The sequence below is a fragment of the Psammomys obesus genome, unplaced genomic scaffold, assembly GCF_907164565.1.
Source record: "Psammomys obesus unplaced genomic scaffold, mPsaObe1.curated_primary_1811, whole genome shotgun sequence".
In the NCBI taxonomy this organism is placed as follows: domain Eukaryota; kingdom Metazoa; phylum Chordata; class Mammalia; order Rodentia; family Muridae; genus Psammomys; species Psammomys obesus.
This window is the reverse complement of record NW_026585742.1, coordinates 12,745,710-12,812,236: the sequence shown is the minus strand read 5'-3', so window position 1 is coordinate 12,812,236 and position 66,527 is coordinate 12,745,710. Positions and strand designations below refer to the sequence as shown.

Sequence of the window (66,527 nt, the reverse complement as noted above, 5' to 3'; positions counted from 1 at the left end):
TCTATCTATCTATCTATCTATCTATCTATCTATCTATCTATCTATCTGTCTGTCTATTGGTCTGTCTATTTATTTATCTATTTATTTATCTATCTATCTATTTATTTATTTATTTATTTATTATTACCATTTATTCACTTGGTATCTTGACTATATCCTACTCCCTTGTCTCCTCCAAGTCCCACCTTCCATCCTTCTTCTCCCCCTACGCCCCTCCCCTAATGCACTGATGGAAGATATCCTGTTAGCTTCTATCTGACCCTAGCCTATTAGGTCTAGTCAAGATTGGCTGCATCATCTTCTGTGGCCTGGCAAAGTTGCATCCCCAAGGGGTAGGTGATGGCCTACTGAGTTCATGTCATAGACAGCCCCTACTTTCCTTATTAGAGAACACAGTTGGAGACTGAACTACCTATGGGCTACATTTGAGTAGGGGCCCTAGGCCTTTCCATGCATGATACTTGGTTGGAGTATCAGTCTCTACAGGCCCTGCTGGGCCTAGATTACTGGCTCTTATGGTCTCCTTGTAGAGTTCTTTCTATCTCCCCCTTCTTCCATAAGATTCCCTTCACTCTACCCAAAGTTTGACTATGAGTCTCAGTATCTGCTTCGATACCCTTGCTGGGTAGAGTTCTTCAGAGGCCCTTTGTGGTAGGCTCCTGTCCTGATACCTGTCTTCTTCCACTTAAGCAACTTCCCTAGGGTTCTCCTTGTTGTTTAGCTTCTTTATGACTATAGTTTTCAATATGTTTATCCTATATTATAATGTCTAATGTTCACTTATAAGTGAGTATATGCGATGTGTGTCTTTCTGCTTCTGGGATAGCTCACTTAGGATGATCCTTTCTAGTTTCATCTATTTGCCTGCAAGTTTAATGATTTTCTTGTTTTTAATTGCTGTCTAGAATTCCATTGTGTAAATGTACCACAATTTCTGTATCCATACATAGTTTGAGGGACATTTAGGTTGTTTCCAGATTCTGGCTTTTAAGAATAAAGCTATAACATAGGTGAGCAAATGTCCTTGTACACTCAAGCATATTTTGGATATATGCTCATGAATGGTATAGATGGATCTTGACGTAGCACTACTACTACTAATTTTCTGAGAAAGAGCCAGATTGATTTCCAAAGAAGTTGTACAAGTTTACATTCCCACCAGCAATGGAGGAGGGTTCCCCTTTCTTCACAACCTCTCCTGCATGTGTTGTCACTTCAGTTTTTGATTCTCACCATTCTGATGGGTGTAAGGTAAAATCTCAGAGTAGTTTTGATTTGCATTTCCCTGATGAGTAATGATGTTGAACATATCTTTAAGTGTTTTTCTGCCATTCGATGTTCCTCTATTGAGAATTCTGTTTAGCTCTGTGCCCATTCTTTTTTTAATTGAATGCCGGGAGCCAAGGCTCTTTACTGAAGACAAAGTCAAATAGTGAGCCAAAGCTATTTAGTTGAGACAAAACTATTTATTGAAGCCAAAGCCAAGTAGTGAGCAAAGGTCATTTAGTGGAGACCTAAAGCTATTTAGTGAAAGAGTTACCTAAGACCCTAAACCATGGGTGATAGATTTGTGAGGACATCCGTCTGTCAGTTTTAGAGCATCCGTGAGATATCTTAAGAAAACATCCTTAAGGTATCTTGCAGGTGCAATATTTAACCCATGAAAGCACTCTTCTTATATCCTGCAGCAGTAATTAACCTTTCCCCTTTCCTGCCTTCTCCTTATATAAGTTGGGTAAAAATTTCTAATAATGAGGCTTTGATCAGACAAACAGAGTTAGCCTTCATTTCTCGTGTTTCTCGCCCCCCCCCATTCCTTCCAGCCTCCTACTTTAGGAACCATTGAAGTCCCAAGGGTCGGGGCAATTGGATTCCTCAGTTTGTTGGTGTTTACCTTCTTGAGTTTTTAATGTATTTAGGGTATTAGGCCTTTGTTAGCTATAGGGTTGGTGAAGATCTTCTCCCATCTTGTTTTGTTTACACTGTCCTTTGCTTTATAGAAGGCTTTCAGTTTCATGAAGTACCATTTATTGATTATTGATCTTAGAGCCTATGCTGTTGATGTTCTGTTCAGGAAGTTGTCTCCTATGCCAATGAGTTCAAGGCTCTTCTCCACTTTTTTTTTTCTAACAGGTTTAGTGTGTCAGGTTTTATGTCAAGATCTTTGATCCACTTGGACTTTAGTTTTGTGTAGGGTGATAAATATAGGTGTATTTGGATTTTTCTACATGTAGACATCTAGTTAGACCAGCACCATTTGTTGACAATGATCTTTTTTCCACTGTATGGTTTTGGTTTTTCTTGTCAAAAATCAAGTATACATAGGTGTGTGGGTTTATTTCTGGGTTTTCAATTCCATTCTATTGATGCATTATTCTGCTGTTTCTATGCCAGTAGCATGAAGTTTTTATTACTGTTCCTCAATAGTGCAGCTTGAGATCAGCGATGGAGATACCTCCAGAAGATCTTTTATTTTACAGTTTTTTTTTTTAAGCAATTCTGGACTTTTTGTTTTCCATATGAAGCTCATAGTTTTGCTTTCAAGTACTGTAAAGAATTGTGTTGGTATTTTGTACTGAATCTGTAGATTGCTCTTGGTAGGGTGGCCATTTTCACTATATTAATCCATGAGCATGGGAGATCTTTCCATTTTCTGATATCTTCTTCAATTTATTTCTTTAGAGACTTGAAGTTTTTTTCACAAGCAAGTATTTCACTTGCTAGGTTAGAGTTACACCAAGGTACTTTATGTTACTAGTGGCTATTGTGAAGGGTGTTGTTTGCTAATTTATTTCTCAGCCCATTTGTCTTTTGTATAAAGGAGGGTTTCAGATTTTGTTGTTGTTGTTGTTAATTTTGTATCCAGCCAATTTGCTGAAGATCTTTGTAAGATAAAGGAGTTCTCTGGTAGAATTTTTTGGGTCACTCAGGTATACTATCATATCATCTGAGAATATTGATATTTTAATTCTTCCTTTCTGATTTGTATCCCTTTGGTAAACCCCTAAAGGGGTTTAGTTGTCTTATTGCTCTACCTATGACTTCAAGTACTATGTTGAAGAGATATGGAGAGAGTGGGTAGCCTTGCCTTGTTCCTGATTTCAGTGGAATTGATTTAAGTTTCTCGCCATTTAGTTTGATGTTGGCTATAGGTTTGCTATATATTGCCTTTCTATGTTTATGTATGTGTTTTGTATCCCTCATCTCTCCAAGACTTTAAACATGAATGGTTGTTGGATTTTTGCAATCGCTTTTTCAGCATCTAAGAGATGAACAAGTTGATTTTTTTCCCTTCAGTTTGTTTATATGTCAGATTACATTAATGGATTTCTATATATTGAACCACCACTGCATGACTGAGAAGAAGCCTACTTGGTCATGGTGTATGATAGCTTTGATGTGATCTTGAATTTGTTTTGCAATTTTTTTTTTTTTTTTTTTTTTTTTTTAGTATTTTCATGTCAATGTTCATTTGAGAGATACGTCTGAAGTTGTCTTTTTTTTGGTTGTGTCTTTGTGTGGTTTAGGTATCAAGATGAATGTGAACTTGTAGAATGAAGTTGGTAATGTTACTTTTGTTTCTATTTTGTGGAATACTTTGAATATTGAAGTTAGCTCTTCTTTGATACCTAACATTTCTTTAAGGTATTTTCAGTCATCTATGAACATGTAAGTATTGGAGACTTGTAGATACAATAATTTGTGGAAGCACATGGAATAATGTGGTACTGTTACTTCTGGTTGTGCTTGTGTTTTTTGTTTTGTTTTCTTTTGCTTTGTTTCGTTTTGTTTTGTTTTATGGTGTATAACTACATCGGTGAACTTGTGAAATGTCATGCATGGGGCCAATCACTCCTGTGTGAAAGTACAGTGAATAAAGCCCATTTCATTTGGGTATCGTTAAAGTTAGAATTAGGGTTAAGGTTAGGATAGGGTTAGGCTTAGGGTTAAGGTTCACGTTCAAATTTGATTGTGTAAGCATTTGCAAGAAATTCAACATAACATAGCTTTGCACAAACTATAATTCCATTATAACAAAATCAAACACACTTGCTAAACACTTGCTTTATACATCTACAAACTTGACTTATTAGAGGAATTGTTGAACCATTACTATTTGGAAGCATAGGCTAGAATATCTCTCCCTAAACTTCCTGAAGCCACTCTAACCACATGGCGTCTTTATAAAAAACAGTGTACTCTTTTATAACTAAACCTGAATGCACTTTCCAAACATTTGTTTAATAAATTTCATACACTTTTAGAAACAATCTATGTGCAAGCACACGGAATAATGTGGTACTCTTACTTCTGCCTGTGCTTTTACTAGCAGTGAATCACGTGGAATCTTTGCAGAAAGCAAAGAATGATTTTGTAACAAAAATTCAATATGCACACAAAACATTTGTTTATGATGTATAAATACATCACTGAAGCTGTTAGAGGTTGTGCATATGGCCAATCCCTCCTGTGTGAAGGTACAGTGAATACAGCTCGTTTCACTTAGGATAGAGTTAGAACTAGGATTAGGGTTAGGGTTAAGGTTCATATTCAAATTTGGTTGCCTACGAATTTGCAAGCAATTCAACATAGCACAAACAAAAAGTTCCATTATAATTAAATCAAATACACTTAATAAGTACTTGCTTCAGGGGTTTTTGTACATCTTTGAAGTTGCGTTATTAGAAAAATTGCTAAAACATTCTTATTTGGGAACAATTCCCCCATGCTTAGCATAGGAAACAGGTCTTCAGAGTGAACTGAAACATTATTTGGAAACATAGTCTAGAATACAGTACTTTTACCTCTCCCTAAATTTATTCAAGCCACTAAACACATGGTCTTTGCAGAGAAACTGAATTCTTTTATAACTAAACCTGATTGCACTTTCCAAACATTTGTTTAATAAATATTCTTCCCTCACTACCCTTGTTAGAATTAGAAGAGTTGGGGCCCTGTTACATATATTTATTGGAAGAACTTACAGGCTGTGATCCAGTTTATCCGATAGTGGCTGGCTATGAATGAAAAGTCCAAGAATCCAGAAGTTGTTCAGTCCATGATTTTGGATGTTTCAGCTGGTCTTTAGTAGACCATGGAATCATTAAGAAGTAGGCTCTAAAGTCAGTGGAGGAAGGCAAGGGTAAGCAGGAAAAGAGCAAAAGCTTCCTTCTTTCGTGTCCTTATATAGGCTTCCAGCAGAAGGTGTGACCCAGATTAAAGGTATATCTTCCTGCTTCACGATATAGATCAAATGTGTGTGTTTTCCCACTTCAGTGGTGTGAATGATAAGTGGATTTAAACAAAGCAAAATCTCACAGGTATGCTCTCCATTTCTGGATTGTAGTTCATTCCAGATATAGTCAACAGCCAAGAAAAGCCATCACAGTGGGTAACTGATACTTTCACAGCCCAGTTGTGCTGGCACAAGGATCTAAGATGTCAGGCACTCACAGACATAAAAAAAATAGATGACCCAAGACCAGTGGCTCTGATTTTGTTTTTACGTACATAAAAATTAAAGACGTGGGCTCTCACAGAGATATGTAAAGCAGAAGTACACTCCATTAAGAATTGTTACAGAAAAACAAGAAGTTGACATGTTTTTTTTTGTTTGTTTGTTTGTTTGTTTGTTTTTTTTTACAAAAAAAGAAATCAAAGAATAATAGAGAAATGAGAGTGTGGGAGGGAGAGGGGGGTGGAGAGAGAAAGAAAGAAAGAGATGCTTCCAAAAAAGGAAAAAGTGACTCAAATTCATTGTCTAGAGCTGTTATAGGGCATGGCAAGATCAGAACCAAAGCTTACATAACCTCTGCAGAGACTGACAAAATTTTTAGGTGATTATGTGTTGAGTCAATGAAGGGATCATGTGTTTTGTTAAACATTTTCCTAGCGCAACCAGAGAGATGAGTGTGTGATGCTCCCTGATCCTACAGTTACGGGTATTTGAAGCCCTCTTTGCCCATCTCCAACTTGTATTTTATTGGCTGCTGATGTTTACTTGATGGTAGTCACTGCATGGTGCTGCTACCTCCAACTTTGTAGCCATCTCAAGTGCTGTAGTTGTATTAAGTTCTCTTTGTTCTCACATTTGCATGACTGGCTTGAGGCTCTATCATGGTGGAGAGTGGAGAGTGAACTCTAATCCAGTGACCAAAAAGTAGCTGCAGTCTTTCTCAGTTACTTCCTATTAAGCTCCTTGATCTCATAGGTAAGTGGAAGCCTCTTTTTAGAAGCTATATTGCTTTACAATTTAGTCTGTTCAAATTAGCTGCACCAAAATGAAGGATGTATACAGAGTCAATAGTTTCTTATAAGTGCTCTTCAAGGATGTTGCAAGGCCAGCTTGCTGTTTTTGCTGGCTCAGAGCCTTGTCCTAAGTACCTGCTTATGACTTACACCTAGAGCAAGACATTTTATGCATTTCCTCAATGCTGCAGGCTATTTTTGTTTTAACCCCTGCATGTGTTCTCATGGCAATACCTAAGAGCAAACTGCAATTTTTCGCCATGGTCCCTTTCCCATTAATACCTTGAGAGAGCAGCTTCTGCATCAGTTCTGCTTGTACTTAGGATGGCTTCCCCACCTCAGTGAGCCCAATCCAATAAGTCCTCACCGACATACCCAAAAATTTGTTTCTATAATGATTTCAAATCCCATCAAGCTGACAAGAAGGGTTGATCATCACAACAACATGCTTTAGGTGTCTGCAAGTCACTTCTGTAGCTTCTGCAGTGAGCAGAGTGGAGCTATATCTCTGTTCTTGGTCCAATGCCAATGATGTGAGGACCTTTTCCTTCCTTTTCTGCCACCTCCCAGATCTCATGAATTGAACAAATCTGAGTATGATTGTAAGATAAAAATACAGGGCACCCAATTAAAATTTAATTTCAGATAAAAACAAATTCCAACTGCAAAACAAATTGCTTGGGACACACACTAAAATATTATCTGAAATCCAAATGAATGTGGGCATCTGTGTTTTGGATTTATGAAATGAAGTAAACCTAGATGAACTTTGTTGTTGTTATTGTTCTCTCCATACTCTTTCAAGCTTTTAGAACACATCACTAAAGCACATTCCTTAGGATTGACCACGAACTATCTGTCCTTACTGAATTTGTCTGTTGTACTTCTGTCACTACTGCTAAATCACAGCTTATTTATTGTAATACCTACCTCATTTTCTTCATCTCCCAAAGTCTTTTCATGGTCACAATCCCAGTGTACATAAACATGACCCTTTAATATCTTTGCTTCTGATTTCCTCCCCTTTCTCACTTCAGAACTTGTTTCTTCATTCCAGTTGAACAATAGAGAAAGTGGAGGGTTTTCTTACGGTAGCTAGAAAGTTATCCCCAAGTAAAGGATAGGGCAATGGGCCTGGTTTTGTGGACAGTCAATAAATGATGCTTAGAAGGTGTGTTTTCTCCTCACCATTGTAAGTGCAGATGTCCCAAGGCAGAATTTCCAGATTTAAAAAATCAGAAATTTCTTAAAATCCAGAACACACACACTTATACATACACACACTACAAATCTTACAGTTGGGGTGTCATTGATTTTACTCAGTAATATCTTACCTACCCCGTAGTAGCTCACTTAACATGATCAGTCACAGGCAAGCACAATCAATTCTTGTTTAGCACATTAATAGAAGGCTACAAAATGCATCTGTAAATCAATTCCAGTCCTGAAAGAATTTCTAATCACAAGACAGGATTCTGAGTAAGGACACAAAACAAAACCACACATTAAATAAATAATTTGAGGAGTTGGAGAAATAGATCAATGGTTATGAGCCCTTGCTGCTATTGTAGACAGCCTGTGGTCTGTTCCCAGCACCCATGTCAGGCAACTTCTAACCATGGACACACACACACACACACACACACACACACACATGCACACACACACACACACACACACATATCTCTTTTAAAAAGTAAATATGCAATTATCATTACAACTTGAAAAGCACATTTTTGAGATGTGCAGCTGAGGGGCATCATGATGATGTGGCCTTAATATGCAGAATATTTTCTCAAGTATTTCACAGTTTTCCTTTTAAGAACGTTTTGAAACGTTCTCTGTACAATATAGCATGTTAATCCCGAGTATTCTCCCCTATGGTCCTGCCTTTTTTGATTTCTTTTGTTTTCAATTCATTAAGCATTCCGTGTAATGGAGATAAAAAATAAAACGAAATTTAAAATTATTCTTCCCTCCAATATTTTTTATATAAACTCTCCTGGGTGCCCCCCTTTGTGAGAGGAACCCAGCAATCAATTTACAGTGAGAAGAACAACGTTCTAGAGGTAGAAAGATGGCTCAGTGGTTAATAGTATTGGCTGCTCTTGTAGAGGACCTGGCTTCACTTCCCAGCACTCAAGTGGCAGCTCACACCCCTCTGTGACCCTCTTTTCAGGGAATCTGATATCCTGTTTTGACCTGTGAGGACACCAAGAACACAGAAATGTCCATTGAAATTTAATTTTCTTTTCTAAAGAAAAACAGCTCTACATTTAAATAAAGTTAAAAGTTAACTTTTAAAATTTTTTCTGTGGTAAAAATTTGAATGAAGTTAAGAAGGAAGGAAAAGAAGGAAACTTCGTTCTCCTAAACACCCAGATTGGACGCCCTGACTATCAGAGACGCTTGTTTAATTTTGCCGAATGTTTTCTAAATTGCCACAGAGGGTGAGCACAAATTGACAAGGACTGCAGCATGAACCCAGTGACTTGCGGTGTAGGGGACTGCGCGCTAAACCGGCTACTACATTAGTCCCCATTCAGACTCCGTATACTCCCGGTCCGGAAGTCAAACACTGCCGGAAGTGACGTTATACACTTTGGCGCTCGCGGGAAAAACTCTTATCCCGGGCTAGGTGGCGGCAAACCGCGTAGACATTCGCGAGGTGCAATGAGCCTCTGGGTGGACAAATACCGGCCGAGCTCCCTTGTCCGACTGGACTATCACAAGGAACAGGCGGCACAGCTGCGCAACCTGGTGAGCAGACCAGAGGGAGATCGCCATGTTCAGTAGCTTCCTACAAACCCCGCGGGAGGGGAGTCATGGGGAGGAAGAGAGTGAGAAGGCGGGCACCCCAGTGCGAGGGTGGGAGTCAAAGTGACAAGTCCTCCAAAATGCACAGTGTCTGCTGCGGGGGTTCCCTTGAGCCTTGTGTGGGGATCTGGAGAAGGGCAGTTAAGTGGAAAATAAGGAGCAAGCCCTGGATGGTGGGGTGGCGGCGTGTGTGTTACTGCAAGGGGCAGATAGGGTTGCCTGCCACAGACAGCTAGCTAGATGGGAAGCTTATGGAGGTGAGTGTGCTCTGTCCCAGTTACTAACCTCATCAGAATCACAAAGAAGTCCTTTCCCAAAAGGAGCAATTGTTTTAACAAATACCGATATCCTCCACGTATATGAGAAGAATCTAGAGTGAAGTGGAAGATATGTTTTTGTTGGTAATGCATGCAGTAATTTAAAATAGAATATTATACTCTTTATGGATACCGGTTTTCCTTACACTAGCTTTAGCGTTAAGTTTCCCAGAGGCAGGATGAATACATTTTATTGGATTTCTGTGGCTGCTTGTACAGAATTGGGATTATATTTTTAGAGCAGGGGTTTAAAATATTATTCCTTCCTGTTAATAAATTTGCCTTTAAGTCGGGTGTGGAGGCACACTCCTGTAATTTTCAGCACTCAAGGAGGCAGAAGTAGGTGAGTTCCAGGCCGAGTTGGTCTGCAAAGTGAGTCCAGGACAGCCAAGGCTACACAGAGAAACCCTGGTCTCTCTCAAAACAAAACAAAAACAAAATTTGCTTTTAAACAGTCTGCATCTTATTAGACTAAGCCCCCATACCTTTAGCGCTCCTTAGTTTGATAAAACTTATTACTACTGCTTTTTTTATAGCTTTGCATCCCTGATCTTAAGTGAAGTGCTCCTGTATGTCCCAAGTGAACTTTCAAAGAAATCAGTGCACCTACTTCTTACTAAGAAGACCATTTTGGGGAGCCTGGGCATCTATCAAAGTTACAGAGACCTGTTCCGAATTCCATCAGCCTTTATTTCCAAAAGTGCTCTTTACGTAGCTTACTTAGGGAGTTCCAATAGTATAATGCCTTGCATACTCTGTGTTGTGCCTCTAAGTTAGGGTAAATTAGTGCTCAGAGTTTGATACATTTTCTATTGGAGTTGGATTGTAAACAAAATAACTTGGTACTTTAAAAGTAGTTTGTTTAACCTGGATCATCCCACTTTGACTAGGGTAAAATGTGGTGTTCTTGTTTTCTTAGGTGCAGTGTGGAGACTTTCCTCACCTCTTAGTCTATGGACCATCAGGTGCTGGAAAGAAGACAAGAATTATGTGTATCCTACGTGAACTGTATGGTGTTGGAGTGGAAAAATTGAGAATTGAACATCAAAGTATCACAGTAAGCATCTCTCTGTTTTTCCTGAGACAGGGTCATTTTGTAGACCAGGCTAACCTCAAACTAGCAGAGAACCACCTGACTCTGCCTCCTAGAGTGTTAGGGTTAAAGGTGTGAGCCACTGAGCCTGGTCACAGTAAGCATCTGATGTCATGGCTTGACAGACATTTCTGGTGGGGATTTTCTATCCTGGTCATGTATATATCTCTCCCCACCATGGATGCCTAGTGTGTGACTTAATAAATTGTGTGTGCGTACCTGTGTGCATGTATGCATGTGTGTGATGAGTACAATAACCACTGTCAGTTCTCCCTTTCCATTTCTTTGCCATCTCCTAAGCCAGGCTGGCTGACCTGGGAGCTTCTGGAGATTTTCCTGTCTCTGCCTCCTGCCTCCTTCCTAGGGTGCCCTGGAGGTTGCATTAGTGCTTCTAGTGTGGAGCCTGGGGATCTGAACTGTAGTCATCATGCTTACACATGCACGTGCAGCAGCTACATTCTATTCAGTGGTGTTCCCTGTTCCTGACATGCCCTTCTCTTAGGTGCTCCTTAGCCCAGTGAATTAGGAGTTCTTTACAAATGGTAGTTTATAGCGTGCCTTGATGATGCATGTTCATCTCTTACTGTGGCAAGACTGTATTTGTTTTGAAGTTATGAAGAGACTTTTCAAGTCCTTCCTGGCCTATTTTCAAGTCTTTCATGGCCTCTAATAGAATGTCTTATGATATTGCGTATTGAGAAAGGAAAAATACTGGTAATGCTCTTAATAGAATCTTCAGGAGGGTAATGCTGAGTTAACTCAAAAGAAACATAAGACAAAAGAGCTAAACAAATAGAAGTGTCTTCTCATTTGGAAGACTTAATATGAGTTTTTTTTCCTCCAAGCTACAGTATAAATTTCAGTCAAAATCCAAATGTTTAAAAACTATGATGCCATCCTAAATTCCCTATAGAGAATACATTTCTGAAATGAGACAGTTATAAAGAGGATAAGTGAAGTGAGTGTATTTCTTCCTTTGTCTTATCTGTGGAACCAGATTGTTTAACATAAACTAGCTTAAGGGAAGGTTGATCTATTTGAAGGGAGGAGAGACAGACAAACAATGAGTGACTGACTGAGACTATTTTGACTATTAATGTTGAAAAGTAAAAAGTTTTGTGGTGAAATCCACTTTACCAACTTGAGTCCTGGGTTTGAACTAATTTTAGAACATAAAGTCTGTGGCTCTACTGTTAGGCTATGGTGAGGCAGAATAGTTAATGGGATACAAGTGTATAAAGGAAGTGTATAAAGGAAGAGCTTCCTCTGACAGTGAAGGTGGGGCCAGAGTCAGAGGCAGGAAGGAACTAGGCACAGATATCCCTAAGGCCCCACTCTAGTCCCACAGTTTACCTCTTCTAGGTAGGCGCTCCCTCCAGAACATCCCAAAATAACAGCACCCACTGAGGACTGAGGTTCCACACTTGAGTCTGTAGGGACATAACATATTCAGTTGATATTGGCTTCTTTTACAAGATGGCAAATCAGGGTTTAACTCTAAAACAATTATATAATGATTCTACCTGTGAAACAAAAAGCCTACAAACATGCAGAGTGCTTTTCAAATTAGTGAAAAGGATTGGTTACCTTTTGGAGGAAAGTAAAGATGAATCTTGTGCCATACAGTTATGAAGTTTGGTTCTGTGTGATTTAAAAGCTTACACTTTATGATGAAATACTTAGAGTGGCACGTCTTAGACTTTGTGAGCTACCTGATGGACAGGGAGGCCCACGAAGAACATGGAAACTACAGAAATGATGTGGATATTTGGTGCATGTGACTTTAGGTCTGTAAGACGAAGGATAAGCTGAACTTGCAGAGAATGATTGTCATAGAGTATTTGAGGGGCACGCCAGACCAACAGCAGGAGGGCAGCTTGGTCAGAAACAAGATGTAATCACAGTAAACTGTGAGTGGCCAGTGACATGTAATTGGAGTTCTGGGGTGGCCCGGCAGTATGAGTCTGTTTTGCAAGATCAGAATCCAGTCAGCGAAACTGAATAGCCAGACATGTTAGTTCCTCTTTCAGCTGATTGGTCTATAGACCAGTGACACAGACACACACAGTGTCAATAATATGAAAATCCATATGGGTAATTAGCTGTAGAACATGCATGTTATAAATTGATATACAGTCATGACCTCACCAGTTGTCTGAGAGGGACTGCAAAAACACATTATTAAGTGAAAAAAAGCAAAGCAGATGTATATAAAAAAAATTCCCTCTTTATATTTTTATTTTCCATGAAACACCCTCTGAACATATATATATATATTTATATAAATATATATTTTTTATATAATATAAAAATATATGTATTTTATATATATAAAAATATATATTTCTCTTAATATATATATTAAGAAAAAATATATATTATATAATATAAAAATATATGTATTATATATATAAATATATATATTTCTCTTAACTTGGAAGACTGCAGATAGTTGACTGTGGTGATTTGGTGATACATGAGAAAACGGAAGACAGCCAATTAATAAATGTTGAGCAGATTCTTGTTTCATTCACAGACTCCATCTAAAAAGAAAATTGAAATCAGCACGATTGCCAGTAATTACCACCTTGAAGTTAATCCCAGGTAAGCTGCTACTAAATATTTTTATGAAAGTAATTAGAAATTAGCAATGTTAACAAAAACAAACAAACAAACAAAAAAACCAAAAACAAAAAACCTTACAGTCATTGTCCTCCAGCTTAGAGATTTTTTTTAATAGTGTTGTACATGTGTAAGCACAGGATACATAGCAGATTAAAGTAAAGATTTATGCTTGACACACAGGCTGGTGCTGACTTGCTGTGTTCTTAGTTCATTGAAGTATGATGTATCTACAGAGCTCGCTTTTTCCATAGTTACGTGCATGAGTTCTTCTGAGCTATTGTGATTTATTCAGTGCTGATGAGCATCAGCAAAGCTGTCTAAGAGTTGATCCTGTTTGGAATGAGTATTTCAGACACTGACTGTAGGTTGCCAGATTTCTCTTTGACATATCTTCTGTTTCATTGTTTCAGTTAGGGTATTATGATAGCCACCAGGCATTGTCTGGATGCCTGCTGAGATATAAAATCCAGGTCCTGCTTGGGGTGGTGGGTGGGGGAAGTGTGGAGTGGTGGGTATGGGCACCATACTGGGACTCATGTTGCAGACCAGAGTCTGGAAAAGTGTTAGGGTTTTGTGTGGCCTGAGGCATTCTTAGAGGAGTACAGATCAGAGTACACTACAGATCATGTCACTGAGGTGAGTGTCTGTGTAAGTGGAGGGAGTGGAAGGAAGAGTTTGAAGATCTTGTGATTGTGGGTTTGGTGGCAGTCTCTGTGTTTTCTACATAAACCTCAGAGTAACTCTGAGAAGGTTCATAAAGGGAAAGATCAGGAATCAGCTCAAATTATAAAACTAAATATATTTGCTCCATAGGCTGTTTGGGAAACATTATAGCTTCTTGGTTGGGAAAATGATCACCAGAGTTCAGATACTGTGATACAGCCGTAGCAAGTAGAGTAAAACTTAAGGGCTATGTGATAACTGAATAATTGACAAATAAATGTAATTAGTATCAAGATATTTGTTAAACGTGGATTTGCTGCTTAAGAAATAATGAATTACTATAAGAACACTTAATGTTTTTAGTGCTAATAAATTTTAAATTTTTTAATGAGTCTAAAACATCTCCATTTTAAAGATTTTTAATTATAATTAGATATTACTAGATTCAACGAAACATTTCACCACAAGCTCTTTAATTGTAGCCCCGTATGGGTATACTCTGGAGACTGATGGAAGAGGATAGCAAATTCATAACCATCATGCCTTCAAAACCAAAACAAAAGAAAGCAAATCTCACAGTTTTCACTTAGTAACAGAATAAGAATGAGGGAATAATACTTGAGTATTTACTTCCATGTAACCATCATTCTGCTGTTGTGTAGTGATGCAGGGAACAGTGACCGGGTCGTAATTCAGGAGATGCTGAAGACAGTGGCACAGTCACAACAGCTTGAAACCAGCTCGCAAAGAGACTTCAAAGGTATGTGTTGAGGAGGCTTTTTGTGAGGCTGCTGAGCTTCAGTGCTCTTTTTTTAGGAGTCAGATTCATCAGTCTGGGTATCCTTGCATAATCCCAGCACCAGGGAGGCAGAGGCAGGAAGATCTCTGAGTTCAAAGCCAGCCTGGTTTACAATGTGAGCCAGCTTTAGGATGGCCAGGGCTGCATAGAGAGACCTGTCTCAAAAATAGGACAAAAAGATAAATGAATGTGAGTCTTTTTCTTTGCTCCTGGTGTTCAGTCTTGTGCCTGCGGTGCCTGTTTAACATTTCAAAGCAAGATAATGGGAGCACATCTCATTTAAAATAAGAAACAACATGATTTCAAAATAAGTGGTTTATGACCAAAGTTTCTGGTGTCAACTATGAAGAAAGAAAATAAAAAAAAAAAAAAAACCTAGCTGTAATCACATATCCTAGATAGCCACTATTGATGGTTATGTGCCTGCCAGTATTTTTTATATGGATGTAATTCTTACACATAAGATTTTCTGATGACAAAAATGCCATCATTTGATGCCTTTCATAAAATCTGTCAAATTCATCATCTGAGGGACAGTATAAATTTGTATTTCTCTAAAACATTTATCTAATATGCATCCTTGTCATTTTAGTGAAAATAGCATTTTTGTATTTTCTTCTGTATGTATATTTATTATTTGAGTTATTTGTAGTTATTTTTATCCCATTTCTTTTTTTTATTTTTTTATCCTTTTTTAATTTTTTATTAATTACACTTTATTCATTTTGTATCACCCCATAAGCCCCTCCCTCCTCCCCTCCCGATCCCACCCTCCCTCCCCTTTCTGCATGCATGCCACTCCCCAAGTCCACTGATAGGGGAGGTTCTCCTCTCCATTCTGATCTTAGTCTATCAGTTCTTGTCAAAAGTGGCTGCATTGTCCTCTTCTGTGGCCTGGTAGGGCTGCTCGCCTCTCAGGGGGAGGTGATCAACGAGCAGGCCAATCAGATTATGTCAGAGGCAGTCCGTCTTCCCATTACTATGTAACCCACTTGGACACTGAACTGCCATGGGCTACATCTGTGCAGGGGTTCCAGGTCATCTCCACAAATAGTCCTTGGTTGGAGTATGAGTCTCTGGGAAGTTCCCTGTGTTCAAATTATCTTGTTCTGTTGCTCTGCTTGTGGAGTTCCTGTCCCCTCCAGCGCTTACTATTTCCCACTTCTTACATAAAATTCCATTCACTCTGCCCATCAGTTGGCCATCAGGCTCAGCATCTGCTTTGACAGTCTATACTGCAGAAGCTTTCAGAGGCCCTCTGTGGCCTCTGAAACAGGTTGTTTCCTGTTTTCTTCTGGCTTTCAGAGGCCCTCTGTAGCAGGTTCCGAGGTTGTTTCCTATTTTCTTTTTCTTCTGATGTCCATCCTCTTTGCCTTTCAGGATGGGGATTGAAATTTTAGTTAGGGTCCTCTCTTTTGCTCAGTTTGTTTAGATGTACAGATTTTAGTGGGTTTATTCTATGTTGTATGTTTATATGAGTGAGTATATACCATGCATGTCTCTTTGCTTCTGGGACAACTCACTCAGGATGATCCTTTCCAGGTCCCACCATTTACCTACAAATTTCATTATTTCCTTATTTTTCATTGCAGAGTAATACTCCATTGTATAGATGTACCACAGTTTCTGCATCCATTCTTCAGTTGAGGGGCATCTGGGTTGTTTCCAGCTTCTGGCTATTACAAATAAAGCTGCTACAAACATGGTTGAGCAAATGACCTTTTTGTGTACTTGCGCCTCTTTTGGGTATATGCCTAGAAGTGGTATGGCTGGATCTTGAGGAAGCGCTATTCCTAGTTGTCTGAGAAAGTGCCAGATTTATTTCCAGAGTGGTTGTACCAGTTTACATTCCCACCAGCAGTGGAGAAGGGTTCCCCTTTCTCCACAACCTCTCCAGCATGTGTTGTCCCTTGAGTTTTTCATCTTGGCCATTCTGATGGGTGTAAGGTGAAATCTCAGGGTTGTTTTGATTTGCATTTCCCTAATGGCTAATGAGGTTGAGCATTTCTTTTAAGTGCTTCTCTGCCATTCGATATTCCTCTACAGAGAATTCTCTCTAGCTCTGTTCCCCATTTTTTACGTGGATTACTTGGTTTATTGCTTTTCAGCTTGTTTAGTTCTTTATATATATTGGATATAAGTCCTCTGTCAGATAAAGGGTTGGTGATGATTCTTTCCCAATCTGTAGGCAGTCGCTTTGTTTTGATGATGGTGTCCTTTGCTTTACAGAAGCTTTTCAATTTCATGAGGTCCCATTTATTGATTGTTGCTCTTAGAGCCTGTGCTGTTGGTGTTCTGTTCAGGAAGTTTTCTCCTTTACCAATGAGTTCTAGGGTATTCCCCACTTTTTTTTCTAGCCGCTTTAATGTGTCTGGTTTTATGTTGAGGTCTTTGATCCACTTGGACTTCAGTTTTGTGCAGGGTGATAAGTATGGATCTATTTTCATTTTTCTACATGTAGACATCCAGTTGGACCAGCACCATTTGTTGAAGATGCTATCTTTTTTCCATTGTATGGTTTTGGCTTATTTGTCAAAAATCAGGTGACATTAAGTGTGTGGGTTTATTTCTGGGTCTTCTGTTCGATTCCATTGATCCACCATTCTGTTTCTATACCAGTACCATGCAGTTTTTATAACTGTTGCTCTATAGTATAGCTTGAGATCAGGGATGGAGATGCCTCCAGAAGATCTTTTATTGTAGAGGATTGTTTTAGCAATTCTCGGTTTCTTGTCATTCCATACGAAGTTGAGAATTTTTCTTTCCAGGTCTGTAAAGAATTGTGTTGGTAATTTGATGGGAATTGCATTAAATCTGTAGATTGCTTTTGGTAAGATGGCCATTTTTACTATGTTAATCCTGCCAAGCCATGAGCATGGGAGATCTTTCCATCTTCTCATACCTTCCTCTAATTCTTTCTTCAGAGACTCTAAATTTGTTTCATACAAGTCTTTGACTTGCTTGGTTAGGGTTACACCAAGGTACTTTATGTCATTTGTGGCTATTGTGAAGGGTGTTGTTTCTCTAATTTCTTTCTCAGCCCTTTTGTCTTTTGTATACAGGAGTGCTCCTGATTTTTTTTGAGTTAATTTTGTATCCGGCCACTTTGCTGAAGGTGTTTATCAGCTGTAGGAGTTCCCTGGTAGAGTTTTTGGGGTCACTCATGTATACTATCATATCATCTGCAAATAGTGATAATTTGACTTCTTCCTTCCCCATCTGTATCCCCTTGATCTCCTTCAACTGTCTTATGGCTCTAGCAAGGACTTCCAGCACTATGTTGAAGAGATATGGAGAGAGTGGGCAGCCTTGTCTTGTCCCTGATTTCAGTGGGATTGCTTTAAGTTTCTCTCCGTTCAGTTTGATGTTGGCTATAGGCTTGCTGTATATCGCCTTTACTATGTTTAGATATGTGCCTTGTATCCCTGATCTCTCCAGTACTTTAAACATGAATGGATGTTGGATTTTGTCAAATGCTTTTTCAGCATCCAGGGAGATTATCATGTGGTTTTTTCTTTCAGTTTGTTAATATGGTGGATCACATTGATGGATTTCCGTATATTGAACCACCCCTACATACCTGGGATGAAACCTACTTGGTCGTAGTGGATAATATCTTTGATGTGTTCTTGGATTCGGTTTGCAAGTATTTTGTTAAGTATTTTTGCATCAATGTTCATGAGGGAGATTGGCCTGAAATTCTATTTCTTTGTTGAGGCTTTGTGAGGTTTAGGTACCAAGGTGACTGTGGCTTCATAAATTGAGTTTGGTAATGTTCCTTCTGTTCCTATTTTGTGGAATAGTTTGAAGAGAATTGGAGTTAGCTCTTCTTTGAAGGTCTGGTAGAATTCTGCGCTGAAGCCATCTGGTCCTGGGCTTTTTTTGGATGGGAGACTTTTGATGACCGCTTCTATTTCTTTGGGGGATATAGGACTATTTAATTGATTTACCTGTCCTGATTCAGCTTTGGTAAGTCAAATCGATCAAGAAAATTGTCCATTTCATTTAGATTTTCAAATTTTGTGCCATATAGACTTTTGAAGTAAGTCCTAATGATTGTTTGGATTTCCTCAGTGTCTGTAGTTATGTCCCCTTTTTCATTTCTGATTTTCTTAATTTGGGTGGTGTCTCTCTGCCTTTTAGTTAGCTTGTCTAAGGATTTGTCTATCTTGTTGATTTTCTCAAAGAACCAGCTCTTGGTTTCATTGATTCTTTGAATTGTTTTATTTGTTTCTAATTGATTGATTTCAGCCCTGAGTTTGATTATTTCCAGCTGTCTACTTCTTTTTGGTGTGTCTGCTTCTTCTTTTTCTAGGGTTTTTAAGTGAGCCGTTAAGTTGCTTGAATGAGCTGTCTCGAATTTCTTCTGAAGGCACTTAGTGCTATGAACTTTCCTCTTAGCACTGCTTTCATTGTGTCCCACAAGTTTGGGTATGTTGTGTCTTCATTTTCATTTAGTTCTAGAAAGGCTTTAATTTCTTTCTTTGTTTCTTCCCTGACCCAGCTATCATTTAGTAACAAGTTGTTCAGTTTCCATGTGTGTGTAGGCTTTTTGGTATTTGTGTTGTTGTTGAAGTCCAGCTTTATTCTGTGGTGATCAGACAGGATTCAAGGGATTATTTCAGTCTTCTTGTATCTGTTGAGGCTTGCTTTGTGACCAACTATATGGTCTATTTTGGAGAAGGTTCCATGAGATGCTGAGAAGAAGGTAAAATTCTTTTGGGTTTGGGTGTAAAGTTCTATAAATGTATGTGAGGTCCATTTGATTCATGACCTCTGTCAGAGATATTGTTTCTTTGTTTAATTTCTGTTTTGTTGACCTGTCCTTTGTTTAGAGTGGGGTATTGAAGTCTCCCAGTATTAATGTGTGGGGATCTATATGTGGTTTAAATTTTATCAATGTTTCTTTTACAAATGTGGGTGCTCTTGTATTTGGGGCATAGATGTTCAGGATTGTGATGTCTTCCTGGTGGAATTTTCCCTTGATGAGTATGAAGTGTCCTTCCTCATCTCTTTTTATTAATTTTGGTTGAAAGTTTATTTTATCAGATATTAGAATGGCTACTCCTGCTTGTTTCTTGGGTCCATTTGCTTGGAAAGTCTTCTTCCAACCTTTTACCCTCAGGTAATGTCTATCTTTGTGCCTTAGGTGTGTTTCTTGTATGCAACAGATTGCTGGGTTTTGTTTACGTATCCATTCTGTTAATCTGTGTCTTTTTACTGGAGAGTTGAGTCCATTGATATTGAGAGAGATTAATGACCAGTGGCTGTTAGATCCTTTGATTTTGATGTTGGCTGTGTTCATAGGTTGTGTGCTTGGTTGCTTTTTGTTTTACTGTAGTAAGGTTAATTATTTCCTGTGTTTTCTTGACAGAAGCTAATTTTCTTGGGTTGTATTTTCCCTTCCAGTGTCTTTTGTAATGCTGGATTTGTGTGTAGGTATTGTTCAAATTTGTTTTTGTCATTGAATATCTTGTTTACTCTGTCTATGAGGACTGAGAGTTTTGCAGGGTATAGTAGCCTGGGTTGACATCTGTGTTCTCTTAGGGTCTGCATGATATCTGTCCAGGCCCTTCTGGCTTTCATAGTTTCTATTGAAAAGTCAGGTGTGATTCTAATGGGTTTGCCGTTATATGTTACTTGGCCTTTTTCCCTTGCAGCTGTTAGTATTTTTTCTTTGTTCTGTATACTTACTGTTTTGATTATTATGTGGCGGGAGGATTTTCTTTTCTGGTCAAATTTGTTGGGTGTTCTGTAGGCCTCATGTATCTTTATTGGCTTCTCCTTTAACTTGGGGAAATTTTCTTCAATGATTTTGTTGAAAATATTTTCTGGGCCTTGGAGAAGGGAGTCTTCTTTTTCCTCTATACCTATTATTCTTAGGTTTTGTCTTTTCATATTGTCTTGGATTTCTTGGACGGTCTGTGTCAGGAATTTTTTGGATTTAACATTTTCTTTGACAGATACATTGATTTCTTCCATTGTATCTTCTACACCTGAGATTCTTTCTTCCATCTCTTGTAGTCTGTTGGTTATGCTTACCTCTGTAGTTCTTGTTTTCTTCCCTAAATTCTTCCTCTCCATTATTTCCTCCATTTGTGTTTTCTTTAATTTTTCTAGTTTTATCTTCAGGTCTTGAGTTGTTTTGTTTACTTCCTTCACCTGTCTGCTTGTATTTTCCTCTTTTTCTTTTAGTTCCTTCAACTCTGTCTCTTTTATTTCTTTCAGTGATTTAATTATTTCTTCTGAAGGCCACAAGCTGTTTGGCTGCATTTTCCCGTATTTCTTCACGGATGGCCCTAATCTGCTTGTCTTTATCTTCCTCCATTTCTTCACGGATAGCCATGATCTGGTTGGTTTTATCTTCCTCTAATTCTTTACGTATTTTATTTGTTTCCTCTGTTATCCTCTTCATCAACATAGATGTAAGGTCATCTTCTTGATTTTTCTATTATGCTGCATTGTTCAGGGTTGTTTGCCCCTGGATGGCTGGGTTCTGGAGATGCCATATTGCTCTGTCTTTTGTTGGTTGAGCTTTTATGCTGACCTCTACCCATTGGGCTGATTTAGGTGTTGGCTGTTAGTTTCTGTACTTCCTGGAGTCCTGAGGTAGGGAGTATCCCCTTGGCCGGAAGGTGATTTTTCCTGAAGGAGTCCTCCTCTGCTTTTTGGTTATGGTCACTGTATGGCCAGTGTTTCTCAGGAGTTGCCACTGCTCACCTCAGGTTTATAGCCCTGAGTTGTAGCTGTGGTCTATGTTAGGCAGGGGGGGATCTCCTCTTACCCATAGAATTTCTCAAGACAGCTGCCCCACTGCTAGGTTTCTTGTTATAAATTTAGTGTGCTGCTGCTCACTAAATTTCCATGTACAGTCCTCTTGAAGAACCTGCTGATTCCCTAGCTGTGGGGTTTTCTCCCAACAGGGAAACTCAGTCTGTTATCCTGGGGTGCACAGTTCTGTCCGGGAAAGTGAGAGGTGCACTCAGCAAGTCTCTGGGCCAGAGGCTGATTGCTCCGCTCTGGACCTGGAGAATGTGCACCTAGGTTGAGTTGGCACCTGGGGGCACTGCTCTGGTCTGGAGGCTGGGTGCCTCTGGACCAGAAGCTGTGTGTCCCTGTCTGGGATGGCAGCTGCAGGCACTGCTCTGTTCCAGATGCTGTGGGTGGAGCCCTCTTAAAGGACCTGGGATTCCCACAGTTTTGACAGTCTAGCTAGGGATAACTGGTTGATCCTTGGCACAGTATCTGAGGGCTGCTGTAATGGCTCTCTGGCTTTTGTAGGTCTGAGGATGCAGCTGTGTGTCCCAGTGCCCTAGGGGAACTCAATAATGGCGCTCCTGCCTGCACTAGAGGCTGTTTGAGTCCAGGAAGTGTTTTGGTGCTGGGTGACCTAAGCGTTAGAGCTGATGACCCCCTCCGTTGGGGGTTTCCTCCTGCCAGAGATACGCAGTCTTTGCTTTGGGGATCGCTGTTCTGTTTGGGGTGGCGAGTAGAACCCACAGGCACACATGCCCGCTTGTGGCTCCGCCTTTCTGGCCGTTCGGAGCCTTGGCGGCTCCCTAATCTGGATTATTTTCCCTAGACCGTTTCGGGGTGGGGCTGTCGGCTGAGTGCTCTGAGATCAGAGCCGTTTCCCTCCCTGTGGGTTTGCACCTGCCAGTGAAATGCAGTCTCTGGTTCCTGGTGCCCTGGTGCCCACAGTTCTATCTGAGGCGGCGAATCAGGCGTGCAGGCGCCTGGGTCCCGGCTCTGGGTCCGGGCTGGCTCTTGGGGCACCAGTGGAACCCGAGTCTTTTCCAGGGGATGTCTGGGTAACCTGAGGTCGGTCCCAATTGTTTCCTGCTCTGTGGGGTTATCTCTCGACTAGGAAATCCAGTCTATGGTGTTGTGGGCCCACAGTTCAGTCTAGGACCATGACCAGATCGCGCTGGCGTGTAGCTCTGGGCTGACGACCAATAGCCTGGCTGAACCGGGATCTCTTCTGCGGTTTAGCCGGGTGAGTTAAAGCTGATTGAATCCCCCACTGTGGGGTATCCTCTCACCTGTGAAACACAATCACTTGTGTTTTATGGCCGCGAGTTCTGATTGCTGGTCACTGTGACAATCCTGCTGTGCTGCTCCTCAGAATGAGTGTCCTCCCGGCGCCGCCATCTTGCCCCGCCACCCAATTTGTCATCCCATTTCTTTTGTATGTGTGTATTTGTGGTGTATGGGTCATGATGAGATACACGGTGCAATGTGAAAGTGCATATGGAGGATGAATATTTTCACTCCCGTCTTCCTAGCTTCATTCTTTATCTCACCTCTGAGGTGGAGTCTCTCAAGGGCATTGAGCTCCTTGGTTATGCCTGTCTGGTTCCTCAGCTCTTAATGTGAGTACTGGCCCTGAACTTAGGTACCCATGCTTCCAAAGTTAGGTTAACATGTTTTTCCAATAAATTTATTATTATATGAAAATAATGGTTTTCTTAAAACTTTGAACTCAGTTGTTTTCTTTTTTGTGTTGACAGTTTTTATAAAATGTGAATTAAAAAAAAATTATGCTTTCTTGTAGTCTTTGAAAGTAGGAGGCCAGAGAGGGATTTTCTAGGCTTGGATCTTAGGTGGTCCCTATGTTTTTATTTTCAGAAAGCAACAAAGCACATGACACTGTGCTGAGGTTTGTACCCTTTTGTTTTTCCTGCCACTCTTCATCTTTGTCCTTGTCTCTTCGCTGCTCTGCTCAGTCTGCTCCCACTGCTGGACTTTGTGGGGTATCATCTCAGCATTTTTAGAACCAGCCACTTGCCCACACTTTACTGTGTCAGGGTTCTGTGTTCTTTTCCACAGGTTGGGGCCTGTGCGACCTCTTCCTGCTTGTAACTTCTTTCATATTGGCAGTAATTTTCAGTGTGTCTCATGGACAATTTGGAACAAGTGTTGTGGATTCCTCTTTTCTCTCCCATTTAAACATGATGTTGCTTCTTTGTCACTGTTCTTTCCTATCAGCTTAAATGTGGTTGTAGTTTGACTTAGATGTTTAGGTTGCTGTGCCTACGAGCATATTTAAGTGGAACCCTGCTCCTACTGCTGTCCTTTGGAAATACTTTGTTAATATAATACAAGTTTTGAAAGTTACATTCATCCCCTGCCTCTGCACCATTCTGAACTACTTAAGACTGACAGGTCTTAGGGTGCATCCAGATGCAGTCTTTATGTGCATTCTTCCAGATGCTCCTGTTGGTTGTACCCACTGGCTAGGACTCTTCCAATAGAGATTTCCAAAGTCTTAATGATTAATGAATTCCTTGGATTTTATGATGTATCACAGCATATCCTTGTCTTATAGCTTTGTTACCAGTGGTAAAGGCTAGAGTGAGAAGTCCTGATTTAATTTCATTTTGACTAATGGTTCTTAGTCTTGTTTTATTATAAATTTTCAGAATTAAACATATTCTTCTATAAATCTGATTTGTCTTTTTCAAAGGTAAAAGTAGACTATCGTGCATCCATTTAGGATTCATGTGGATTAATGAGGACACAGAAAAGACAGGAGCTAAGGCTTTGCCTCTCAAACCTTAACTGGAAGCTGGTTTTGTTTCTTTTGACCCAGTGGTACTATTGACAGAGGTGGACAAACTGACAAAGGATGCTCAGCATGCCTTGCGCAGAACCATGGAGAAGTACATGTCCACCTGCAGGCTGATCTTATGCTGTAATTCCACGTCTAAGGTGATACCCCCGATCCGCAGTAGGTGCCTGGCAGTTCGTGTACCTGCTCCCAGCATTGAAGACGTAAGTCAGGTTAAGCTTTCCAGAAGTATGTGAGCTCCAGTTTTGTTTCTAAACCATGGTGAAGCCTGTCAGTCATTGGAGGGTAGCTACAGGCCAGCATCAGTGGGTGACAAATGATGGCACTATGTTTCGTGTCAACTACAAATACAGAACATGCTCTCTTTCATTTGTCTTTTACTTATAACAAATGAGTGTTTGCCAAGCTATGTGAAGTCTCCTCAAGTAGTTAGTGTCTTCTACCTCAAACTGATTTACTTAGTTGTAGAGGGAGATGGGAGCATTGAGGAAGTAGATGATTTGAGAATTTGTAGTCCCCCTGGGGAGTCAGTGCATTGTTTCCCCTTTCATCTTGACAGTTGTCAATCAAATGTCCACGTTTCTCACAGTAGACAGCTTTCCCACAGTAGACAGTAGATAGTGGAAGATGGTATGCAGCAGGGCCATGTGCTGTCACTTGCCTGCTTGTGGTAGATACTGAAAGATCGGACACAGCAGGACCATGTGGCACCCTGTAGGAGCAGAGGAACACTGATAGGGTTGCACAGTGATGTTAGCAGAAGTTGGACATTGCCTCACTGTGCTTTTTTCTCTTTGTTAATATGTCTTACAGATTTGTACTGTGTTATCCACTGTCTGCAAGAAGGAAGGTCTGGCTCTTCCATCGAAATTGGCTCATAGGCTGGCCGAGAAGTCCTGCAGAAACCTCAGAAAAGCCTTACTTATGTGTGAAGCCTGCAGAGTGCAGCAGTAAGTGAGGCTGTGCCATGGGAAGCACTCTGGGGCATGAGGGTGTGGTGTTGACTTAATTCTCTGTTTCTTAGATATCCTTTTACAGAAGACCAAGAGATCCCTGAGACAGATTGGGAGGTGTATCTGAGAGAGACTGCAAATGCTATTGTCAGCCAGCAGACGCCACAGAGGTAACAGTATGAGAGAGGCACAGATTCCATGGTATTTACAAGCATAAGTCAGTCTTGAGCCTCATTTGAAAGCGAAAAAGTAGCATTTAAGATCTGAAATATAGTGGCCACAGTAGTTAGTGTCTAGTTTTAGCCTTTCCTTAATCTGTCAACATGTAAAATTGAATCTGATTTATAAAATATATTTTGGGCTATTTCCTTTTTTTTTTTTTTTTCTTTTCCTTTTTCCAGAATGTTTAGTAGCTTAGTATAGTGCACAACATAAAGTGCCTATTGTATTCCAGGCTGAAAGAACAATTGTAGTTGCTGTAACTTCTTTAAAGTTGATGCAGAGTGTGTTAGAAAGAAAGCTTCCAGCCCTTGTCCTGCCTAGCCAAACCTCCTTGCAGGCAGCTTTTCCTTAGATTTCTAGCCTCTTTATTTTGTCATGGCAACACTTTTTGTTGTCCTGCCAAGGGTGCTTGTGCTTTGTTACAGAGATGTGTGATGTGGTCCAGAACTAGAAAACACCACCTATGTCCAAGCATAGGATCTGTGAAAAGAAATACAAAGTACTTGGCTTCATTTTTGTCACAGACTCTAAATTGTTTTCATCCATGTCTGTGGCCTCTTAACTCAGTAGTGTACAGTACTGAAAATGCCTCAACTGCTGGTTTGCTTTATGGCAGCATAACTGAATAAGATAGTCTCTTTATCTAAATAACTTTGTCAGTTTTGAGGTTTTCCCTGCTGTTGCAGTGTGTCATTTCTTCAGGCTCATGGTATCACACAGCCTCATCCATGGGCTTTAGGGGGAGTTGATCATTTTAGTGTGCAGAATAAACTTCAGTGCAGGAATAAGGCATGTCCCTGGTTTGGATGAGAATAATGGTGAGAGGAGTGAGTGTCTGTGTTTCTCTTTTTGGTTGGTATCTGATAAGTTAGGGTTTTATAGGGGTCTTAACAATGTGAGTTACTGGAGGTAGTTACTGAGACATCCTGGATACAGCTGTGTTATTGCAGCAAAAAAAGGAGTTTGAATGTCTTGTTTTTGAGAAAACTTGTAAATTTTTAAATCACTATCTTGATTTACCTGGAATGGAACATCCGCAGTAGCTCACTCAGAACCTTGGTAGTTGTTTTTTATTTTGATTCAGGTAATGTATTATAGAAAGACAAAGACAGTTATTTTCTGAGTTTGGAGGATATCATTATTTATTGTTGTTCTGATATGCAATGTGCATTTCCTTCATACCCTCTTGGAAGTGTCATAAGAGAGGCCTGCATTAAGAGCTCAGAAGTTTATCACCTGTGCTGGTTTAGCCTGGCTGTACTTACCTGGGAGCTCTGGCCTGTCCCTTCTGTGAAGGTCGGCTTTGTTTCCCCACTATATTGTTTATAGACTAGGTGATCATACTTTATATTCATATCATCTTATTACTTGTGTGATTGACTGGTGACTGCAGTCTTTTCACAGCCACTCTGTAGATACTTTAGCATAAAATTCTGTCTAAAGAAGATGCATAAAAATAGTACCTGATATGTCAGTAAAGGGAGTGTCTCCAGTTCCTGATGCAAATGAGCACAAGCTTTACATTTCTAGGTCTTTTTCCTTTCCTTTTAAAATCCTCCCCACCTCCCGTGTGTGTGTGTAAGTCAGAGGATGACTATAGGGAGTCCATTCTCTCCCTTCGCCATGGGTTTTAGGAGATCAAACTCAGGTCATTGGGTTTGTAGAGGAAGCAGATTATCCACCAAACCTGTCAGGCCAGGGAATTTTGATTTTACTCTAGTAGTGTTGTGAGTGATACAATAAATAGCCCTTATTATAAATACCTACTGTTAAAAAAGGCATTAAAAAAAAAAAAACTTTTTAAAAAGTGAACTGTTCCTTGGCCGTAATGGTATATCCTAGGAAGCTAAGGAAGGAAGATTGTTCCTGTTTCAAAGCCAGCATCAGCTATGTAGTGAGGTTCAGGCTACTTGAGCCACAGAATGAGACTGTCCAAGAAGAAAAATGAAAATGGCTTGGGCCATCTCATGTTCATATAGCAGCTTCTGTGCATCAGGGTAATAAAAGAAGTGAAGTAAGAAAATGGACCTGTACTGGATGGTATATTAAAATTGTTCCTTGCTTTTTTTATCAACAAAAAATAGCAGTTCTTTTGTTTTATATAGGCTCCTTGAAGTTCGTGGGAGGCTCTATGAGCTTCTAACTCACTGTATTCCTCCTGAGATAATAATGAAGGTAAGTGAGTTCATTTTACATCTTGACCTTTTATAACAACTGGACACTGGCTGTGTGATCATAGAGCTTTTATAATGCTATGATATATCATTATCTCTAACATTTCATTAATTCTGACATATTGATTTATTCTCTGCTTTGTAACCAGCACCATTAGGGGACGACTGAAGGAAGGAGGGAAGACTTCCATTAATGCTTTGAATAGATTTCTGTTCTTTTTACCTAGAACAAGTGCTGTGTGTGGATTTAGTTGCTAGTATGTAGTCTGTTCATTCACTAAGTTTTCATTCAACAGTATAGGATAGATGATGCCCCATTTTATGACTTTATCAGTTTCTTGAAGATGACCTTTATTGCTAAAAGTTTGAATTGCTTATAGATAATTGTAATGAATGTGGCAGTAATTACCTTTGTGCTTAGATCCTTGCACCCTTATGCAGCTACATGTAGTTGTTTTCAAATTATGATTGTTTTCTTCCTGATAAACCCATCTTAAGTTGAACATGTCCTGTGTCAGAATGCCATAGCCAGATATTGTGGCCACACCTGTAGCTCCAGCCACTTGGATGAGGTATAAGCATCTCTTGAGCACATCAGCTTGGACAACAGTGAGACCTGGTCTCAAAGAGTAGAAGAACATTTAGTACCACTTACCCATTGAACAGCACAGATTATTGACTGTTGCCGTCAAGGTGGTTGACTGGCATGGTTCCCCACTTGGTGCCATGGCCTCAAAAAGCTATTGCACTACATATTTCTAGAGTAGAAAAATATAAAAATTCATGATACAATTAACTTAATTATTCCTTTTAATTTTTAGATTATAATATACCATTTTCCCCTTAATTTCTTCACTCTAAGCCCTCCCCATTTCCCTTATTGCTCTTGTTTCAAATTCATGGCCTTTCTGTTTTTAACTGTTGTTATATACATATATGTATTTGTATGTGTGCATTTCTAATGTACGTATATATTCCTAAATGCATAGATACAACCTGATCAGTTTGCATAATGTCAGTTGTATTAAGATACAATTTCTGCTGCTTGTATTGCCTTTTGCATCATCAGAAAAGCCAAAAAACTCATGCAGGGGCTTTCTTGGGAAAATGGAAAGCCTTGAATGAATACCTGGTCTTATTGTACATGATGTTTTAAGTTTTTTGGCTTTGATGAAGAATACACAAAAGAAGTAACATCTCTCTTATACATATATGCATACATTTGTATTTATATCTTCACCTGCATATACATGTAAAAACTATATTAAAAGCTTTACCTTTTTTTGAGCTAGAGGCATAAGCATGTTTTGTTATTTTTCCTCATGACTGTCACGCTTACTTCCTGTAGGGCTATTTTTTCCTCAAGACTGTTACGCTTATTTCCTGTAGGGCCTACTCTCAGAACTCTTACATAATTGTGATGGACAGCTGAAAGGGGAAGTGGCGCAGATGGCAGCCTATTATGAACATCGACTTCAGCTGGGCAGCAAAGCCATTTATCATTTGGAAGCATTTGTGGCCAAGTTTATGGCACTTTATAAGAAGTTCATGGAGGATGGACTGGATGGTATGATGTTTTGACTCAGCCAACAGCTCTTCCAAGCACTTCAGAGACTAGGTTTATATAAATTTATGCTGGGGCTATGGTGACAATAAACTAACTTTACTTACCAATGGATTGTTGTGCTGTTTTGTTTTGTTTTTAATTCTGTTCAAAGTACAAATCTCATTTAATTGTTTATTTTTGTATATATGAGTTTTTTGCCTGTATGAGTATGTATTTCTGTGTACTGTGGTGAATGCCTGGTTTCTGAATGCCAAAAAAGGTTGTTGAATCCTCTGGAACTGGAATTACAGGTGGTATGAGCTACCATGTGGGGCCTGGGAACCAAACCTGGGTTTTGCAAGAAAGCTTTTAACCTCTTAGCCATCTCCATAGTCCATGAACTATAAAAGACATCCATGATCTTTAGTCTTTTAAGATGATCCTGTCACAAAAATGAGTGTAAGTCTAGAAGGTGGAAATTTCCATAATTCTCTGATACTTTATAATGAATTACATAAAGACTGTTGTGCAGAGTTCACACAACACCTCTTTAGAGCATATTTCCTTGGCTACATGAAGCTCAGAGAGGTTAATAGCTGCCAGTCTCTCTTCTGGAAGCCTTTCTTATGTTAATCTGTGAATTTCCAGCTTCCAACCAGACACTGCAGAAAATACTAATTTCTCCAAACTATCTTCTATTCCCAGCCTTTCCAAGAGTTTTGGTCATGAGTATAATGTAGCAGTTTGAAACAAAGGTTCATCCTACTCTTAAGTCCTGCACTGGAGCATGGAGATACTCCATAGCTACCATGACCTTGCCCTTGGTTCCATAGCAGACAGTTAGGAAGGTGGCCCAGACACTGCAAAATTCCAGCATGCAGAATGTCAGGAGCTTGGCATTTTTTAATCTGTTAGGAAGGTCTCAGTGGACGCTACCCAGGGACAGGGCTACTGGGTATCCGAGGAATGGTATGAAAGCAATAGTTTGGCCCTAGATGGATGTGATGATTGCCAACACAGGAACATCGGTCTCCGCAAGAGGAATAAGAATTTATTCTGGAGCCAAATATGAGAGACCATGGCCTGGAAACATAGATTTGGGTCACTCCAGATTCCACATTCCTATGTGGAAGCAGTTCCATGAGCAATTATAGTATCAGAACAGTCATAAATGCTATTTAGTTAGATATTAGAGAAGTGGGTTATGGCAAAACAAAACTCAGCTATGGGTCTCAGATGCTATCAAGAAAACTCTTTACATTGGGCCTGATAGAAGCTTGTGTTCTGATTAACACATTCCTAAAGGTATTTATCAGTCATAGAACATTAGGTCCAACAAAGAGGCTGGCCAGGAATGGCTAGAAGGGGCTAAAAACAGCCCAAGATAAATTATTATTAGGCTTTGGACATACCAACATCTCCACATCACTACAGTTGTAATCAGTCAAATCGGAATTCGTAGACATAGCTCCTTTGTAGGAATTCTCATTATATCATGAGGTAGGTTGTCTGATTGAGAGTGTGCAACTCTGTCAAAACAGGGAAGATAATCCCACCAAACTCCACAGATAACAAGTTGAATCAAAGAGCAACTGAAGATGACAGGCGATTAATAGTAGCAACCACTTCAGTGTTGCTGCTGGTTTTAGAAGCTATAATTGTGTATTAACTATTGTAAACTAAGTTATAGTAATATTCACACACACACACCCAAATGAATAATGGAAAGAGCCATAGTGAATACAAGTCCAAATGTTACTGGGTCATACAGACAGCTACTGATTATCCAATGAATAAATAGAGGAAGCAACAGAAGAAAATAATCAAAATACAGCTTAGAGTTCTCGTATTACCCTTGACTATGTGTGTGTCTTAGTACGTCACAAAACAATCCAAAACCACAGTTGTGATGACAGAGAAGCCCAGAGCTATGAGAGAGAAAGCTAACACCAGAGGATCTTCAAAGCCGAGACAGGTCACTTTTGGGAAAGATGGGTTTATCTCATGGCTGAGGTACTCTTGAATTGAGTACCGGATACACACTTTTGTATTTCATAAATTGCCAGGCTTAATTTTCAAGAAGTAGCTATCGTTTAAAAATGGTTGAAATGTATGTCATTATAAATAAAAGATCAAACCAAAAGCATGAGGAATACATATAGATATAGGGAAACACATGTTCACACAAAGAGTACCATAAAAAGCATGAAATCAGAATCTACAATGAACACAAAGGAACTAAAAAGCCCTGACAACCTACAAAGATGCACTTGAGTTTTTGTGTTGCCCATCTATTGCTGGACATGGGGCCTACCCTTAAGTGTGGTTTGTTGCTCCCAATGATACTACCTTGGAGAAAACTAAGTTTGTTGTTGTTGTTATTATTTATTTATTTATTTATTTATTTATTTATTTATTTATTTATTCATTCATTCTTTTTTCAGCATGGTTGTAGCTCTCTCCCTCCTCTCCTGGTGCCACCCTTTCTCGTTGTTTTCCCTCTCCCCCTTGCCTGCTCCTCAGAGGAAGGGGAGACACCCATACCCACCCACCCCTGTATATCAAGTTGTATCAGGACTGAGTGCATCCTCTTCCCATGTGGCCAGGTGAGGTAACCCTTCAGAGGAAAGTGATCAAAAGTCAGGCAATGGTTTTCAGTTGGCCCTAAGCTTCTATCTTAGGGATCTAGGTATGTGTCAACTTCTCAGTTGTAGGATCACATCTGGTCCAGACCCAGGTAGGCCCTGTGAATGCTTCCACAGTCGCTGCATTCATATGTGCATTGGTCCTTCTGTGTTTTGAAGGCCTTCTTTACCTGGTGTGCTTCATCCACTTTGGTTCTTAGACTCTGCCCCTGAGCTCTTAGGGGAGGGATTTACTGGAGATATCTCATTTAAGGTGGAGTGGTCCAAGGACTCTGTGCACATTGACTGGGCATGGGTCTCTGTATTTGTTCCCATTTGCTGAAGGAGGAAGTTTCTTAGCAAGGCACTGATTTGTGAGCATAGCATGAGTATAGAATGAGCTATTATAGTACTATGTTCCTTTAGCAGAACAGTAGTAGTATTTGGATTTTCTTATGTTCCTGGATGATCTAGTATGAGGTCCTTGGCTACCCAAGCAGTAATGGGTATAAGTTACTTCTCATGGGCCTTAAATCTAATCAGATATTAGTTGGTCACTTCCATAATTTTTGTGACACTACTGCACCAGCAAATCTTATAGGCAGGTCACCATTGTATAGCCAAGGGTTTATGGCTGTGTCAGTGTTTACTTTTCTAGTATCATGCAGAGTATCTTCCAGTGTCATGAACAGTAGTCCATAGCAGTGAAAGTTCTAGGTAGGTACCAGCTCAATTTCTTCATGTTCAGTGAATTGCATAGGTGTTGTCTTCAGCAATACGGTCTTACTATCAGGTTGTGGAGAGCAACTAATAGTCTTGGCAGTAGCCTGATTCTTGTTTGGAGGTTACCAAAGGGATCCTGGCCAACACCTTGATTAGATTTAACCCATTTTTAGTACTGGAAACTTCCCTTGATGATAAAAGATGTCCAGTTGGGGCCCCATCTCAACAATTATTTGTGACTTCCTTTAGATGATCTTCATATTTGTATATATTTTTGGAAGCTTCTATATTAGGATTACATACAGCTCCACAAATAATACCTGGTATTAGATGTCCCCCTTCCAGTCCCTTCCCAACATCTGTGCCCCTGTTTGATTCTCCCATTACAGTCTCTCCCCTTCCCATCATCTATAAGTACCTATTCTATTTCCCAAGGGAGATATATCTCTTTCCCTATTCCTTTCCTGTATATCTAATCCTCATTGTAACACAGATTATAACTTGGTTATCAATGATTTAATGGTGAGAGACCAAAGGACTAAAAATCAGTGTTTATTATTTTAAAGTTTTAAGCACAAGCCTGAACTAAGGCTAGCAAATGGAGATATGTCTAGCCACCTTCGGGGAAGGACTAGCCTTAATGCCTTGAAGGGAAGAGCTAGCCTTACTGCGTTCTTTTCCTGCCCACTAGAGATACAGTTGCTAGGAAATCGGCTCACATGACCAGGCCAGAACTGTTTGTAATCTTGGCGCCTAAAGTGGACCAATCATTTCAAAAGTCAATTTCACCTACCCAATCATGTAATATCAAAGCATGTAAGTCCCTTCTTTGGTTTTGCCCCATAAAAACCTTGCTCCCCTCCACTGTGGGGCCGCATTCCTCTCTTGTTTCCACAGGAAGTTTGCATCCTGTGTTTGAACCCATATACAATTAAAAAAACAACCTCATGTATTTACATCGGAGTCTATTCCTGGCCTTTTGGGGTTCATGAACTGGGTGTAACTTTTTGGGGGCTTGTCCTAGGACCCCAAGAATCCAGGAACATGAGCCAGAGGTTTTTATGCTGGCAGTAAGAGTCTAAATGTCTCTGTTCAATGTCTATGTGTGCATGCACTTTCTGTCCTCTATCCTGAAAATTTCTCGGGGCTCGGGGTGTCTGTATCTGGGTTGCATGACGTGATCAAAGAAGACATACAGGCGATCACAGCTGCCGAAGTTCAGGGTGATGTCCCTGGTTTCATCAATGATCGGTTTTAGCCTCTTCTGGGTGGATGTCGTGCCTGCCTCAGAGGAATCAGTTTTGGTCCAGTAAGGACAGTTTTGTCTGTTTGAATGTATGTATGGCCATTGCATGTCTGTTTTTGACTGTTCTTAAATAGTTAATATGCTCTGTATGTCTTGGTTGTAGATTTATTGGACATGTTTGAAGGTTAAATTCAAACTCTTGTTTAGAATATATATGTGTGTGCTGTGTTTATAAGACCTATAAATGCATGTGTTTAAAAAGCAACCATGTGGCTGGCCATGCCATGTGATGTGACCCCACCATCTTGAGATTACCACGTGGTATGGGTCAGGGAAAGAAAAAAAAAAGATTACAGAACCACTTAGTCAAAATGAATTTTGGTTCCTTTCAGACTGAGAAGACAAGGCTCATTTTAAATTGATACTGATTTTAGAGACTGGATTGTTTACACTGGTAAAATTTGTTTTTTTTTTTTTTTTTACTTTCAAAATTATGGTTATGCTTTGTGATTTCACTCCTAAAGAGGGTACTTTATTTTGATATTGCAAAAACAGGTTTTGGAGAAAGTTTAAATGTTTATGGCGATGAAACATTTTAAAGTTTATCAGACATTTTAAACAATGACCTTGGGCAGTCTAACAAAGAATTTGGAACAGTTTCTCAATCCTTTTGGGGAGGACAAAAAACTTTGGTATTTACTTTATTAATTTTAACATGTGAAACCAAGATAATGTGTTTTAGCCAATTGAGAAAATTGCATTTTTTACAGTGTAGCTCTTGGAGAACTGCTTGTTTGTCAAGCTGCTTTGTTTATCAAAAAACATGTTTTCACCCAGGCCTTCACCTTGAGACAGAAAAGAGGAAGTTTCTCCAACTTCCTTAAAACTTGTTTCAAGTTCTTTGAAGCTTGTTTGTCTGACCTTGGCCCAAGTCTGCTACAGGGAAGTAATTTTAGAAAAGTTTGGCAGTTCCAGAACTTTTTTTTTTGTATTGATATGACTTGTTTTTGCTTTGACTATAAAAATAAATCATGGAATAAGCCCATGCTGGGCTCCAGCAGTATCATGTCAGGACAGAAAAGATTTTGATGGGAGTTTTTATGTTGTCTTAAAAGCAAGAGAGAAAGCAAGAGACTGGGGTATTAAAGAAAAGAATAGCTTGTCTAAAGAATGTCTGGTTAAACCGGAAGAACAGAGCTAGGGAACCTAACCTGAAGGTATATAGAATGTTAGGAAAGGTCAGTGTATATATGGAAAGCCAGAGGACATATGAACTGTATTTGCATTGGTTCTTCATACCTGCAAATATGATTTGAGAAAGAACTGTGAAATATGTTGTTGTTCATTTAAAAGGCTGGCGATTCTTCAATGCAAATGTTTTCTTATGTTCTTTAAAGGGAGGAGAATTCTGGCTGATAGGTTTGGTGTGGACAGAATAGTTTGTACAGCTTAAAATTGTTCTGTTATGTAGTTGGTCCCAAAACTTATTTACCATATTAGAACTTTTGATTATGGGGAATTATGAATGTTCCACAGAGCTTGCTGTACTGAGGAAGGTAGCAATGCCATCACCTAATGGTTATGTTTTATGTTGTCAGCCACAGCCTGTGGCAACATGTGGCTAGCTGCCATGTTGGTACAGAGATAAAGAGGGTGAATGGTTTTGCTGCTATCTTTCTTTAGGGCTGCCAGCTGTTTTCAGTTCTCTGATTAATGCTAAGTGCAACTTTTGTCCTTTAAGCTTTTTGCTGTTCAGTTTTAATGCAACGTGGTAGTATCATCAAGATTTGCTAACCACTCTACAAACTGTATCCAACTGAAAGTTTTGCTTTCATTCTGGTTTGGAAAGATATTTAAAGTTATGCTAACGACTGCAGTTGGTTACACTGTTGAGCTTTACCTATTCTTTTATTGGTTTTTAAGATTAAGCCTAGGATGGGTAACTATGAAGTTTGCCTATGTAGATCTACTTGAAATATAGTCCTGAAACACGCATCTAAGGAATATGACAGAATTAGAGATGATAGCCTTCTGTTTTATGGGATGCAGTTTAGAGCAGATGATGAAGATAGACAAAGAGTGACTCAGATATGCTGGTTCTTAAGCTTGTTGGAGATCTGATGAATATGGCATTTTAATATATGTAAGCTAATTATGACAGAGAGTCCCAAATCCTGGCTGTAGCTCCCCCAAGGTCTCCAATGGGCACAATGACAGATGACTGTGACTCTGGACTGTGTGTGGTATGCTAACCACTGACTGAGACTGCCCCAACTGGCCCACTGGTAGGGCCCAGCCTAAATTATGGACAAAGCTGTGGACACCTGGAGAGTCATTGTTTCACATTGCTGGAGACAAAGTGAGGTCAATCTCTTGTGTTCTTTTTCCACAGAAGCAGTTTCTCATCTTCTGTTTCTGATGGCTGGCCTGCCTCTGCTCATGGTGCTATGAGACCACAGGAGCCAGGGATGCTGCCTAGATGATCAAGTGACTAGTCAGCACTGTCATTTTGATTGGTACATTTATTTGGCTTATATTTATCCTTCTTAGATCTCTGATCAGATTGATGGCTAGGCTAGGCTAGTAGTAAATTTGCAGCTAAAGAACAGACAATTAGATCCACTGTTAGCTCATTGTTCAGTTCATTAGCTAGTTGGATCTACTAGGTACTAGATCTTTTATTCAGAAAGACATACAGGTTTGCCTTGCTCACAAGCTTCATGTTAGTTGCCTGTGTCTTATGGTGAATACTTGGACAGAAATATCTGGAGCTTATGCAGGGTCTTAGTTTAGATTGTGAGAATCTTGAAAGTGTTGTTTCATGGTCTGGGAAAATGTTTTAGGGTTGATAAATGCAAGAAAGATTGGGGGGTCAAAGTATATGTTTTAAGGAATGTGAATGTGAGTTGTAATGACATATGAAAATGATTTAAGGCATATTAAAAATGCAAGATATTTCAGATTCTTCCCCCCTCTCTGCTATTGTTTTGTTTATGTTGTTATAAAATTTCAGAAGTTCAGAGTTTTGACATTGATCAATAGAGTTCTGATAAGTTGATGGAGCACTGACTGTTTATTATCCAGTCACAAGTTTGAGATTTTAATTTCCCTTGGTTGTCTTCTGGAAGTAGACTTAAAGGTGCTTTTTATCATGCTAAAAACATCTATTTAATGTGTATATCTGATCCAAAATCCATAGCCTTTACTATGGTATTCTTAATATCAGCCATTTCTGAGGTAAACTTTAAGTTTGATGACTATTTAGGAATATCTTAAGTCTATTCCTTCTAGTTGCTTTGTTAAGGAAAGCCCAAGTAACCAGGGTTTATCAGTAAAGCCATTAATGTATTTCTGCTTAACTTTCCAGTATGACATGGAGATGGGGGCTGAAAGTAAATGCTGAGTGTAAAAAAAGTGGCCAGCTCCATTGGTAGCTTATTACCAAGAGCTGTGTCCACAAGAAAAGTGTTAGAGTTTCAGACCATGGACACACTTAAGTTATTTATAAAGGTTACAACACAAACAGCTAAGAAGAACTGAGACTCATTCTGTTGGAGGCAATTTTACCTGTTACTCTCAGAATGTAGTTTGCTTTTCTGAGTTTTTTTCATGTGTATAATCCTTATGAGATAATAAATGCTTTGTTCTCCTATATTCAATTGATGAGTTTTTTCCCTTGGTCTTGGGATTCCTCACTTTCCCTAATCATTAGACAAAATTTAACATATCTATCTATTCTGAATTTGTTTCATCAGATTTTCACCTGGTTGACTCTATCCTGAGATTATCTATGGACTGCAAGTTGAAATCTGTACTTGCTGGAGGCTGACATGATTGCTCCCTGTCTCTTCAAATGGATCAACTAAGCAGATGCTTCTGAGAGCTGCCCCACTGCCCAGCCTTTGACTGGCATTTCAGCCTTTCTAGCCCCTGATGCCAACGGTTCTATTGTCAAATTGAAGCAGCTTCAGAAGAGATCTTTGGTCCAATTCCACATAACAGGCTGAAATGCTAAGTCAAAAGGGGGTCCCTGACATTAGTCCCTGATATCTTGGGGGTCTGCTTAGCTGGAATAGGAACTAGTATTGCAGCAACTGGACTCAAAGCCCAGAGAAACCCTGGAGAGAAAAGATTCCAGAGGATGATTTAAATCCTGTTATAATAGTTCTCCTTGGATTACTACCCTTATATCCACCCTGAAGAGACCCCTACTCATTTTGACTTTTACATTTGGGCCTTGCATTTTAAATCACTTGATGGTTTTCATGAGAGCAATATAGCTAAAGGTACTCAGATCCCATTACGGAAAGGTAAATTTGGAGAACTGAATTCAGGGGTCATATCTGGAAGACCCATGATTGGGTCTTCAAATGATCATGGGAACGGGGGAATGAGAGACCAAGGAACTAAAAATCAGTGGCTATTATTTTAAAGGCTTTAAGCACAAGCCTGAACTAAGGGTAGAAAATGGAGATATGTCCAGCCACGTTTGGGGAAGAACTAGACTTAATGTCTTGAGGGGAAGAACTAGCCTTACTGCATTCTTTTCCTGCCCATTAGAGATACAGTTGCTAGGAAACCAGCCCCTATGACTAGGCCAGAACTGTTTGTAGTCTTGGCTCCTAAAATGGACCAATCATTTAAAAAAATCAATTTTCCTTACCTAATCATGTAACACCAAAGCATGTAAGTCCCTGCTTGTGGTTTTGTCCCATGAAAACTTTGCTCTCCTAGGCTGTGGGGCCACATTCCTCTCCTGTTTCCATAGGAAGTTTGTGTCCCTGTGTTTGAATGTGTATATAATTTTAAAAACCTCATGTATTTACAGCAGAGTCTATTCCTGGCCTTTTGGGGTTTGTGAACTGGGCATTGTTATGGCAAACATCCACATACAAGTGAGTATGCACAATATTTGTCTTTCTGGGTCCAAGGTTCCTCACTCAGGATGATTTTCCCCCTAGATCCATTCATTTACCTGTAGATTTCATCTTAACAGCAGAGTAATGCTTCATGTGTAAATTTACAACATTTCATTTATCCAGTCATCTAGCTTGCTTTTAATTTTTGGCTGTTGTGATTGTGCAGCATGAATATGTTTAGGGAATTTTATAAATAAATACAAAAAGAACAAATGAATCTGTAACTAAACCTCCCAAAATGTTTTATATTTCATTATTTTCTTTCCTTCTGATTTGTTTAATATATAGATGAATCTCTTGTAGAATGTATTTATTTTCCTTTTCTTTCCTTATTTGGTGCTGATTGTTCTACATTTTGTATTAAAATCAAATCAGTTCAATTCTATTGATTTGTATGGTGAATGGAATTGTATTTTTATTAGTTTGGAGAAATTGATGTTTTCATTGTATTGTTGCAAAATAGAGTGTGTTTTCCATACGTTCATTTGTTTACTTTTTAAATTATATTTATTCACTTCAAATCCTGATTGTAGTCCCCTCCTTTGACTCCTCCCAGTACCAGCCTCCCTCTCTCTCTCTCTCCTATCCCCTTCCACTAGACCACAGAAAGGGAGACACTCCTCTCCCACCATCTTACCAGAGCCTATCAAGTCTCATCATGACTGTATGGATACTCTTCCTCTGTAGCCTGGCAGGGCCACCCCACCAAGGGGAAGTGATCAAAGAGAGAACAACTGAGTCCATGTTAGAGATAACCCCTGATCCCCTTACTAGGGAAGCCCACATGGAGATTAAGTTGCCTATGGGCTCTCTCCATGCATAGTTCTTAGTTGGTGCATCAGACTCTTCAGGAACCCCTGGGCCCAGATTTGTTGGCTTTTTTGCTCTCCTTATGGAACTCGTGTCCCATCTGGTTCCTTCTATCTCCCCACTCATCCATAAGACTCCCTGTGCTCTGCCTAAAATTTGACTGTGAGTCTCAACATCTGCTTCCATCCCCTGCTGGGTTGAGTCTTTCAGAGAACATTTATGGTAGGCTCTCATCCTTTTCCCTCTCTTCAACCACTTCCAATGTCTATTTTATTTGTCCTTCTGAATGAGAATTAAGCATACTCTCTAGGGTCCTTGTTATTTAGTTCTTTAGGTCTGTAGATTTTAGTATGGTTATCCTGTATTATATGGCTAGTATCCACTTATAAATGAATAACTACCATTCGTGTCTTTCTGGTTCTAGGTTACCCATTCAGATGAACTTCGCCAGTTCCATCCATTTGCCTGAAATGCTGGCAAGAATGTGGAGAAAGTGGAACACTCCTCCTTTGCTGGTGGGAATGAAAACTTGTACAATCATTTTGGAAATCATTCTGGTGCTTTCTCAGAAAATTGGGAATAGTGCTAAGGACCCAGCTATATTACTTCTCAGCATATACCTGAAAGATGATCCACTCATACAACAGGAACATTTGCTCAGTTATGTTCATAGCAGCTTTATTTGTAATAGCCATAATCTGGAAAAAACATAGATGTCACTTACCCAAAGAATGGATAAAGAAATCGTGGTACATTTGCACAATGAAGTACTGCTAAGCTTAAAAAAAAAAAAAAGGGAACTCATGAAATTTACAGGCAAATAGATGGAACATTGGTAGCTGGGCTGGGTGGGGGACACTGCAGAGACTGATGCATCAACAAAAGACTATGCATGGAGAGGATGGAAACCCCCTGCCCAGATGTAGCCCATAGACAGCTCAGTGTCTATGTGACCCCCCCCCCATTAAGGGGAGATTAAACAGCCTCTGACATGAACTCAATTGTTTCTTTATCACTTCTCCTTGGTGGGTGACCTAGCCAGCCCACTGAGGAAGAGGATTCAGGCAGTGCTAATGGGACCTTATAGGCTAGAGTCTTATCAGTGGACTAGGAAAGAAGGAGGGTAGGACTGGGAGGAGATGAAGGAGGGTGCTACAACTGGAATGCAAAGCAAATAAATTGCAAATAATAAAAAATAATAATTAAAAAAACTGTCACTGTCATATTCCAAGATTCACACATGCAGTAGTTCCTCTGTTTTAAAAATTATTTTTTCTATTTATTTGATATAAAACAGGCAGATTGATTACTGGGCTAGATTAAAGGGTCAGACACAAGTTCACACACCTATGGAGATGTGATGTTTGATTTAAAAAGTCATGCCTTCACACTGAAAAAATAAAACATCTTCAACAAATGGTACTAATCAAACTGGATGTTTTCACATAAGAGAATGAAAATAGATTGCTACCATTTTCACCATGCCCAAATTCAACTCCAAAACAATCAAGGACCTCAAAATAGGACCAGTTATTTTAAAAAAAACTAAAACAAAACAAGAGATACATAGTAAAAGAACCTATTTCACCTAAAACAAAAATAAAACTCCTCTGATGCCAGGAATAGGTTACCTCTTATTAAGTTGTTGCCTAAAAGGGTATCATAGATCTCTCTCTCCAACTAGCACAGGTTATTACTAAGTCTGTTAGTTACTTTCACAACCTTACGGTAAGAACTTATCACTGAAGATGTATCATGCTTATGTCATCAAACATGTAGAAATTGAGCTTGTGTCCAACTGGAAGTGTTACCCCTACTGACTAGCATGTACAATGATGGAATGTACTTTGAATACTACCTGAAGAAAAACTTAATCATCAATGTCACCCAGCTACAAATCATGATCACAACAACCGTAACCTGCCTGTAAGATATACTAGTGCAATGGTGACATGAATGCTATGGGAGTAACTAACCAGTTTTTTGACTGGATTTAAGGCCAACTCCTTGAGATGGAATCTATACTGGACACCGACACATGGCTGAGAATATGAGAGTAGATATGTCTTGGACTTAGAGAAAAAACCCTTCTACTATTATTGTGCTAATAGAGCCTGTTATAAGATTATTGGTCACACTGTAAACCCAGAGATTGTGTGCTAGAAAAACCTGTTTCTAGTTCTGCTGTGGTACAACCCTAGCACACACCTTTAATCCATGAACTTTCAGTTTATTATAAACAGGTGGTAGTTGTATGATTCATCCAAAACATATACTTTTAATCCAAAAGCTTTCTGTACACAGGATTTAATGAAGTTAACCCTAGATCAAAAGGCAGAGCAAACACCTGGTTGACAGGAAGTGAACAACAACAAAACATAGAGTGAGAGGAAGTACAGAGGATGGATAAAGAGATACACACAAAATGGAGAGAACATTCTTTTTGAAAGGTCTTTAAAGATAGTGTGGAGAAGAAGGGGCTGAGTAGAAAGGTCTGCTAGGTGCTTTCTCTGCTTCTTTCAGTTAGTAGGCTTTCACCTCAGCATCTGTCCCCTGAGTCTTTAATGGTAAAGTGGAATGTTTGAATTGATTTTTAAACAAGAATCTAGAAATAAGTTACTCCTAATAACATATTGCTATATCCCTATGTCAGAACATTGTTCAACCAACATCAGAGTAGCTTCACCCTGCATTATCAGGTAATAAACACAAAGAACTACAACTGGACAATATACAGAATGTTAAAGAATTTGGAGCACTCACCTCTAAGTGGGATGTCTTTATCATTGGCCTATTTATCATAATGCTTAGTATATTAGACAGACATATATATGAAGGAGGATCTATTTAGGACTTGCTTACCCTCTCTTGGCAGAGTTCGGCAGTCGACTTGTCCTGCATTTAAGCTTGCCCATTTTTGTCAGAGTTCTGTCTGTTGTGAAACAAAGGCATTTTCTGTTTGCCCAACTGGCTCATTTGCCATATTTGAAGCAATGGACAAGTGTACTCTAATCTGATGTGACCAGGAAGGAATTAGGTATAGCTGTTCTTTTGGTTGACAAATTCGACTTCAAACTCAAACTATTTAGAAGAGATAATTAGGGACACTTTATTCTAATCAAGATAACAGTTGACCTAGAAATGACAGCCTACAGATTGGGAAAGGATCTTCACCAACCCTGTATCTGACAGAGGGCTAATAATCCAGAATATATAAAGAACTAAAGAAGTTAAAAAGCAACAAATCAAGTAATCCAATTAAAAAATGAGGTACAGAGCTAAACAGAGAATTCTCAACAGAAAAACATCGAATGGTAGAGAAACACTAAATAAACTGCTCAACATCCTTAGTCATCAAAGAAATGAAAATCAAAACAACCCTGAGATTTCACCTTACACCCATCAGAATGGCTAAGATCAAAAACTCAAGTGACAACACCTGCTGAAGAGGATGTGGAGAAAGGGGAACCCTCCTCCATGCTGGTGGAAATGTAACCTTGTACAACCACTTTGGAAATCAATCTGGCACTTTCTCAGACAATTAGGAATAGTGTTACCTCAAGATACAGCAATACCACTCCTAGGAATTAATCCAAAAGAGTTCTTCCCTTCCCCTCTTTCTTCTTTTCCCTATCCCTTTCCCGTCAGAAATGGGAAACTCCTGCTTTCCCATATCAACCCTCCCCAACACATCAAATCAAATCAGGATTGAGCATATCCTCATCCCCTGAGGTCATGCAAGGCAGCCCTGCCAGGGGAAAGTGATCCAAAAGCAGGCAATAGAGTCCATGTTAAAAACAGCCCCATCATCACAGTTGCAGGTGCCCCATATGAAGATCAAGATGCTGATTGGCCACATATGTGCAGGTAGCCTAGGTCCAGACCATGATTGTTCCTTAGTTGATGTCTCAGTGTCTGTAAATCCCCTTGAGATTGGGTTAGGTCTCTTTGTTGATCTTCTTGTCCCTTACAGGTCTTTTTATCTTTCTCACAACACTTACACAGGACCTCTGGAGCACTGCCCCATGCTTCACTGCAAGTCCCAGCATCTGTCTCAATCAGATGCTGACTGGAGCCTCCCAAATCACAGTCTAGTTACACTCCTATCTGCAAGCATAGCAGACCATCATTAATAGTGTCAAGGGCTGGCTCTCTAGAGGTGGGTCACAGGTTGGGCCAATTATTGCTTGGACATTCCATCAATCTTTGTTCCCTCTTTATCCCTGCACTTCTTGTACGTAGGGTAATTTTTGGATCAAAGGGTTTGTTAGTGGGTTGTTATTCCCCTCTTTCTGCTAGTCCTGCTTGGCTAAGAGGTGGTTACTTCAGTCTTCATCTGCCACCTTCCCTGTTAGGAGTCTCAGCTAGGGTCATACCCATATCCACCCAGGAACCTACCCAGTTGTAGGCCTCCAGCTCGACAAAGATATATCCTTCAGTTTCCCTTCTTGTTCCCAGCCCTCTCACTTCCCACTCCTTCCCACTCCCACATTTGTTTCCCATTTCTGTTTCCCTCCCCATTCCATGTCCTGACCAGTTCCCTGTCTTCATCCACGTCTGCTGTGTATTCTATTTCCCCTTCTGAATGACATTCTGGCTCCCTCCTTGGACCCTCCTTGTTACTTAGCTACTTTTGGTCTCCAAATTGTAGTATGTTTATCCTGTACAATAGATCTAATATCTGCTTATACGTGAGTGCATACCATGTGTATGTTTCTGGGTCTGGGTTACCTCACTCAGGATTATATTCTACAGTTCCATTCATTTGCCTTCATATTTCATGATTTCTTTGTTTCTAATAGCTGAGTAGTATTCCATTCTGCAAATCTACCAAAATTTCTGTATCCGTTCTTCAACTTAAGGACATCCAGGTTGTTTTCAGTTTTGGGCTTATATGAATAAAGCCACTATAAACATGGTTGGGCAAATGTCATTGTTGTATGGGGAGGCATCTTTTGGGTATATGCCCAGGAGTGGTATAGCTGGGTCTGGAGATAGAACTATTTGTAATTTTCTGAGGAAGCACCAGATTTATTTCCAAAGAAGTTATACAAGTTTACACTCCCACCAGCAATGGAGGAGTGTTCCCCTTTCTCCAAATCCACTGCAGCATGTTTTCACTTGAGCTTTTGATCTTAGCCATTCTGACTGGTGTAAGATGTAATTTTAGAGTCATTTTGATTTCATTTCACTCATGCCTAAGGAAACCAGCATTTCTTTAAGTGCTTCTCAGCTCTTTGAGATTTCTCTGTTATGAATTAATCAGTTTTGCTCTATACCCCATCTTTGATTGGATTATTTGAGTTGTTAATGTTTATTTTCTTTTTTGAGAGTTTTATTAATTTATTTTTTATTAATTACAATTTATTCACCCTGTATCTCAGCTGCAGCCCCCTCCCTGGTGCTCTTCCAATCCCACCCTCCCTCTCTCTTTTTCTCCCATGCCACTCCCCCAGTCCACTGATGGAAAGTCCTCCCTTTCCATTTGACCTAGTCTATCAGGTCTCATGAAGACTGGCCATATTATCTTCCTCTGTGGACTTGTAAGGCTACTCCCCCTCAGGGGGAGTTGATCAAAGAGCTAGTCACTGAGTTCATGTCAGAGACAGTCCCTGATACTATTACTGGGATCTGTAAATATTTGTGTTGTAATTTTGGTAGGAATTGCATTGAAAGTGTAGATGCCTTTGTCAGGATAGCCATTTTTACTATGCTAATCCTACTGATCTATGAACATTGGAGATATTTCCATCTTCTAAAATCTTCAATTTCTTTCTTCAAAGACTTGAAGTTCTTGTCATACACGTCTTCCACTTCCTCGGTTAACGTTACACCAAGTTATTTTGTATTATTTTATATTTATATTTATACAGTTATTTTATATTATTTGTTGCTATTGTGAAGGGTGTTGATTCCCTAATATCTTTTTCAAACCTTTTGTCGCTTATATAAAAAATGGCTACTGACTATTTTTTGGGTCAATTTTGTAACCAGAGACTTTACTAAAGTTATTTATCAGCTTTAAGATTTCTTTGGTAGTATCTTGAGGATCACTAATGTATACTATCATATCATCTGTGAATAGGGATATGATAGTTCTTCTTCTCTTCCAAGTTGTATCCCCTTAATCTCCTTTACTTGTCTATTGCTCTAGCTAGAACTTCAAGTACTGTATTGAAGTATATGATGAACAGGGGCAGCCTTGTCTTGTCTTGTCCTTTGCCTTATCTTTCCAGCAGGAACTCTTCAAGTTGCTTTCCATTTAACTTGATGTTGGTTATTGGCTTGCTCTTTATTGCCCTTACTGTGTTTAGGTATGTGCTTTTTATCTCTGATCTCTCTAAGACTTTAAACGTGAAGTGCTATTGGATTTTGTCAAAGACCTTTTCAGCATCTAATGAGAAAATCATGTGGTTTTTCTGTTTTAGTTTGTTTATATGGTGGATTATGTTGATGGATTTTCTTATATTGAACCATCCCTGCATTCCTGGCATGAAGCCTACTTGATCATGTTGGATGCTATTTTTGATTTGTTCCTGGATTCGGTTTAAAAATATATTATTGAGTATTTTTGCCTCGATGTTCATAAGGGATATTGGTCTGAAATTCTTTTCCTTTGTTGGGTCTTTGTGTGGTTTAGGTATAATGATGACTGTGGCCTCATAGAATGAGTATGACAATGTTTCAATGTTTCTACATTTTATAGAATAGTTCTTTAAAAGTCTGGTAGAATTCTATGCTAAAACCATGTAGCCCAGGGCTTTTTATGGTTGGGAGGCTTTTGATGACTCCTTATATTTACTTAGGGCTTATAGTGTTATTTAATTGTTAACCTGATCTTGATTTACCTTTGGAAGTGGTATCTATTAAGAAAATCATCCATTTTGTTTAGATTTTCCAATTTTATGAAGTATAGGGTTTTGAAGAAAGATCTAATGATTCTTTGGCTTTTCTCAGTGTCTGTTGTTATATCTATCTTTTCATTTCTGATTTTATTAATTAGGATAAAATCCCTCTGTCATTTAATTGGTTTGGCTAAGAGTTTGTCTATCTTGTTGATTTTCTCCAAAAACCAACTCTCGGTTTTGATCATTCTCTGTATTGTTCTCTTAGTTTCTAAGTTATTGATTTCAGCCCTAAGTTTGATTATTTCTTGCCATCAAATTCTCTTGGGTGTGTTTGCTTCCTTCTTCTCTAGAGCTTTCAGATGTGTTGCTAAGTGGCCAGTATGAGCTTTCTCCATTTTCTTTATGAAGGCACTGTGGAGTTAGCACTGCTTTCATTGTGTCCCATAAATTTGGGTTGTTGCACCTTCATTTTTATTGCAGTCTAGAAAGTCTTTAATTTCTTTCTTTATTTCCTTCCTGACCCAGTGGTCACTAAGAAGAGAGTTGTTCATTTTCTGTGAGTTTGTAGGCATTTTATGTTTTTTTTTTTCCTGTTGTTGTTGAAATCTAGCTTTAATCTGTCATGGTCTGATAGAAAACAAAGTGTTATTTCGATTTTCTTGCATTTGTTAAAGCTTGCTTTGTGTCCAAGCAAGACTATTCACTTTGCTTTTGAATTTTTTATAGTACCTGATCCAAGGGTATCTACAGTTTTCTTGAGCAGAACTGACCTAAGTAGTTTTTGGTGAAGTATTAATTGGGTTAAGTTGCAGAAGTGTTGAAAGAGCTCACTGTGGGTTAGCAAATGTTACATGAATTTGAAGAAAAACTAAGAAGACTAAAATAAAGCCAGTTAGTTAATATAGTCTAAACAAAACACCACTTAATATAGTTAACTTGTTTTAATTTAAATTCTAAAAGAAAACACAAAGCAACAAAACTTCTGGAACACATTGAAAGATGTCCTACAAGGGAAATTCATATGTCTAAGTGCTTACAGTAAAAATCAGAAAAAGCATGAATAATTGATGCAATTCAAAAAGTTGTAAACATAAGAAAACAAATTCAAACTCAATAGACCATCAGGAAATAACAAACCCAAATAAAATATTATTGAAATAGAAATAAAGAAAACTATACTAAAAAAAATCAACAAATCTAAGAAGTAGTTTTTTTGAGAAGATAACCCATATTGATAGGTGCTTGTCCCAATTAATGAAAAGAAAGAAAAGGAAACATAAGCTAAAAATCAGAAATGAGCATGGAAATTTTATAACAGACACAAACAATTCAGAATATTGTAAAGGAATATTTTTAAATCCTGTACTCTATTAACTTTGAAAACCTAAAATAAATGTATGAAAATATAGACAGAGAGAAACCAGAAAAAAAAATTATCAAGAAGAATTCAACAACATAAGTGGACCCATAATAAATGAGGAGATTGAGATATTATAAAAAGCTTTTAAACTTATTAAAATGTTCAGGAACAGATGTATTCAGTAGAATTGTAGCATGCTTCAAAAATATAGCCAGTCTTTCTTAAATTACTTTTAAAAAGATGAAAAAGGAGTACTCATGAATCCTTTTGTGAGGGTAGTATAGTGTTGCACTCACACAAAAACCAGTTAAAGATACAACAACAGAAAGAAAACTGTGTTCCAAAGTCCCTGATGAATATACTTTAAAAATGCTCAATAGGTACTAAAATTATTATTTATCACCATCAAATTTGTTTTATCCAGGAATTTCTGGGATGATTCATCAAACCTGTCAGTAAATGTAATGAACACATAAACGGACCCAAAGGCAAAAATTACATGATCATCTCAATAGATTCAGAAAAAGCCCGTGACAAAATTCAACATGCTTTCATGATAAAAGTTCTAGGAAGAATGTGTTTTTTGTATAAATGATTATTCTTATATATTCTTATTCTTCATCTATCTACTCCATATGTAAATATATATATGTCTTATGCAGATCTATTAGAATTATAACAGACTTTTCAAAAGAGACTTTACCAGCCAGAAGGGCCTGGCAGAAATCTTGCAGACTCTAAAGAGAATGCAGATGCCAGCCCTGACTACTATAACCAGCAATACTTTCAGTCACCATAGATGGAGAAGACAAGATATTCTATGACAAAACCAAATGTAAACACTATCTTTCTATTATATCAGCCTTATGGAAGATACTAGAAGGAAAATTAAAACACTATGATGGTAACTACACCCAAGAAAACACAGAAAATAAATAAAAGTTCACATCAGCAAAAACAAAAGAAGGGAAAACACACTACCACCAGCAATATCACAATTACAGGTATCATGAATCATTGGTCATTAATATTTTTCAACATCAATGGACTCATTCCCCCAATAAAAAGGCACAGGCTAACAGGCTGGATGAGTTAACAATATCCATCATTCTGCTTCATACAAGAAACACACCTCAGCAACAAAGGAACAAAGGGGTAGCAAAGGGTTTTTCCAAGCAAATAGGTCTAAGAAACAAGAAGGAATAGCCATTCTAATATATAATAAAATAGACTTTCAAGCAAAAGTAATCAAAAGATATGGGAAAGGGCACTTCATATTCATCAAAGGAAAAATCCACCAAGATGACATCTCAATTTTGAACATCTATGCTCCAAATGCAAGGGCAACCACATTCATAACCCTAAAGCTTGAATCACATATTGCACCCCACACATTGGGAGATTTGAACACCCCACTCTCACCAATGCATAGATCATCCAGACAGAACTAAACAGAGAAATAATGAAACAAATTAACTTTATGAATCAAAATGGACCTAACTGATATCTACAGAATATTCTATCAAAACAAAAAGAAATACTCCTTCTCAGCACCACACAAAATCTTCTCCAAAATTGACCATATAGTTTGTTGCAAAGCAAGCCTAAATAGATACAAGAAGATTGAGACTACCATGGAGTAGAGCTGGAACTCAACAGCAAGGGAAAGCCTGCAAACTCATGGAAACTGAACAACTCCCTACTCAAGGACTGCTGGGTCAGGGACATTGAAAGCAGTGCTAAGAAGAAAGTTTATAGAACTAAGTGCCTTCAAAAAGAAATTGGAGAGATCTCATACTAGCAACTGAACAGCATGTCTGAAAGCTCTAGAATACAAAGAAGCAAACACACCAAAGAGAAGTAGATGAAAGAAAATAATCAAACTTAGGGCTGAAATCAGTAACTTAGAAAAAAGAGAATAAGTCAAAGAATTAATGAAACTAAATCTTGTGTTTTCCAGAGAATCAACACTGTAGACAAACCCTTAAACCAACTAGAAGTCAGAGAGATAATATCTTAATTAACAAAATCAGAAATAAAAAGGGGAACATAACTGAGGAAATACAAAGAATCATTAGGTCTTACTTCAAAAACCCATACTCCACCAAACTAGAAAATCTAAATGAAATGGATGATTTTTTTTCTTAATAGATTCCACTTACCAAAATGAAATAAAAAACAGTTTAACGGGGGGCCAAGATGGTGGTGCTGGGAGAACACTGTGTCTGAGAAGCAGGACAACACTCTCCATGCAACGACCAGGAGACTGAACTCTGGACCCTAAAACTACAGTGATCGTGTTTCCCAGGTGAGGGGAGGCTCCCACAGCATGAGAATCGGTCAGGTCCACTCTTGGGCCACACAGCCAGAACCCAGAAGAGATCCCAGGTAACACGCGCTTTGGGTCTCCAGGCTGGAGCCACAATCCTGCGTGTCCCGATCACTTTCCCAGGTTGATTGGTGGGCACAAGGGTGCCAGAGACTAGCAGTCCCAGTCGCAAGAAAACCAAATGGACAAGGAAAGTTGCAAGACAGATCACTGGTCACCCAGTCTTTCCCTGGAAGGTCTCTCTGACAGCAGGTACCCGCCGCCATCACAAATGAGCTCCCACTGCACGCGGAGAGCAGCTGCGCACCCAGCTCAAAATCCCTCCCTACTCCCTCTTCAGAGGAGGCAGGAGGCATGCAGCAGAATCTGCCACAGACCACATTGCCTGTACCCCAAACCGAGATCGGGGCTGAGAAAACCCAATCCTTCCCCCAAACGCCTCCATAACCCTGCTGCAGCTGAGTGGAAGGATAAAGTGGTGCACAGCGGCTTCACAGTGCCGGGACACCACTGCTGCCGGCTGCTCCTAGCAAACAAACTACAGCTCAAGATCTGCAACTGTGGTCATTCTACACGTCCTGAGATTCTCCTGAGTCCAGCGCAATAAGGTCTTGCACCAAGTCTTATCACCGGCGCCCCCCTGAACCCTGGCAGAGAAACCCCAGCTCAGGATCGGGCTGAGAAGTCCCAACTGCTTCTGGCACTCCCCTGAGAGCACCGCCATAAGCTTGCCCTAGCAGAGGGGAAGGTCAGAGGGGAAGGACAGAGAGGCAGCCTGCCACAGGACACAGCACCCCCTCTGCAGCACACCCAGCAGCCCCTAACAGAGAAACCCAAGCTCTGGATCTGAGGACACTCAACCCTACCTGGTACTCTCTCGGGATCAACAAACATAGGTTCTTCTGCCAGGCTGTTTCTGGCAGAGAGATCTGGGCCCGGGATCTGGGATTGAGAACACTCAACCTAACTCTTTCCTGTGCTACCCCAGGACCAGTCAACATAATCCCTCCTGGCAGAGGGAAAGGAGAGAGGCAACACACAGGAAAGGTGGACAGTGAGTCCTGCGGCCACAGTGTCACAGAGCTGACTTTTAGCCTACCTGCGCATTTACCACAGCAGGACCAAATCAGAGAGCAGAGAGCAAGGGGAACCCCTGTGCATTCCGAGTGGTCCTGGAAGAGAGTGAGTGAGCCTTCTAGGGAGAGTTTGCCCCAGACCCAGGGCCTCTCCACAGAAGCAACCAGACTAGATCCCTGCCACCCACACCCCTATTGTGGGCATCATAAGGATTCTTGGGATAGCAACCCCAACATTGAAGCCTCTGCCTTGTGGGTCCACCAGTGTACTCCAGGCAAACAATCCCTGGATCTCAGACAGAACTGCATAATAGTGGCCTGCAGGCCACTGCAATAGTCAAAGAATCCGCACATGCACACTGCGCCTGCTAAAAGTGCATGTGAATAGTGCCAGTGTCACATTCCTTACTTAGGCAAAATTGTAACCACAACACACACTCCCAAACCAGTGAACCTCTCTCATCTTCCTGAAAAAACAGTCTAGAAAACAGAATGAGATGATCATAGCCCGAACTACAAACCGAGGAACAAACAGTGAGGGTTATAAATAACCAGATGGCTAGAGGCAGACATAAGAACACTCCCCAACAAAAATCAGGACATCATGACCTCACCAGCAACCCCACAAAACAATGGACACTTCAATTCACTAGATATACAAGAAAATGACCTCAAAACTATGTTTCTCCAGCTATTAGAGGCCCATAAAGATGAAATGAACAATGCCCTCAGAGAAATAGCCAAAGAAACCGAGACGAACCAAGAGGAAACAAATCGAGCTCTCAGAGAAATGACCACGAAAATTCAGGCAAACAAAGAAGAAATGCACAAAGCTCTCAGAAAAATGTCCACACAAATGAAGGCAAATAAAGAAGAAATAAACAAAGCTCTCATAGAAATACAGGCAATTATACCCAAAGAAGTAGAGGCACAATTAGTGATACATAGAGAGGAAACGGACAAAAAAATAGAAGCTGTCATTGAAAAGCAGGATTCCACATTCAAACAGATGAAGGAAATGGTGCAAGACATGAAAACAGAATTAGAATCAATAAAGAAAACACAAATAGAGAAAAACCAGGAGCTGGAGAACATAGAGAAAAGATCGGGAACTACAAAGGTAAGCATCACCAACAGAATACTAGAGATGGAAGAAAGAATCTCAGGAGCCAAAGATACACTTGTGGAAATTGACACGTTTCTCAAAGAAAAAATAAAATCAGAAAAGTTCCAAACACAAAACATCCAAGAAATCAAGGACACCATGAAAAGACAAAATCTAAGAATAATAGGAGTAGGAGAAGGATCAAAGGTCCGGAAAATATTTTCAAGAAAATTATAGAAGAAAACTTTCCCAACTTAAAGAAGGAGATGGCCATAAACATACAAGAGGCCTACAGAACACCAAGTAGACTAGACCAGAAAAGAAATTCTTTATGTCACAACATAGTCAAAACACTGAACCTACAGAACAAAAAAAAAATTCTAAAAGCAGCAAAGGAAAAAGGCCAAGTAACATATGAAGGTAGACCTATCAGAATCACACCAGATTTCTCAACAGAAACTATGAAAGCCAGAAAGGCCTGGACAGAAATCATACAGTCGTTAAGGGACCACAGATTCCAACCCAGACTACTATATCCAGCAAAACTTTCAATCAACATAGACGAAGAATTCAAAATATTCCATGACAAAACCAAATTTAAACAATATCTACATAGTAACCCAGCTCTACAGAAGTTACTAGAAGGGAAACTCCAAAACAAAGAAAACAACTACATCTAAGAAAACAGAGGAAATAGATAAAAACACAACAACAACAACAACAACAACAACAACAACAAAACCAAAAGAATGCAAGCAATGAAACTCAGTGACACCACCAACCCCACATCAAAAGTAAGTAACAATTGTTGGTCACTAGTATCTATCAACATCAAGGGACTCAACTCCCCAATAAAAAGATACAGACTAACAGAATGGTTGCGGAAACAGGATCCAACATTCTGTTGCATTCAAGAAACACACCTATGCAACAAAGATAAACACTACCTCAGAGTAAAGGGCTGGAAAAATGTCTTTCAAGCAAACGGTTCCAGAAAACAAGCTGGAGTAGCCATCCTAATATCTAATAAAATAGACTTTCAACCCAAGTTAATCAAAAAAGATAAGGAGGGCCACTATATTCTCATCAAAGGAAAAATCCACCAAGAGGACATCACAATTTTGAATATCTATGCCCCAAATACAAGAGCACCTACATTCGTAAATGAAACAATACCAAAGATTAAATCACACACTGATCCTAATACCTTAATAGTGGGAGACTTCAACACTCCACTCTCACCAAGGGACAGGTCAACTAGACAGAAAACAAATAGGGAAATAAAAACACTTACAGAGTCCCTAAATCAAATGGAACTAATAGATGTCTACAGATCTTTTCATTCAAATTCAAGAGTATACCTTCTTTTCAGCACCGCATGGAACGTTCTCCAAAATAGACCATATAGTTGGTCGTAAAGCAAGCCTCAACAGATACAAAAAGATTGAAATAATCCCTTGTATTCTGACTACCATGGACGAAAGCTGGACCTCAACAACAACAGAAATAACAAAAAGCCGACACGCACATGGAAACTGAACAACTTGTTACTCAATGACAGCTGCGTTAAGGAAGAAATAAAGAAAGAAATAAAAGACTTCCTAGAATTCAATGAAAAGGAAGGCACAACATACCCAAATTTATGGGACACATTGAAAGCAGTGCTCAGAGGAAAATTTATAGCACTAAGTGCCTGCAAGAAGAAATTTGTAATATCACATAGAAACAACTTAATGGCCCAACTGAAAACCCTAGAAAAAAAAAGAAGCAGATACACCCAAGAGGAACAGACGGCTGGAAATAATCAAACTCAGGGCTGAAATCAATCAGTTAGAAACAAATAAAACTATTCAAAGAATCAATGAAACAAAAAGCTGGTTCTTTGAGAAAATTAATAAGATAGACAAACCCTTAGCCAAACTAACTAAAAAGCAGAGAGAATCTATCCAAATCAGCAAAATCAGAAATGAAAGGGTGACATAACTATAGACGCTGAGGAAATTCAAACAATCATTAGGTCATACTACAAAAGCCTATATGCCACAAAATTTGAAAACCTAAATGAAATGCACAATTTTCTTGAAAGATTCCATCTTCCAACTTTAAGTCAAGATCAGGTAGAAAGACTGAACAGCCCTATATCCCCCAAGGAAATTGAAGCAGTCATTAACAGTCTCCCCTCCAAAAAAAAAAGCACTGGGCCAGATGGTTTCAGTGCAGAATTCTACCAGACCTTCAAAGAAGTGCTCACACTAATTCTCCTCAAACTATTCCACAAATTAGAAACAGAAGGTACATTACCAAACTCATTCTATGAAGCAACAGTCACCTTGATACCTAAACCACACAGAGACCCAACAAAAATAGAGAACTTCAGACCTATCTCTCTTATGAACATTGACACAAAAATACTCAATAAAATACTTGCAAACCGAATCCAAGAACCCATTAAAGATATCATCCACCATGACCAAGTAGGCTTCATCCCAGGCATGCAAGGTTGGTTCAACATACGGAAATCCATCAATGTAATCCACCACGTAAACAAACTGAAGGAGAAAAACCACATGATCATCTCCTTAGATGCTGAAAAAGCATTTGACAAACTCCAACACCCATTCATGTTTAAAGTCTTGGAGAGATCAGGGATACAAGGCACATATCTAAACATAGTAAAGGCAATATACAGCAAGCCTATAGCCAATATCAAACTCAATGGAGAGAAACTTAAATCAATCCCACTGAAATTACGGGCAAGATACGTCTGCCCACTCTCTCCATACCTCTTCAACATAGTACTTGAAGTCGTAGTCAGAGCAATAAGACAACTAAAGGAGATAAAGAGGATACAAATCGGAAAGGAAGAGGTCAAAGCGTCACTATTTGCAGATGATATGATAGCATACATGAGCGACCCCAAAAATTCAACCAGAGAACTCCTCCAGCTGATAAACACCTTCAGCAAAGTGGCAGGATACAAAATCAACTCAAAAAAATCAGAAGCCCTCCTGTATACCAAAAGACAAAATGACCAAGCAAGAAATTAGGGAAACAACACCCTTCACAATAGCCACTAATAACATAAAGTACCTTGGGGTGACACTAATCAAGCAAGTGAAAGACCTGTTTGAGAAAAACTTCAAGTCTCTGAAGAAAGAAATGGAAGAAGATCTCAGAAGATGGAAAGATCTCCCGTGCTCGTGGATTGGTATGATTAACATTGTGAAAATGGCCATCCTGCCAAAAGCAATCTACAGATTCAATGCAATTCCCATCAAAATACCAACTCAATTCTTTACAGACCTTGAAAAAAAAAGATTCTCAGCTTCATATGGAGAAAGGAAAAACCCAGAATCTCCAAAACAATCCTGTACAACAACAGATCATCTGGAGGTATCTCCATCCCCGATCTCAAGTTGTACTACAAAGCAATAGCAATAAGAACTGCATAGTATTGGCATAAAAACAGAAAGGAGGATCAATGGAACTGCATAGAAGACCCAGAAATAAACCCACACACCTATGAATACTGGATTTTTGAAAAAGAAGCCAAAACCATTCAATGGAAAAAAGACAGCATCTTCAACAAATGGTGCTGGTCCAACTGGATGTCCACATGCAGAAAAATGAAAATAGATCCATATTCATCACCCTGCACAAAACTAAAGTCTAAGTGGATCAAAGACCTCAACATAAAACCAGATACTCTAAATCTGTTAGAAGAAAAAGTGGGGAACAACCTAGAACTCATTGGCACAGGAGACAACTTCCTGAACAGAACACCAACAGCACAAGCTCTAAGAGCAACAATCAATAAATGGGACCTCATGAAACTGAAAGGCTTCTGTAAATCAAAGGACACAGTCATCAAAACAAAATGACTGCCTACAGATTGGGAAAGAATCTTCACTAACCCTTTATCTGACAGAGGACTAAAATCCAGTATATATAAAGAACTAAAGAAGCTGAAAAGCAGCAAACCAAGTAACCCAATTAAAAAATGGGGAACAGAGCTAAACAGAGAATTCTCTGTAGAGGGATATCAAATGGCAGAGAAACACTTAAAGAAATGCTCAACCTCATTAGCCATCAGGGAAATGCAAATCAAAACGACCCTGAGATTTCACCTCACACCCATCAGAATGGCCAAGATGAAAAACTCAAGTGACAACACATGCTGGAGAGGTTGTGGAGAAAGGGGAACCCTCCTCCACTGCTGGTGGGAATGTAAACTGGTACAACCACTTTGGAAATCTATCTGGTGCTTTCTCAGACAATTAGGAATAGTGCTTCCTGAAGACCCAGCTATACCACTGCTAGGTATATACCCAAACTTTGCTCAAGTACACAAAAGGGATACTTGCTCAACCATGTTTATAGCAGCTTTATTTGTAATAGCCAGAACCTGGAAAACACCCAGATGTCCATCAATGGAGGAAAGGGTACAGAAATTGTGGTATTTTTACAGAATGGAATACTACTCAGCAATAAAAACGGAGGAAATCATGAAATTTGCAGGCAAATATTGGGATCTAGAAAAGATCATTCTGAGTGAAATATCCCAGAAGGAGAAAGACAAACACGGTATATACTCACTTATATAGACCTATAAGATATGACAAACATAATGAAATCTATACACCTAAAAAAGATAATCAAGAGGGCGGACATGGGGTAAGATGATCAATCTTCGTTTAGAAAGACAGATGGGATGTGCATTGAATGTATGACAGGAGTCTACTGAGCGCATCTGAAAGACTCTAACTAGCAGTGTTTTCAAAGCAGATACAAAGACTCATGACCAAACCTTTGGCAGAGTACCAGGAATCATATGAAAGAAGGGGAGTTAGTATCATGGGGAAAGGATAGGAGCTCCACAAGGACCAAATATATCTGGGCACAGGGTCTTTTCTGAGACTGACATGCAACCAAGGACCATGTATGGATATAACCTAGAACCTCTGCTCAGATGTAGCCTGTGGTAGCTCAATAACCAATTCATTTCCCAGAGTGAGGGGAACAAGGACTATTTCTAACAGGAACTCAATGACTGGCTCTTTGACCTCCCCACCCCCTATGGGAGGAGCAGTCCTGTTAGGCCACAGAGGAGGGCTTTGCAGCCAGTCCTGACGATACCTGATAAAACAGGATCGGATGAATGGGGAGGAGGTCCCCCCTATCAGTGGACTTGGAAATGGGCAGGGTGGAGATGAGGGAGAGAGGGTGGGATTGGGAGGGAATGAGGGAGCGGGCCACGGCTGGGATACAGAGTTAATAAAATGTAACTGATAAGAAAAAATAAAATTAAATAAAAAAGAAAAAAACAATAGAATTTTAATTGGAATTGATGTTGTATGCCATGCTGTTTTGTTTTTGCTATAAGATATTTACTGTTTTCAATAAATTCAGATGGTGTCATGACAGCAGAAGCAATAAACACAGAAAAAAAAAAACAGTTTAATGATGTATTTCCAAAGGAAATAGAAACACTCATTAAAAGTCTCCCAGTCTAAAAAAGAAAAGAAAAACAAGAAAAAAGTCCAGGACCAGATGGTTTTAGTGCAGAATTCCACTGGACTGTTAACAAAGCAAATACCAATACTCCTCAAACAATTTTAAAAAAATATAAGAACATTGCCAAACTCATTCTGTGAAGGTACAGTCACCCTGAGACCTAAATCACACAAAGATTTGACCAAGAAATAAAATTTGAGGTCAGTATCCCTCATGAACATTGATGCAAAAATCTTCAATAAAATATACACCAACCACCTTTTGATATTCCTCTGTTTAGAATTCTCTATTTAGCGTTGTACCCCATTTTTCAATTGGTTTGTTGGTGTCTAATTTCTGAGTTCTTTATATATTCTGGATATTAGCCCTCTAGCAGATGTTGGTGCCGTTTTCAGAGGTGACTAGGTTATAAGAAGGATTCATGCAGATACCAGTTATTATTTCCCACAGAACAACAAGACTGGTTATTCCAGAGCACAAAATTTCACAGGTGTTGGTCCACTTCCAGATGTTGCAAGTAATAGATAATTACCATGTATGTGTATGTGTGTGTGTGTGTGTGTGTGTGTGTGTGTGTGTGTGTGTGTAGAATTGTAGGGGTAACATTGTTAAATATTTTTGAAATTTTGGTAACTATGGAGTTTCGGTTTTGAGTGTGAGTTTGGAAATAAGCTCTACTGTGCTCAAATTCTCCCATGGAAAATCTAATCTCTCTCTTATAAACACAAAAATTTACTTCATTTCAATTATGTGTATGTTTATAAATGGGTGCACATGTGAATGTCTGTGTCTGTGAATATCAAAAGAGCATGAAGTATCTCATATATCCTTATGTGGATGCTGGGAACAGAACTCAGATCATCTGCTTTATAAACAGCTAAGCTCTAATCTCTACAGCCTGCATGGAAAAAAAATTTTTATTGTATTATTGAAGAATTTCTGAGCTTCAGTTACTTTATTTGTAGAGTGGATAATCATACGAACCCCTTGAAGTGATAAGAATCTCTGATATGGTTTATTAAAGGAAACACATAAATCACTTAATGTCATGCTTTTCACATTCTATGAATGAATTACTTTAATTTGTTGTCATTTTCTTGACACTAGGGCAGGAGAAAAAGAATGATCCCTTTCTCGTCCATGCTCAAGGATGTTCTGATGGCATTTATCTTTCCTCAATGATAATCAAAGCTAGAACTGTAGCATCTTCTCAAAACATAAATCACAATATAGGGACTCCTCAAGGACAACCTGTTAGCCACAAACATCCTTTCTCAATCAATGCTTGTGTCACTGTCTACATTCATCCATTAGCAAGTCAGTGGTGCCAGACTCACTGAGACACAGGGACAGATTCTGTGGCCTTGATTACATCATGTATCTTATATATGTTTTCTTTGATTTTATAAGTGTGAATGTGACTGATTAATTTGATTTAGCCCTTTTGAACAAGAGAAGAGAGTTAAATCCTCATATGCACAGTTCCAAGGTCTCGTCTATAAACCTAAGTTTTTCAACAATTCAGGTTGTTCTAGAAACCAATTGGGCAATAGGGCCTAATTGACTGTGATAACAGAGTGTTCTTCTCTTCTTCCTTTGATTTTTTTTGTATTTCCAACATAGGTTTTATTATTAATACTTTTCTAAATATTTCCATACATCTAATTACCTATTTTCCTGAGGTTATAAGAATAATTTATATATATTTGACATCAGTATTTATTTTCTTATTATTTTTATTTTTAAATAATTTTTATTTTTTATATTAATCACAGGTTATTTACTTTGTATCCCAGCCATAACCCCCTCTCTTATTCCCTCCCAATCCTACCCTCCCCCCCTCATTTCCTCCCTGCCCCTTTCCAAGTCCATTGCTAGGGGATCTTCTTCCCCTTCCATCTGACCCTAGCTTATCAGGTATCTTCAGGACTGGCTGCCATCCTCCTCTGTGGCCTAGCAAGGCTGTTTCTCCCTTGGGGGAGTAGATAAAGGAGCCATTCACTGAGTTCATGTCAGAAATAGTTCCTGTTCCCCTTACTAGGGAAACCCACTTAGATACTGAGCTACCATGGGCTACATCTGACTTTCTTTGATTTCTTACTCTTGCTTTTCAGCTAGTCTATATTGAGGATAAAAACATTCTTTCCATTGTAGCTCATGGGGCATTTGGAATTCTCAAATTGTCATCTCTGTTAATCTAACAATGTTGTTAGAGTCTTTTAATCTCCACTCTTTGCTTCTTTGCTGATTTTTGATTTGGTGTTTGTTTGTTTGCTTTTTCTTTGCAAAACTAGTGATTAAACTTAGGCTATGTCCCTTGCTAGGCAGAAATCTACCAATGAGCTGGAGACATTAGGTCAGACTCTTCACCCAGCAATCTCCCAGCCCTTCCTGTCTGTGCAAAATGTGATTCTATGCTCGGACTGTTTGTCATGATTGAGTTGTCTTGTTTGAAAGCATGAAAAAGAAAAGTACTTTCACATGGAACCATTTGAAGATCTCTTAAAATATTTTATGCAAGTATAAGAACACTTCGTCTTTCAGAAAAAAATTAACTCAGTTTTGCTACATGCTTATTAATGGTTTGTGTTGGGTGACAATTTATAAAGAGAAATCAGTCATTTATTTTATCAATCTTGTGTTGGGCCCATTTCCAACAGGGCTAAGAGGCATTTCCTTCCTCCTTATTCTCTCTTTTTTTTTTTTAATATTAGAGGCTTGATATTTTGAGAGGCTATGGGAAAAGAAAAAAAACACCTGATAATGTCATTTTTCCAGCGAATACTGAGGATCACATCCAAGAAACACTGATATCCCGGTTTTGAACTTTCCATAACTTATTGCCAGAAGTAGGCAAGAAGAAGATGAATGCCCAATGGGTTATCTTTGTTCCATGTTTTATTACTTCATGGGAGTTTTGTTTCTCTTTAATTCAGACTATTTTAACTGTGCATTCAGAGTAATCTAAGAGTTGAAGAAATAAGCCTGCTACCTTCCTGTGTGCTAAGTTATTATATGATTATAAATTTTATATTTAAACAGAGAAGTATATGGTACTAATATTTACTGGAAATTTTTCTTTTTTGCTTTACCCTAAATTAAAAAATTATTATTTAAAACATTTTAAATTAACTATATTTGATTATATTCTTTACTTCCCTCAAGTCCTTCTAGATTCTTTCCTCCTTCCTACCTATCCAACTTTAAGTTTTTTCTAAAAAAACTCTAAAAATTCAATACAACACCAAAATGCCTAAAATACAGAAAACAAAATACAAAATCGTCCAAAAAGAAATAAACAAAGAAAAAAAAACAGACCAAAACATACAAAGAAAAAACAACAAAAAGAAAAACCAAACTGTAAACAAGTAAAAGGACACACACACACACACAAACATATTGGAATAGACATTGAAAGTGGAGATGAAATATGGGAACTAGGTGCGAGAGAGTGTGGGGAGGAGAACAAGACCGAAGTTGTCTTCAGTCTTCAGATGTCGGGAGAGTGTGGGTGAGAAGTAATAGGGGTGGGAGTAATCAGATAAACTAAGGAGGCTATCTCTGGGACAAGTTGGAATCCTGTGACCCAGAGGATAGGCCCCTGGGAGAATATGAGGTGACTCTAAAGAAGACTCCTAGTAACAAGGGAGATGGAGATGGAAGGGGTCACCTCATAGCTAGACAGGATTTCTGGTGGAGGGAGGGGGACAACAACCCTATCTCAAAACCTCCCACACTAAATTTACACTTCCTATAAGAATAAACATGCAAGGAGATTGAGGGAATGGCTAACCAATGACTGCCCCAATCTGAGACCCACTCCACAGGAGAGAGCCAACCCCTGACACTATTAATGATATTCTGCTATGCTTGCAGTTAGGAGCCTAACATAACTGTCCTCTGAGAGCCTTCACTCAGCAGTGGATGCAGAGACCCACAGCCAAATATTAAGTAGAGCTCTTGGAGTCTTGTAGAAGAGCTGGAGGAAGGATACAGAGATCTGGAGGGTCTCTTTGTTCTTCATGAAAAGAGCAACAAAGTCAACAAACCCAGGACTATAGGGGCTCACAGAGACTGAAGCACAAATCAAAGTGCAGGGGTGGACTAAACCTAGGCACCCATCACATATGTAACTGATGGATAATTTAATCTTCATGTGCATACCCTAGCAAGGAGATTGGGGGCTGTTTCTGACATGAACTTGGTTACTTGCTTTTAAATCACTTGCCCCTAGCTGCACTTCCTTGTCTACCTTCCATAGAAAAGGATGCACTTAGTCCTGATATGACTGGATGTACTGGGCAGGTTGGTAAAGAGGGTGCTCCCCTTTGTTGAGGGGAAGGAAAAAAGCAGAAAGAAGAAAGGAGATGAGGTTGTGGGACAGGGAGGAGAGGAGGTAATGGAGAGTTCAGGATGTAAAATGAATAAATAAATAATCAAATAAGGGAAATATGATATTTCCTGGATTAGTTCACTCCAGTTTATCTTAACTTCTTGAGTAGTGGATTACTGGGACAGGTTATGATGTTGTACTACTATAGGGAGAATGAAGGGAACAAAGAAATTGGGTAAAAAGTAGATTAAGACTATCAGACTAAAAAGCTGTTTTAGTTATAGTATCAATTGCTGTAAAGAGACACCATGAGTATAAATTTTAGTATGTTTATCCTATATTAAATGGCTAATATCTATTTTTGAGTGAACACATACAATGTGTGTCTTTCTGCTTCTTGGATACCTCACTCAAGATGATCTTTTCTAGTTCCCACATTTGCCTGCAAACTTCAAAAGAACTGGAGGGGATAGGAGCCCCAAAAGGAGACCAACAGAGTGATAAGAACTGAGCCCTGGGGGCCCTGAAGAGAATGATACTCCAACCAAGGAAAATGAATGGAGAAGACCTAAAACTCCAGCTCAGATGTAGCCCATAGTCTCAGTCTCCAACTGGGATCCTTAGTAAGGGGAACAGGGACTTTCTCTGGCATGAACTCAGTGGCAGGCTCTCTGATTACCTCCCCTGGACAGGGTGCAGCCTTGCCAAGCCACAGAGGAAGACAATGCGGACAATTCTGATGAGACCTAATAGACTGAAGAGGAGGAGGACCTCCTCTATCAGTGGACTAAGGGAGGAGCAAAGAGGTAGAAGAGGGAGGCAGGAGGAGATGAGGGAGGAGACCACAGCTGGGATACAAAGTGAATAAATTGTAATAAATGATAAAAATAAAAGAAAAAAGAAACACCATGAGCAAGGTAACTCTCATAAAGGACAACATTTAGATAAGGGTAGCTTACAGTTTCAGAGATTTAGTCCATTATCATCAGGGCAAGAAGCACGGTGGCGTGTAAGCAGACACGGTGCTAAGAGAAGGAGCTGACAGTAGTACATTTTATCTGCAGGTAGCAGAAAAGCCTGTGTGCCACAGTAGGTATAGATTGAACATATATAACCTCAAAACCCACCTTCAGAGTGACACACTTCCTCCAATAAGACCACACCTACTTCAAAAAGGTCATATCTTCTAATAGTGTCACTCTCTAGGGGTCAAGCATTCAAATTCATGAATCTCAGAGGGCCATTTCTATTTAAACCACCACAGAAGTAAAATGGATGTTTCTACTCTGAGTTTGAAATGTCTTCCAAGCTTTGCTGAAGTATCCCTTTAACTCTGCTATTACAAGAAGTATTTAATAAAAGTAGATTTGGTGATTGTGTTTGCAAAGTATATAGGAATATACATGCTTACCAGATTACCAATATCACATCCCAAATGTTGAAATTTAAGAAGTCAGGACAGTCAGAACATGGCCCATTTTAGACAAAAAATACACTAGATTTTAGTGATCTCAAAACTCCATCAAAACTATTCTAGTCAATGTGGGGCATACCAAGAACATCTGAATAGCCAATTTCCTAGAATCATGATTATAATGTTGTATACCTAGCCCCACATCCTTTCTCTAGTCACTGTGATAATAATCAGGACCAAGTATTATTGAGTAATTGCACTTTTTGAGCAACCAGATATTTGTAACTTAGAAATATCCTACATACTCTTGTTTTCTTTTTCTTTCTTTTTCTTTTTCTTTTCTTTTTCTTTTTCTTTCTTTCTTTTTCTTTTCTTTTCTTTTTCTTTCTTTTTCTTTCTTTCTTTCTTTCTTTCTTTCTTTCTTTCTTTCTTTCTTTCTTTCTTCTTTCTTTCTTTCTCTTTTCTTCTTTCATAAAATGGAAAGGTGATTGGCCTACTACTCATAGTCTAAGTTTGGAAAGGTGAATCTTTGGACACATGCTTTCCTCTTTCATACCTCAGCTAAGCAGCTCTGGGGATGTGTTCCATAAATGTTCTCAAAGTTCTTTTACAACTGAGCACAAGATTTGATGAGTGAGAGCACACTATTAAAATTCTGTTTGCTTTATGTACCCTGCCTTGATCCAACACCCTTATTTCTTTCATGTTTTTCTTGGATTGCTTCCTTAAATATACTCTGTCATTTGCCCTGGGAAATAATGGGGAAACTGGCTAAAAATGACATATTTATAGTGACTTTTGGTCTGTCTTGTGTCCCAAATGATTATACAGATTTTTAAATCTTTTTCTTCCCAGAAATGCTGTAAAATAAAACACTTCACCCTTTTTATAAGTGAAGAAACTGAGGTTTAAATAATTTAACCAACTGTTTGTTAGCTGTCACACAGCTGAAAAGTGAGTCTAGGACTCAGATTTTCAGTGTTGTAGATACAGAGATCATCACCATCAGAATACAAGAGGTGGAAGAGAGATTCCCAGGCATTGAAGACATGATAGAAGAAATAGATACATTACTCAAAGAAAATACTAAAGCTAAAACATTCCTGATACAATACATCCAAAAAGTCTGGGACACTGTGAAATATCCAAAACTAAAAATAATAGGAATAGAAGAAGGAGAAAAATACCAGCTCAAAATACTAGAAACTATTTTTTAAAAGATCATAGAAGAAAATTTTCCTAACCTAAAAAGATACCTGTAAAGGTGAAAAAAGCATACAGAACATCAATCAATTGAACTAGAAAAGATATTTCTTTCACCACAAAATAATCAAAACACAAAACACACAGAAGAAAGAAATAATGTTAAAAGCTGCAAGGGAAAAGCCACAAGTAATATATGAAGATAGACATATTAAAATTTAACAGTACTTCAAAATGGACACTCTAAAAGTCAGAAGGGCTTGCACATATTCCTGCAGATTCTAAAATACCAGAGATTCCAGCCCAAACTAGTATATAGAGGCAAACTTTAAGTCATTATAGAGGGAGGAAACAAGATATTCCATAAAAAGTCAAATTTAAGCAATATATATCCATAAATCCAGTCCTACAGAGGATATCAGGAAAAAAAAACCCCTCCAACACAAAGAGGTTAACTGTATCCATAAAAACACAGAAAACAATTAATCTCACATAACAAAAGGGAAATACCCCACCACCACCACCATCACCACCACCACCACCACCACCAAATAACAGGAACAATCATTCATATTTCTCAGTATCAACGAATGCAATACTGCAATAAAAATACTACTTGGTCAAGGCAGAAATAAAGAAATTAAAGATTTCCAACAATTCAATGAAAATGAGTGTACATCATACCCAAAGTTATGAAAAACAATGAAAGAGGTGCTAAGAGAAAAGTTCATAGCACTAAGTATCTACACAATAAAACATTGGAGAAAGCCAGGCCTGGTGATGCATATCTTTAATCTCAGAATTCAGAGAAGCATGGGCAGGTGGATCACTGTGAGTTTGAGGCCAATCTGGTCTACAAAGTGAGTCCAGGACAGCCACAGCCACACAGATAAACCCTATCTCAAAAAGAGAGAAAGATCTTATAATAACAACTCAACAACACACCTTTTTAGTTTAATAAAAAGAATCAAGCATATGAGAGAGGAATAGATGACTGAAAATACTCAAACTCAGGGCTGACATCAATAAGTAAAAATAAGGAAACAATGTAAGTAATCAATTTTAAAAAGAGTTGTCTCTTTGAGAAAAACAAGATAGACAAATCAATATATTAAAAGTGTACATTTTTTCAATAAATAACATTAAACTTATAAACATTAAATCAAGATGATATAAACAATTTCAATAGACCCATAACTCCTAGTAAAATAGAAGTTGTCATTAAAAGTCTTCCAACCAAAAGAGCGTAGATCAGACAGTTTTAGTACAGAATTCTAACATACTATAAAGAGCTAATGCCAGTACTCCTTAGATTATTCAGTAAACTAGAATCAGAAGGAACATTACCAAGTTCATTTTATGAGGCCACAGTAACTTTTATACCCATATCAAGCAAAGACTCAACAAAGAAAGAGAATTTCCAATTTCCCTCGTAAATATTGAGGCACAAATACTCAATAAAATACTTGTAAACTGAATCCAAGAACACATTAAAAATGTCATCAACCATGGTCAAGTAGGTTTCATTCCAGAAAGCATGGATAGTACAACTTATGAAAATCTGTCAATGTTGAGTAGAGGTGAAATAGGCAAGGCACCCAAGCCCATTGTCCTCCATCCTATCCCAGGAAGGTCTGTGTGGTGCTGGATCAGCATTAATCTTAGAGATCTTTCGTCCTGATCCCCATCTACCTAGCCCACCTGGGTCCCAGACACTGAGCCAAGCAGAGGTGGTCTGGGTTTAGGACCCAAATCCCATTGTCTTTCATCCTGAGGAAGCCTGTGTGGCACCTGACCAGCTATCAACTTGGAGAACTTTCTATCTGCACCACATCTGCCTGGCCCGTGGATAATATACACAATTAAACCAGCGGAGAGACCACCAGACCAGTGAATACCAGAGTAAACCAGATGGCTAGAGGCCAGCATAAGAATACAAGTAACAAAATTTAGGGCTGTATGGCACCACCAGAAACCAGCAATGCCACCACAGC

The 66,527-nt window shown here is 39.0% G+C and overlaps 1 protein-coding gene across 1 annotated transcript; it reads left to right on the top strand.

Moving 5' to 3' along the window:
• Positions 1-8,856: 8,856 nt before the first annotated feature.
• On the top strand, positions 8,857-29,159 carry Rfc3 (replication factor C subunit 3). The gene is made up of 9 exons (XM_055599150.1): positions 8,857-9,009; positions 10,303-10,440; positions 13,013-13,080; positions 14,427-14,524; positions 24,156-24,337; positions 24,948-25,084; positions 25,159-25,257; positions 27,415-27,484; positions 28,873-29,159. Exons 1-9 carry the CDS (start codon positions 8,923-8,925, stop codon positions 29,062-29,064), a joined length of 1,071 nt encoding a protein of 356 aa, XP_055455125.1. The 5' UTR covers positions 8,857-8,922; the 3' UTR covers positions 29,065-29,159.
• Positions 29,160-66,527: the final 37,368 nt, after the last annotated feature.

Bases quoted from the DNA above. Each gene is read 5' to 3' on its own strand.
- Rfc3 (XM_055599150.1), top strand. From the start codon at position 8,923: ATGAGCCTCTGGGTGGACAAATACCGGCCGAGCTCCCTTGTCCGACTG. The intron at 10,441-13,012 runs GTAAGCATCTCT...TTTCATTCACAG, and splicing joins TTGAACATCAAAGTATCACA to ACTCCATCTAAAAAGAAAAT. The intron at 24,338-24,947 runs GTAAGTCAGGTT...TATGTCTTACAG, and splicing joins CTGCTCCCAGCATTGAAGAC to ATTTGTACTGTGTTATCCAC.